The 72089-nt window shown below is 34.7% G+C and overlaps 7 protein-coding genes across 9 annotated transcripts in view; 4 read left to right on the forward strand and 3 right to left on the reverse strand.

The window, feature by feature from the left end:
- Positions 1-2212: 2212 nt before the first annotated feature.
- On the forward strand, positions 2213-3467 carry LOC124828230 (thioredoxin H2-like). The gene is made up of 3 exons (XM_047301479.2): positions 2213-2464; positions 2570-2692; positions 3006-3467. Exons 1-3 carry the CDS (start codon positions 2351-2353, stop codon positions 3135-3137), a joined length of 369 nt encoding a protein of 122 aa, XP_047157435.1. The 5' UTR covers positions 2213-2350; the 3' UTR covers positions 3138-3467.
- A 1177-nt stretch (positions 3468-4644) lies between these two features.
- LOC124828229 (uncharacterized) lies at positions 4645-7083 on the reverse strand. Its single transcript, XM_047301478.2, has 2 exons — positions 6242-7083; positions 4645-5386 (listed from the first exon to the last, which is right to left on the reverse strand). The coding sequence occupies exons 1-2, from the start codon at positions 6631-6633 to the stop codon at positions 4936-4938; spliced, it is 843 nt and encodes a 280-aa protein (XP_047157434.1). The 5' UTR covers positions 6634-7083; the 3' UTR covers positions 4645-4935.
- Positions 7084-23672: 16589 nt separating this feature from the next.
- LOC124847769 (disease resistance protein RPV1-like) lies at positions 23673-25012 on the forward strand. Its single transcript, XM_047325327.2, has 2 exons — positions 23673-24381; positions 24477-25012. The coding sequence occupies exons 1-2, from the start codon at positions 23816-23818 to the stop codon at positions 24877-24879; spliced, it is 969 nt and encodes a 322-aa protein (XP_047181283.1). The 5' UTR covers positions 23673-23815; the 3' UTR covers positions 24880-25012.
- Positions 25013-30809: 5797 nt separating this feature from the next.
- CRR28 (Tetratricopeptide repeat (TPR)-like superfamily protein) lies at positions 30810-33060 on the forward strand. The gene has a single exon (XM_047325324.2). It carries the CDS (start codon positions 31065-31067, stop codon positions 32898-32900), a length of 1836 nt encoding a protein of 611 aa, XP_047181280.2. The 5' UTR covers positions 30810-31064; the 3' UTR covers positions 32901-33060.
- On the reverse strand, positions 33050-41163 carry LOC124847767 (uncharacterized). Of its 3 annotated transcripts, XR_015783511.1 has the most exons (5): positions 40522-41163; positions 35718-36308; positions 34928-35219; positions 33779-34004; positions 33050-33187 (listed from the first exon to the last, which is right to left on the reverse strand). XR_015783511.1 is itself a non-coding variant. In XM_088104123.1 (4 exons), the coding sequence occupies exons 1-4, from the start codon at positions 41053-41055 to the stop codon at positions 33970-33972; spliced, it is 1452 nt and encodes a 483-aa protein (XP_087960249.1). In that variant the 5' UTR covers positions 41056-41163; the 3' UTR covers positions 33533-33969. The 3 variants fall into 3 exon arrangements, 2 of the variants coding, with proteins under 2 accessions (XP_087960249.1, XP_047181281.2); XM_088104123.1 differs by lacking the exon at positions 33050-33187 and having other exon boundaries at positions 33533-34004; XM_047325325.2 differs by lacking the exon at positions 33050-33187 and having other exon boundaries at positions 33533-34004; positions 35718-36354; positions 40529-41162.
- A 7996-nt stretch (positions 41164-49159) lies between these two features.
- On the forward strand, positions 49160-49807 carry LOC148206178 (uncharacterized). The gene is made up of 2 exons (XM_088107054.1): positions 49160-49334; positions 49437-49807. The coding sequence occupies exons 1-2, from the start codon at positions 49160-49162 to the stop codon at positions 49805-49807; spliced, it is 546 nt and encodes a 181-aa protein (XP_087963180.1).
- An 18108-nt stretch (positions 49808-67915) lies between these two features.
- Positions 67916-72089, reverse strand: part of LOC124823031 (uncharacterized) — a 6387-nt gene continuing 2213 nt past the window's right edge. Inside the window, exons 2-3 of the mRNA XM_088104124.1 lie at positions 69112-70835; positions 67916-68302 (exon numbers count right to left, since the gene is read on the reverse strand). Of these exons, the coding sequence (XP_087960250.1) occupies positions 68158-68302; positions 69112-70835 (1869 nt within the window). The 3' untranslated portion in view covers positions 67916-68157. The remainder of the gene's footprint in view (positions 68303-69111; positions 70836-72089) is intronic.

The following is a 72089-nucleotide window of genomic DNA, read 5'->3' on the forward strand; positions in this document are numbered from 1 at the left end:
AAGAGAAAAATGCGAAATGGACATTTATTTTATATGATGTATCATGGTACGTTTGGAAATACATAAATGAATGCATTTTGGGTCTTTAAATAAATTTGTTGTGATGTTTTTGTTTTAAAAAGGATCAAAACAAATGGAGGATGGCATTATAGTTTGGGTGAGTGTTGAAAGCTAATAAATCTAGAATTTGTATAGTAAAATATGCATTTGATTTGATTCACCTTCGGGGAAGTAGTAAACGTAAAATATATATTATTTTGCATGAAGAATGTTACATATATAATAGATTACATAGAAATGATGATCCAAGGAAGTGAAATATGAATCTCAACCAATAAGACTTTCTACTCATTTTCTCAATAGATGGAAAAATGTGTCAGCGACTTGCTTTTTATTCTTCTTTTACCAATAACATTTGGATGCCTTCCTACACTTGGCTAGGTTTTCAAAGTGCTTGGATGGTTGCATTCTTATCATCTATTTTGCTACATGAAAATAATATTTATTTTAGAGGAAACCCTTGCCAATGACCTATTGTTGATTTTTTTTTTCAGTTGGTTTGTATTACACTTTATAATCACAGCTTTGAACCATTCGTGTAAGATATGCTTTGTCTTTAGTTTTTAAGTTGTATATTCTTATTTGTGGCCAATATAAAAGATACTCTCGGGGTGGGGATGTCAATTTTTAAAGCTTAGAAATTAGGTTTTGAAAGGTGGGTATAGTAACTTTGTCATTTTCTTGTATGGGTTAAAAAGCATTGGTCTTTATTGTGTCTTACAAGGAATGAGATAATATGACTTATTTTATAAGAAGTTGTATTGATAGCATAAAGTAGTTTACAATGGATGTTTTCATAGTATATTAAAAAGAAACTCTAAAATAAAGAAAAGATACTTATTTTTTTCATACGATACCATTTCCTAGTTATAATAATAGGAGAAAGGAGCACTTGTGTCAGAACACGCGTCATGAAGATTGAATCATTGAAATAGTAGAAAACGTAAGAATTAGAAGACATAGAAAGATGTAGTGCAATTGGTTATTCCATAAATGACAGCAAATTGATAGTTGTATGATTCTTTTTTTGGCGAAGTTGCAGAGAGAGATAGAAAAGTTTGCTTTTGTACTTATGTTTATGTTTCCATTATCATCACAACTCTTTCACAGCATCAAACTCACACCCTTCCAGCTGAATCCAAGATGCTTCATCTTTCGTCACTGTTAAGTTACACATCATCAATACAATTAACTGTGCTAATAATTTTTATATTTTACTTCTGATCATAGTTTTTATTTTTCCATTCTGGTCTTATATATATATATATATTGTCTTTGCCATTATGTTGTTTTGGTATACTCTTTAGTTTTGAGTTTCTTTTTATCAAGTTACCTTGTCAGCAACTAGCAATTGGGTAGGATGTCAGTTTTTTAATCGACAATATTAAATCTTAATTAGACATGGTTTAATCACAAGGATAACTAATATATTTAAAGTTATATTTGTTAGTTTATTAATTTGAAGTACCAATTGAAAATCAGTAATTGTTATAATGTATCAAGCATATAAATATTTTACTTTGTTAATTAATTAGAAAGCACTCTAAAAGTGATTCTTGAATGTAAAAAATGTTACACCATTAATGTATTTCAATCAAATTCCGGTTTTAATCCTTAGTTAATAACGGAATATTCAACCAGAAAAATAAAGGTGAAAGTTTATAAGATTGAAAATGATGTGATAATTTGAGTGTTTTTACGTTAAAACTAAAACACCACACTTAATTACAATAGAGATTGAAGTATAGATTTGTTCTTATTCACCATTATTGAATTCCAAAACGTTTGCTTGATCTTTCTGAAGAAACCTCACTTGTTAATTTCCTGGTTTAGCCAATCATGAATGTGTGTACTTTGGGAAGCTTATTGCATACGAGGATAAACTTCTGTCTAGAAAAAGAAACCTTAACAACCAAAAAATGAGAATTTGAAAGAGGTAACTGTACTTTCATGTTAACATCATGGGATGAGAATGATGTTGGGACCATCCATTTTTTGCAGGTACTTATGCTCTCCATTGTGTCCCTGAACTTGCTAGCTTTGAGGGTCCAATTTACAGCTTGCCACAAACACAAGAATCTGATACGTTTCAAAGAAATCATATCATAGTTTCCCACTACTTTGTTACTCTATATATAAGCCTCTCCCTCCACTTTAATTTTCCATCATCAAAAACAAAGAACCTCTTCTTTTTTTTCAACTTATTAACTTCGATTCATACAGGGTCATAAGTCGATTTTGGTTTAGAAGAAAGGAAGCATTAACCTAGGTGGGATCAGACTTATCTGACATGGCCATGGTGTATGGTGGTAGAACAACTTCACTCCCATCTCAAGTCCTCACCTTTCACTCCTCTGCTAAATGGAATGACCACTTTGATGCCTTGAAACAAACTAACAAACTGGTTTGTTCAGGAACTATCCTTTGGTTAATTAGTGTATCATGTTTTGCTTCACTTTTCACCCCAAAAATACAAAGGTTTTACTGAGATAATTTTTCATTGATACAGATGGTGGTTGATTTCACTGCTTCGTGGTGTAGACCTTGCAAACTCATGGACCCAGTTATCCAAGAGTTTGCTGCCACATTTAGAGATGTTGAGTTTGTCAAGATTGATGTGGATGAGTTAATGGTATGATCACTCAGTCCTTTTCACTATAACTCATTAGGTCCTAATTTCAAAATCATGCATTACATAAACTCTCCTATGGGTAAAATGTGATAGTTTTTGGTAAAATTTTGTCTAGGTTTCTATATTTTACAAATGATGATTTTGGTTTTCATATTTATATAATTGGTATAAATTTCATCCCTCGTTCATAAAAATTGATGAAACTAAGTAATGACATGTTAAAAATATGAAGATTAAAATCATCTATATGCAAGGTCAATTTTGATAAAAAGTTTACTCTTATTATGGTAACTGATTTGGATTGTGAAAACAGGGGGTAGCAGAACTTTTCCAAGTACAGGGAATGCCAACTTTCATGCTAATTAAGAAAGGAAAAGTGGCTGATAAAGTGGTGGGAGTAAAAAAGGAGGAGCTACAAAGGTTGATTGAGCAACACAGAAAATGAATGTGTGATCAAGCACTAAACTAAAATCAGCAAGTTCACTTCAACATATATTTTTACCAGATCTTCTTGCTAGGCTCAATCTTTCATACTCACGACCAGAGAATATTGAGTGTTTTGAATGCTTTCTTTGGGGATGTTTCTCATCATGTTTCGTTCCCTCGTGTATTCTAGTTTAGTCCAATTTTCTGTTTTTTTTTTTTGAAAAAATAAACAAAAGGAAGAGCCAACAACTCATAGGATGCTGAATAAGTTGGTACCATTATTTCAAATAAAAACAAGTGTCATTGTTTAATGTTCACATCACAATTTAATATTTAGACCTATTTGCAATTTGTAATGTGTCGGTGCTGATTTTAAGCCATGAATGATAAACGACACAAAAGGGCTCTGAAGCATCCAATTTCTATATAATATATATGTATTAAAAGGTCACATCCATTGGATTGGTTAGTGATATTTGACACTTTATCAGTATCAATTACAATCAACATTATTAGCAAAACAACACACCTCTCTCAGAAAAAGAAAAAGGAATTTATTTTCAAAGTTCTGATGAAGTAAATGCAGAAATCGATAGACATATCATGGGACCAAATGCTCTGCCACTGTTAAACGAATGTAGATTCTTATAAGCAAATATCTTCAGACTAGTCATTTTCATAGCAATGAACAAGTAGTTTTGAATGAGAGGTTGTTTCAACCCCTCTATGTGTAGCCTTTGTCAAAATGATTATTAAATCACTGATTATATTTTCCTTATTTTGTTCTCTAAGAGCATTTGGAGTTGGATTCAGAGTTTTCCAATAAAAAATCAACAATAATCCATTTAGGAAAATACTTATTCTCTGTCCTCAAGCTGGTAAAAAAATATCACCTTTAAATGTTTGGGCCATTTGGGATTGCAGTAATACAAGACACTCGGACAACTCAGTCCCTTCAGTGCAGAATGTTATCTCCCTAATCATTAGGAAGGTCATCTCAGAAAATACCATCAATTCCTCTATGATATCTTCCATTGTAGAATTTGCAAAGCAATTCAGAAACCAAAGACTCAAAAGCAAGTGGTCTAATTGTTTTAATCTACCAAGAACTTGAATTTTGTTGCAATAAAGCTCACTCCTTAAATGAGTATGGTTGGTGGAAGAAATCTCTCCCTTAGATCATAGCTACCGACTGTTCTAAAAATAAATACGGTCATTCAAATAATTCATTCTTGTTTGGGTTTGATTTTGTCCATTTGTCTATTTAGCTACTTGTTTTCATTTAATGATATTATTTGGCTTGATGTCAATTGCAGAGTGTCGTAGTGGTGTTTCTCGTGCAAATCTCTGAATTAGCTTAGCTTCTTTTGATGGAAAAGACCTTTTATTTCACTGAAGTTGATGTCTTTAATAAATGATGGCATTGTTAGCAGAAACGGTAACATCAAATACTAAAATGAATAAACACAATTATAGAGGATAAAAGTTATTTAATTCGAGATTTAAATATGAATAGAAGGAAAAAGTGAAAAGACAAAAAAGGTGAATAAACATATTAGGACTGTAAATATTCCCATCCATTCAATAATGCATTTTAATATTGATTGAACACAGTCCAGGACCCTTATAACAGCTGAAATCGCTTTATTCCAAAGTTACACCTCACTGCAGACATGGTAGTAACATGCTTGGTTTATTTGTATTATGCACACTTTTCATGTCTAAGACTAAAGTTGTATTTTAAGTATTTACACCGTAAACTGAGCTCTCACCTCATGTGTTAATTGGGAAAAAACCACAACACATGAAAGACTAAATTAGTCATCAGTGTTGCTCAAAATCTTTTTCAGCTCATACTTCTGTTGTGTGGTAAGCCTTGATGGGAACATAACATCAAACTTGATTCTCAAGTTTCCTTTCTTTCCAAGTTCCTTTGAGATGGGCATTCCTTCATTTGGGACCACCAACACAAATTTTGGTTTCACAACATCAGTCACTTGAATTGTGAGCTCTCTTCCATCCAAGGTTGTTAAATTGAAAGTCTTTCCCACAAGAGCCTCTACAAGTAAGATTTTTTGTGTCACAACCAAATCATTTCCATCCCTCTTGAATAAAGCATGTGGTTTTTCATCCACCACAAAGATTAGATCATCAGCAGCACTAGCTTCTGCTTCTTGGTTGCCTTTCCCAGGAAATGTTATTTTTGTGCCTTTCTTCCAACCAGGTTTGATATCTATTTTCAGTATCTCTTCCACAGTCTTCAACTTACTGCAGACACCAAAAAGAGTAAACTTGTGAACCCAAAAGCACGTATTTCCAAGCAGTCTCAAATGGTAAAAGGTAATAGAAAATAGGCCATATTTGAAACACTTTCTATTACCTTAACCAACTCACCACAAAACAAACCTTAAACTCCAATATCTTTACGAAACCAACATATTTTATGCAACTTACTAATTAATAATTTCACTTTGTTTCTATATATGACTAAAATAACGTGAGAGGACTAACACAAATCCCAAAATAATAAAAAGATATCTTCTTTCTCCACATATGGCTACACAAGTATGCATGCGTGCCTGCTAAAGTGTGTGTACGTGTTATCAGGCCTGGTCAGTGAATAGCCAAAAGAGAAAACAGCCAAACCGGAAGTGGAATAGCAAAATAAGAAGAAAAATATGTTAATAGATCAAATAGAGTGAATGAATCAAAGTCAGGAGTAAAATGTAAATTGTCCAGTAATTTACAAAATAATACAGAAATTGTGTCTTGGATTCTTTTATGATATGATAAGATTCATGAGCCAAATGTTGAACAAGAATTCATCCATATTCAAGTACAGTGTAATCCCAATAAATATCAGAAAGTTTTGTTTAGATAGTTTCAGAATTATTACAATTTCAATCAACATCATGGCATATATAGCCCATAAGCACTAAAATGAATTCCTCTTCATAAGGAAAATGAACTCCAAACAAAATATTTCTAAGGCAACATGAAACGAAACAACAATTCAACCATGCATATTCCCCAGCAAAATAATTAAAACTACAAACACACACAAGCTCCACCACAAATGCAAGAATTAAGACATGAAATGCAAGATGAAAACACGGATATTACCCGAATTCATGATGTATAGTCCTTGAGATCTTCAACTTCTTTTTGCAACCTTTGTAAAGTTCCTCAAGCGTGCACAGCAATTTTCTCTCAACCACCCCAACGTTCTCGTTCTTGGGGACCCTAACACCCCCATCACCCTTCACCTTTAAAGAGTTCAAGGGATAGTGGCCATAAAAATCGTAGATCTGGCGCTTCTTGGGGTCGCTGAGAACATCATAAGCCTCCGAAACCTGCTTGAACTTAGCCTCAGCTTCTTCTTTCGTAACAGTGTGGTGCTGATGGTTCTTATCTGGGTGCCACTTCATGGCCAACCTCTTATATGCTCTCTTGAGTTCTTCATCCGAGGCATTGCGGTTCACCTTGAGGATCTTGTAGTAATCTCCTGCACCCATCTTGGTCCAAAATTCAACCGAATTGTGAGCGAAAAAGTTTGCCTTTTTTTTTTCAGCAGGGTGGAGAAAAATTATGTGCTTGGGTTTGGAAAGAAAAAAAAAAGGGTTGGGTTTGACTCTGTAGACGTGGCTGCAAAAGGGGTTTTGTGGGAGAGTCCAATAACACCGAATCTACTAGTGGTAGCTGTGAAGGAAGAAAAAATGCACAAGCGAAAAAGTAGCAAAAATCACGTTCAATGTTCAGAGATAACAGGGGAGAGAAACACTGAAACAGAGAGGCAGTGAGTGAGTGAGAGAAAGAGAGAGAGCACGAGAGTTTAAGGTTGAACACTTGGATGGTGATGGCTAAGAGATAGATAAATATCGATTTGGCATTTTGATTTTGAAATTTCTGAGAGGGTTGTGGCTACTACTCGGTGGTATTGCAGTATCAGTATTTCCTTGTGGACAAAACTGTTCAACAAGATCCAATTTATAATGCCCAATACTGCTAATAAAGAAAATGTTGAAGCTTTTTTCTCATTCCATTTTGGTTTTTAATTTTTATTATCTTTTCAATTTAGTTTTTTCACCTTTTCGTTAATTTTTTTTAATCATGTAACTAGATTCTATCCGTTAATGATATCTAGTATATTTAACAACGATACAAACATGGCATTATATTATATTGTTTTGTAGAGAATCAATCTTTTTCTTACAAAATTTAGTTATTAATAGAGAAAAAAAACTTCATTTTTATTACATTATTATATTCATAATGACACATCATATTACTATTGTATCATATTTTATATTTCTGTTAAATAGTATATGTTAAGTTTATTATAGGTAGGGCAAAATTTAACAATGAAATTCAAATAAAGTGATTAATTAACGAAGATCAAATAAAAGGACCAAATTTACAAAATAAAAGTAATATGGGTATAAAATACAATTACAAGAATTTTGAACAACCTATTAAAGGCACATTTATGCTACTGATAAGAAAATGTAATTTCACGTTATATTTATGAGATTTGTCTTAAATGCTTGTATCTCCCAAATTACGGAAATGATACAAAATTGAAATTTTCGTAACATTTGATTTGGAGTTTAATAAAATTAATCCAGGATCATTAAATTAATTAAGTCCAAAAATGAAACTTACCAAAGGTCTGTCATAAAAAAATACATTGATTTTAACCTTTAAATAAACTCATAGAAAATATTTTTAACTTAAATCTTGTATTCTTTTTGCCGCGTGCATTTTTTCAGTTTATTAAATTAGAAAATAATTTTATTTACATTGCTATTTTAAAGACTGAGTTCTCTATATTAACATTGTTTTTCTCTATATTCTATACTTTTTTCAATATATATTTTCCATAAGTATATGATTGTGTAAAGTTTTTTTTTCTTATATTAATAATTACTTATTGTTTAAAGCTTTTATTCTATAAAGAACACGGAACCAGAAAAATTAAAATAAAAATAAATAAATAACAACGAAGAGGCGGAGCGGAGGCGACACCGTTACTAACATCTAGCTAACAATTTTCAATGAAGTTTTTTCTTTTTCTCGGTAACTTTTTTTCATTCATGCTTTTGTTATTCGTATTTTAGGTAATAAATATTATGAATTTTGTTGTTGATTGATATCAGAAAAAAAAACTTACCTGATAATCATTCATTCTTTTTTTTTCAATAGATATTTTGTGAGACCAAGACATTAACCTTTTTGATGTATTTTTCTTGCCTCCGAATGTCTGAATTGTCGAAGTCGCTCGCTTTCCTTCAATCCGAGCCGCTCGCTCCTCTACGACCGCTCGACCTTCCGTGTGGATTGCACGGTGAGTTTTTTGGACAGAGGGGGGAGGTACCTGCAAAGGCACCCCGACGCTCTAATTAGGCGTCTGTTGAAGGAGTTATTGCTTACAAAAGAATATTATGGTAATTGAGTATTATGAACTCAGTAGAACGTGAGTAGAATGTAAATGGAACGTATGTGGCTTTTAGTCTTGGCCCTATATTTATATGTTACCACAAGCCTCATAAAATATAAACAGACTTACTTTAAAGACTTTTTCCGAATTGTAAGAAGTTCAGTATTTAGAGCTTCCTCAAGAACTTTTACCCTGGATGCTTTGAGGGGAGTGTAATGATTATACATGGGTGTTCAGACGAAATCCTTGTGAAAGGTACCTCCATTCCTGTCACTATTGTTGAATGATTGTCTGCCTTCTTTCTTACTTCCACCTGTAGAGACTTATTGTTGTTTCTTTCTTTGTGAGATTCACATATCCTCCATACGGATGAACTTAGCTACTCTTTCTTGGAGTTTTTCCATAGTTTTTGGTGGTCGCGCATATAATTTTTAGCAAAATATCTTGGTCTCAAGCATGAAGGCAAATTGTTGATAATAAAAGAGTGACTAACCTCTCTAACTCACCGTGCGGTTTCATTGAACATGAAGGCCTTTAAAGTTTCCCCTTTCTCCTGTTTAGTATTTACCAATTTCGCCGGGGTTATCTCTTGTTTTTTGATTGGAGGCGTATTGCCTTCTAAAGAGGGTTTCTACGATGGCGAAGCAATCCCACTATGTTTTGGGGAAAGAGTGTTATACCACTCCAATGCCTCGTCCTTGAGTGATAAGGAGAAAGTCTGCATATGACGGGATCACTGTCCGTGTAGAACGCTATTGCATTGGTGAAGTTCTTGAGATGATTGTCGGGATCTATCGAGCCATCATACTTCTCTAATGTAGGAAGATTCTTTTCCGGCATTGGAGTTTGCATGATGGTCGCCGTAAAAGGGAGTAAACTAGTAGGCCGAACGGTTTGGAGGGGCGATGGTACTCTCCTTCCTTTACCGTTCGGGTTGGTGTGCTGCGATGGCTGTTGATTACGACTTCTCTCGTTTTCATTCTCTTGGTTTGAGGCAGACCACTCGGTATGGAATCGTTCTGCCCTAAGCGCTGCAATCTCCTCTGCGTGCTTTCGCTTCAACTCCTGCTATGCTTGCGCTTGTGCTTGTATGGTTCTTGCCTGGGCTTGTATCTGTGCTTGCATTTGTGCTATCAAATCTCTGGTATTCTGTTGTTCGTCCATGCTCCTCGTGGTCACCATTTAGGCTTCTTCTGCTTTCTCTCGGTCCCACGGTGGGTGCCAAAATGTTTCGATAGATATTTTGTGGGACCGAAACACTAACATTTCTGACGTATTTCCTTGCCTCCGAACGCCTTAATTGCCGAAGTCGCTCGCTCCTCTACAACCGCTCGGCTTTCAGTGTGGACCGCACTGTGAGTTTTCTGGACAAAGGGGGGGAGGTACCTGCAAAGGCACTCCGACGCTCAAGTTAGGCGTCTGTTGAAGGAGTTGTTGCTCACAAAAGAATATGGTAATTGAGTATTATGAACTCAGTAGAGCGTGAGTAGAATGTGAATGGAATGTATCTAGCTTTTAGCCTTGGCCCTGTATTTATAGGTTACCACAAGCCTCATAAAATATAAACACACTTACCTTAAAATTCGGGCGGCTACTCATAAACAACTTTATGAATATCTTTTAATCTGATATCTTTGATTATATTTATTCTTTGCTGGATTATTAGCCCAATAACTTAAATGTTGGCCCAATTGTGGCCCAACATCTTTTAATCTAGTTTGAACGAGCGTTGCCCCGGTTTGACCTTGTTGACGAGCGTTGTTGTTGACGAGTGCTGCCCTAGTTTGATCTTGTTGACGAGCGCTGCTACAGTATCAAGATCGATCGGTTTTGGATGCTAACCGTTTGGCTTAGATATCATACTATACATTTTCCCTTCTCAAAACTTAAATATTGATCAAGGAAATATTTAACATAACATAAGAATAAAAATATCTAAAATTCGTGTGAATTACAGATATAGATATAAAGAAGCCTTATCTCTATAAATGATTAAAATATATTTAGTTGATAAGAAAAATATTATTAGAGATATTTATATGATTTTATTGAAATTAAATGCTATTATTTTGTTATATGAAAAAATCTCACATTGTTAAACATAAATTATGTATATTTTTCTTTCTTAATCTCCCTAAACACCTTAAAACTATGAGAATAACAAATTTTAAATTAGACACCATATTAAATATAATTATTGTGTCAAAAATATTATGCCATCTCTCTGTAAAAAAAATATTCTAAGTAATTCCTACTTCCTTAAACGTTACTAAGAAACATATTTTAAAATATTCAAAATTTATATATTACTTAAAAGTTAAAAGCTAATAGTGATTTTACAACTGTCAAAACGGGTTAAAAAAAATTTTAAACCGACCTAGTCCATCATGAGTTATTGGGTTAATCGGGTTGGCTCTAGCTCACTTAATTACAAGGTTTTTTTTCAATTAAAACAAATTATAAAAATTTTCTAATTCAAATCTAAATAAAGGGAAGAGTCTTAAATTATTTTTATAATCAAACATAAGATTTCATTCACATAAACATATCACAAAACCTTTTTAATAAAAAATTGGCTTAATACCTATTTTAGTCCTTATATTCGTCAGTTTTGTTCAAACTGGAGTTTTTTCAATGTTCAAAGTGGTCCCCTTTTTTATAAAATTTGTTCAATTGAGTCTTTTTCGTTAACGACATTTAAATTGCTAACGACATAGAGTCCACGTAAGGAAAACAGAATGAGCTATCATGTATCTCGCCCCGTCATCACCATCTTCCCCCAAATCAAAAACCTTAATTTTCCTTCTACCATCTCGTCGTCGTGCACCACACTCAGGCCACCATCTTCTCCACATTGTCGGACCACTGTAAGCTTCACCGTTAGCAATTGTGCAAGCCACCATGAATCAATTAGGAAACCCAATTTACAAAAAGAAACCCTCCACTCCAACGGATCGAACCCAAACCTCGAGCCCAAATCGTTATGCATCATGGGAACCACCATTAACATCTTACCATCTTGAACTTCTCCATCGTGAACCAAAGAACTCGACCTTCGCGAAAACCTGCAAAGTGAAACCCTAAAAATCATATGACCATTGAACCTGCAAAAAACTCAGAATTTGTAAATCTCCTACGAACATCAACCCTAGTTTGCACAATAGTCACTAATCTTTTCGAACCAAACCCTAACTTGCACAGATCGCATTCAACCCTCCAATTGAAACAAAGATCCTCTATCGCAATAGGTTGCACAACCTTCTCCATTATCAACACAAATCGCTAAAATCCAATTCACGATGAATCCCTAATTCGCGAAATCGCGCCTCCTCCATGAAAACTTGAAAATTCCCAAATTACACCATTATTGAACTCGTTCAACCTCCATGGATGACACAAACCATCTCTGCCAGGAGCAAAACCCCAAATCGCATTCCATTAAATCACAAAAACCTACAAAAATCAAAATCAACCACAACCTACATAAATTAGGGTTTTTGATTTAGGGATGGTGATGACTTGGCGAGATGATGATATTGAATCAACCACTGTGAGCACTAGTACATGACAACTTATTCTATTTTTCTTACGTAGACTCATGAACTATTTAGACACCGTTAAGAAAAGGACCAAATTGAACAAATTTTACAAAAACAAGATCACTTTAAACGTCGAAAAAACTCGAAGACCACTTTAAACAAAAATAACAAATATAAAGACCAAAGTAGGTATTAAGCCTAAAAATTTTAGTAAGCTCATAGTGATTCAAATTTGTTTTTGTATAAAAATTGAGTTATTAAGTATAAATTTGTATAATTTTCATGTTATCTATAATTATTTCATAAAAAAAAAGATCATGCGAGCCTTTATTTCAATATTTTGTAAAATGATTAATCCAACAAAAAACATCTATTAGAAAATTAAATGGGTTTGTGAGTCAAACCAACTCACCACGAGTTCAACCCAGATGAATCAGATTCTTAGTGAGCCGAGTTCAAAATTGACCTGTATCAAAATTTCAAAAGAAATTCAACACAACCTAACTCAAACCCATAATGAACCTAGTTATCTCACATTTCCAATCCATTTTGAAATTACTCTATAATTTTGTATATCTTAACTAATTAAACTTGTGAGAAGAGTATAATATTGTAAAGATGGACAATGTCTGAAGTACAGTGATAACTCTACAAATGATATCTTATCTTAATATACGTAAAATTAAAACAATAAAATATGTATTTCAAACGAAAAAAACTTGAAAATCAATGCGAAATAGCACAAAAAAAAATAATACTTTTTGAAAACTTTTGCCACATTCTTACAATATTTGCGAAAAAATATACACCAATATATAAAATATGTATATTGAACCCACTTTGTAATAAATAGAATCGATTCTATATCATATTTTATTATATTTTCATATTTTTATATTTTTATAATAAAATAAATATAATTAATAAAATGGTATAATATAATAAAAATGATAAAATGTACATTATTATGATAATTATTAAAATAATAATAATAATAATGAAACTATAATAATAACTATTAATTAAAATAAGAAAAATAAAAAGTTAGTGATAAATTTAGAAAATAATAATAAGATAATTATAAATTTAAAATAACATAAATAATAAACAACAATAATAAAACTTATTAGATCGCTTAAATCATTTACAAACTTTCTATTTACTTTTTACTATTCTTCTCTTAGTTTAAACAACCTCATTTTTTACTCATTTTTCATTGATTTCCACTTCTTCAAATTCATTAATTAATCCAAGTAAAGCTTAATAGTTATTAGTATCTCACATTCTAAATTGGTAAAATATACCGACAAAACCAAAGTCTTTGAAAATATATTTATAACAAAGGTGAACTCCTTGTCATTAAAACTAATTTATAATATAACTTATTATTAATCGAACACTCCTTAGCAATCATTAAATCGACTTTTTCTATATGACAAATGTCAATATCTCAAAAACCTAAAACATTTTGGGGGTGCAAATAAATTAGAAATTTAATGATAAACTTTGTGGAACACCTAAGTGTGTTTAATATTTTGATGAAATTAAGCTGGAAAGCAAAGTTTGAGATAAGAGAATTTGACACTACAACCACCATGTTGATGATGATATAAGAATTGAAATTATGGATCTTATATGTAATCTTAGATTTGGGTTGTAATGAGTTGTATATATATTGTAAATAATTTTTTTATTTTTATTATGTTTTGGTTAAGTATAAAATTCATGTCTTAGAGTCAATTGAAATGTTAAGTTATATTTTAATAGAAAAAATATTGAAAGTCTTACATTAAGACCAATTTACAATATATAAATAGATGCAAACTTCACTTTATAAATTAATGAATTAGGCCTAAAGTCCACATTTAGTAATCATTTTCATCATGTTAATTGATTAAAGTGATAAATTAATCAAATAAAATTCAAATTTAGATTTTAGTGATTTTAATAGATTAAAAGTGTGATTTACTCAATTAAAATCCTAAAAAATGGTGTGTGATTATGATTTAATAAATTAAATCAAATTTTAATATACTAAAACAATCAATTTAGAGGGATTTTCTTTAGAAAAATAGAGAAGCATTTGCTTCTTCACCTTCCACCTCATCCATTATGAGAGCTTAATGATTGTGGAACTACAAATTAGGAAAGAGTCTCTTTAACTCTTTTTTTTTTACAAAACTCGTTTCCTTTATCAAAACCTTTTTCAATTTCATGAAGGAATCATAGTGGAAGAATTGTCTAACTATCTAGTGAAAGAAAACATTTTTAATAAGAATATGAAAAAAGGGTTACAAGTAACATACCTTGAAATATTCAATAAAATAGGGTAAGATGGTGAAAATTTTAATGAAGCTTAAAAGAATGCTTAAAAATAAATGCATGCATATAAAAATGACAAACATATTGAATAATAGAATCAAACAACACTTTATATAGAAGAAAGATGTATAACTTTGTTTCTCGAATATTTAGTTTCGATCGTATTCTCAATATTATTTAAAATTAAATCGATTTGATGAGAGATTTTTTTTCACAAGGCTACAAAACACTTGTATTTTAATCTAACGAGAGTGTTTTGCTTTAAAGTTCTATATGAAAAAGGTTAATTTGATGTAAAAATTACTTATGTTGTGGATTAATCTCACTTAAACACTCAATGAATTTAATATTTTTCATTTGAATTTTGATTAAGATTTCATGCATGTCTTGCTAACAAGACACAATGGATGAAAATTAAATTAAGATGATTGTGAATCAAAGAATGATGTGTATGGAGGTGACAACAAATGGATTACACTGATTGCAATGAACTGTAAAGAACACAATATAAATTACAAAAACTAAATTACCAAAAAAGAGGAACTTGTAAACTAATTCAATCATAACATGACCCAAATTGCAACAACCAACTTTGGATTAGCCATTTTTCCTATTCACGAAATTATCAAAATGTATGTATTGTTTCCACAATTTGTTACTCTTGCAAAATACAATATTAACCTATTTGTATTTTTTTCCCTTTTTACAGTTACAAAGAGTAAATTAAAAATTCAAACAAGTTACATTCTAAACCGTCCTATAATTTTCCTAGAAAAAACTTTCCTTGGTGACTAACAGTTAGATCTCATTTGTCTTGAACAGTTAAGATCCATTATACATGTCTTTGTAGCAATTGTTGCTTTGTTTTTCTTTTCAATTTGCTTTGATCCTTTGCTTTAGTTACCTTGTCTCAATCTCCGTTAGCTATATTATTTTCATTCTCCTCTTTCAATCATCTAACAAAGGAAAAATAGTCAGTTTCGATCCTCTAATAAGAGGTAAATAGTTAGCTTCTAACTGTTGTAACTAATTCAAATAATTATGTTCCTAATATGTTTGTAATTAGGTTTATGTAAATAGACTCTATGAATAAAAGTCTTTTCTTTAAAGCAATAGACATATACAATACATTGAAGTTTATGTAAATTGCTTATGTCAACCTTCTTCTTTCCCTTATCTGCTAACAAGTGGTATCTATAACAGTAAGACTTGGGACCTTATACGAGTGTGATGGCTTTCAATGGAGGAGGAAATTTCTTATCTAATATTCCAATTCTGGATGAAAAGAATTATGATCACTGAGTAATAAGAATGAAGGTCATTTTCGGTTATCAAGAAGTGGTTAATGCTATGAAAGAATGCATTTCAGAGAAGGCGAATGCAACTACCAAGACAAAGGACTTCAAGGCACGTTGTCTTCTACACCAGTGTATGTATCTTATTAACTTTGAGAAGATTTCCAAAGCCCAGACAATAAAGGAGACTTGGGATATTCTACAAAGAGAAATGGTGAAAAATATTAAAGCAATTTAGTACGGAGGAAGTAACTCACAACTACTTTAATAGAGATGAAGTTTAAGATTGGTGAATGTAGTGATGAGGAAGAGAATATGGACAACACTTTATGCAAACATATGGTAGGCTCTTTGAGATATCTTTGCAACAATAGACTTGATATCTCATTTGTTGTTGGATTAATTAGCAAATGCATGAATGATCCAAGGAAGACACATTTCCAGACTGCAAAAAAAGGTGCTGAGATAGATTAGAGGAACTTTAAGTCATGAAATTCTATTTCCTAAACAAAATCATACACAATGTGATTTATTAGGCTACTCAAATTTTGATTGGTATGGAGATAGCCTAGATAGATAGAGTACCAAAGTTACATTTTCAAGTTTTTAGGAGCACAAAAATTTCTTGGTGCTCAAAGTAGTAACTTCTTGTAGCTTTATTTAGTTGTGAGGCGGAATATCTAGCTAATGTATATGCAACATGGAAAGCTACTTGGCTGGACTCAATTCTAACAAAAATGACAATTTGAATTGAGAGACCAATTAAGTTGTTTGTGGACAACAAATCAACGATTAACCTAGTTAATAATCTTGTATCACATGACAAAAGTAAACACATAAAAGCTAGATTCCATTGCTTACGTACAAGTGACACATATACTTATTAAGTCATTGAAAAGATATAGATTTAGAAAGTTAAAAGTTAAGTTCGCTGTGATTCATTCATGTACTTGAATTATAGGGGAGTGTTGTAACTAATTCAAGTAATTATATTCCTAATTTGTTTGTAATTAGGTTTTGGTAAATAGACTCTATAAATAGAAGTCTTTTATGTGAAATCAGTGAACATATACAATATAGTGAAGTTTATGTAAATTTCTTACCTCAACCTTCTTCTTTTCCTTATTTGTTAACACTAACAAGTACTCGTCTTATGTATGTCTTGTGGTATCCATCTCTTACACCATTCCTATAAAAAATTATGTATCTCTTTGATTCCATCATTTTTATAAGACTTGATGATTCCTAAACTTTGATCAACTGTGTGAAACACATTTTTGTCGACTCTTAACTCAAGAACGATCCTTGATATTTTGAATAATTTTTTCTTATTCTTTATGTTCTAAACACACTTCAAATGAAATTTTATAAAAATAAGATGTCAGATCTTTTTATCTAATCTAGTTTACATGAAATCTTAAGATAATTATTGGTAAATAAGTGTCAAATTGTTTGGTGTTTTAGGTAGAACTAGGTATTTGTGCAAAAGCCTACAAACCACTTGTCTCGCACACACAACCCAAGAAATAAAGGAGTTTTACTGAAGTTTCGTAGGCTACCCACAAGTCTCCCTAGACCAAACTCAAAATAGAATCCAATCTTTGTTGTTTCTATTTGTTGTATATTATTTAAGGATAAAGTCAATTAATATTATGCAAATAGATGCTAAACAAATCTAAATATATGTTTATAGGTGTGGGCAAGTCCAATTAACCCATGAAGTTTACAAGGCAAATGCAGTTTATAAAAATGAAAGATAGTTTAAAATTATAAAATTATGAAATCATGTTATAACAGTCAATTAATTAAAAAATTAAACATGTGTAATTAAAATATTTAAATCAAAAAAATTATCAAATTTAAGATAAACTTAAAATTTAATTATTACTTGATTAAACCTTTGATTTATTAATTTTATACAAATAGTTCAACCCAAAAAAAATATCAATTTATGGTGAGAAGAAACACTTTTACTAAACAAATATACATTTTTCATAAAACTAAGTTTTTTAATTTGTTACTGCATTAAATGATTTGATAAAGACAATATCATATTCTTTTAATAATATTTTCATTTTAACCACAAAAATTAGATTCTCATCCCGTGATGAAAATGTTTCTATGAAAAAAGGGGCTAAAAACATTATTCAGAAACAATTATTATTATGTTAGAAAGATTAACCAATATGAAAAACAACTGTCCAACCATGAATTTTTTGTAAAGGTTAAAATTTTATTTTATGAAAGTTGCCACATAAGAAATAGTTAGACTTCAAATTGAAGTGAGGATAATATTAAAAAAAAGATGCGATTAAGTAGGTTGTTGCGATTACGACAGCTGGACTGATAAGAAAGAGACATTTCTCTCCTCATCTCACAACAACTTCAAATAACTTCAAATTCATCATATTATACTTTTTTTCTCAGCATTAATATAAATCTCTTTTGTTTCCATTAAAAAAAATAATAACAAATAATTGTACTTGCTATACAAACAAAAAATAATATGACATTATTTCTATTTCTTTTATTTAGTAGGTCTATTACGTGTGCTTTATTTGTTTTTTTCTCGTTTAAATGTACATAATTATATTTATTAAAACACCTATGACCATCATGATTCTCTTAATTAAAATATTTAATATTTTTATACAAGTTTATGTTTCCATCCAAATTAATTATTACCACTGATATGCTTTTTTATTTCAAATTAAAATTGTTGTACCATCAAACAAGTACATAGACTATCGTGTACGACTATTCCAATTTAACCATTATTTGAGAGGATAACTCTAGATTTTTCTAAAACAAAACTAATTTAGGTAACTAAATTGTTAAGGTAATTTGTGATACCTTTATATGAAAGTAATTGAGGTAATTAAAATAACTGTGATTCTAATTAGCTAGCAACGGTATGTTAACATTGCCATTACACCTTGAATTCTTGAAATACTTTAGATGATCAAGAAATATTAGTTTGAGTGTAAGTATCTTCAAAGTTATTTAATTTCTTCTATTTCACCTTTTTTCTCTCTCTTTATGTAATACTTTTTTTCTCCACATTTGCACTAACCTATTTTAGGATGCATGTTTCATTCCTTAGTTAGTTGTTTATTTTTTTTCAACTAATTTTTCCATAAAAAATATTCTTCATAAATTTCAAGTAATTTATATTTAAATAAGAATAAAATTTTTTAAAAATTGTATGCTTTTTTTACAAAATTAGTTTATGTACGAATTAAATTTAACATTACATGAGAAAAAATAATTTCAATTTTTTATCATAGAAATCTAGCCCAATGAAATACCCAAGTTTTAGTTTTGATTTGGGTCTTCCCTTGCTTTCAATTGGGCAACACACAATTTTTGTAGTTTCTTGTATTATCATAATTTTTTTCCTATACTCCCATAATTTTTTGGATTTCAGAATGCACAGAACACATAAATTATATTATAGATTGGGCCATTTAGAGTACATTTTATATCATGTAATATGGAATGTATAAGTTACTTTATATTTTAAAATATATAATTTGAAATAAAAAAATAATTTTTAAATTGTATATTCTGGGATACAAAACTTTATGAAGGTGCAAGTTGAAGTTATGGAGACAAAGGAAGAAAAATGACCTGCATTTTTATGTTGGGTGTTGCTCCCTCCACCACCACCCTATACTTTCTCCACCTCTCCACATTATTTTAAATACAATTATATCCTTAAGTTAAAAAGATTTTTACTTTTATCCTATTTTAAATAATTTGAAATCCTAATTTTACTTTCCCAACACCCACCCACGGAACTCTCTTCCTCTTTCCCTATTTTTGTTTCACCTTCCCGCCTCCCGCATTTCCATTCCTTTTTATTCCCAATTTTTTTTTTTGGTTTGAAAGCTTTCATTGCCGCCGTGGTGTGAAGGAGCGTCGCCGCCGTGGTGTGGAGGAACATCGAGGAACGTCCAGAGCATCAACCAGCATGAGGAAGTATACATCAACGGAGGTGACATCCTTCAACGGATGTCCCCTAATAAAACAAACTCTAAAATAAAAAACGTAACCTTTAAACGGGAAGTGACATCTTCAACGGATGTCAACATCCGTTTAAGGTAAAACGGATGTCGACATCCGTTTTTCCTTAAACGGATGTTGACATCCATTGAAGGATGTCACCTCCGTTTAAAGGTTACGTTTTTTATTTTAGGGTTTTATTTCAAGGTTTATTCGAATACGAGGAAGCACTCCACGCACTGCACACGAGAGGGAGACTGCTTGATAATTCTTTCCACCACCACCAACCTTTGCAACTTGTAGTATCTCATAATGACGAAAGAAAGAGAGAAAGAAATATAATGTTAAAATGAAAAAAAAAAAGTATTTTACTCATGTACGGGATACTAGAATAGATAGGTTATTAATGAAATAAGTTATGAATGGGTAAAATTAAAAAATAATAATCCTAAAACTAAAATTTTACTGAGGGACAAAATAGTAAAGAGGAGGTGGAGGGAAAAAGGTGTGGTGGTGGAGGGAGCAATACCCTTTTATGTTTGAGTTTATCTAAAATTTGTTCTGCATATGATTAAAAAATATTTGGGCTTAATAAACTAATCAAATATATGTGGACCAATAATACAATTTCGTTTTGCACCTCCATATAATGTACAATCTGAAATAGATAATATATTTTTATTTTGTATTTTATAATGTATAATCCAGAATATAAAAAAAATTATATTGAAGATTATACAATTTGAAATACAAAAATTTATGGGATAGGTTAAAATTAATGAAGTGCATGAAGAATACATTAATAAGGTTAATAAGAAGAAGTAAACATTGTATGTAATTCAGAGTAAACGATAGGCGAGTGTTGTGGAAGAGGAGAGTTAAACAATATAAGCATTCGATGATACTAGTATTAGGTTAAAGAAGGACTACACGATGTAAGCATCATAGAGTACTTATCTCAAATGATAGAAGGATTAAATAATATAAACATCAAATTATAGGTTAGGGGGAATGGTAAGCTATATAAAATTTGATTATTTAATATTATTTTTTTAATTTGGAAGATTATCTTATTGAAAAAATTTAAGAATTAATTATTTAATTTGGAAAGTTAGTTCATTCAAAAAAGTACCTTTTCTTTTTTATAAATATAACGTGAAAAGGTGTAAATATACACAATTTTAAGAAATTGGATATTTCTTGTAACCTCTTTATTTATGTATTTTGTTTCTTTTCTTTTTATATAATACACACAAATTTATATCAATAAAATTCATATATTAAAAAACTTATTTTTTTTAACAAAAATTTATGACATAGTAAAATAAAGAGTCCATTCACTAAATTACATTTAATGTCAACATTATGACTTAGAGTCATAATTAGTGTTTCCAACACGCAAATTATCCGAATTCATTTTGTATAAACCATGACAAAGAATACCAATAGTAGTGAGATGGTTGTGCTTAAATAAATTGAAACATTTATTACCAAAATTAAAAAGGTATCTAGTAACATCAAGTTTTGATAACAAAACCTAATTTCAAGATAAAAGGCGTATATAATTTTTAATAAATTTAAATATGTTCAATGTTAAGGATTAAACAATAAGTCCTACGATTTTCACCCTATTTCTTATGAAGGCAATCTTTTTTCATTTGGCCTTATGATTTGGATAAAAAACAATTTCTACATCTTATTATAAACAAGATTCATACATCTATAATCAATCCACTATATATCACATTGAACTATAATTAAATTTTATTTAAAACATTCGTAAGCATTAAGGTTATCATTCTCTTCAAATCAAACATTACATTTTGGACAATCCTTTTGGAATGTCTAGATTTTCCACATAAACGACAATTATTTCTCTTTAATTTTTTCTTCTAGATGTTAAGTTGGATTACCATTTAACATCCTTTTTACTTTATCATGTTATTACACAATTTTTTTTCCAACTCCTTTATTTCCTTGATGGTTTACATAATGGATTGACTTACTTTCCTTAATTTTAAGTCTTGTTTCTTTCTTAACCAAACATGCTATGTAATTCATGCACGTTTCATTTATCATTCACGAAATTTTGACAATTTGTAACGTACTATGCTCAAACGGTAATGAATTCAAAATAAACAATGTGAGAAAGATTTCATTCACACCTATTTCCAAGGTCTTAAAGTCTTGTTGCAATGTTTATTATTTCAATAAGGTCCATGTACTTGTTGGTGTCTTAGCAAGAAACTTATATATATATATATATATATATATATATATATATATATATATATATATATATATATATATATATATATATATATATATATATATATATATATATTAACAATGTAATTGCTAGTATTTGTTAGTAGGAAGAATTGAACTCACAACCCCTCTCACCATCTCTTCCAAGTATATTGTCGTTCTTTTTTAAGTGATGCTTACAATATATGATGCTATGATAACATCAATAACAATTAAAATATTACATAAAATTGTGTACAATTATAATAACAATCTATAAATGCCTTATTATAGTGAATTTCAATAAATTCATAAATCAATTAATATATACATACTTAGCATCCTTATTCATGGTAATTCATAAATTATCATAAACTTAAAATTAAATAACTTTAAAATTTTGGTGAGTAACAAAATTTATCATACACTTAATTTCAAATAAATATCATTAATTTGGAATTAAATGAACATAAAAATTTGTCATTTGTCATTTCTCATTTTGGTGAGTAACAGATTCTCATACATCCATTTCCAAACAAATATGACATACACATACTATTAACCATACATAGAACTTTCATTTTTCTTATCTTACGTAAAAAAATTCATATATTTGCTTTATCTCTTTCTATCGTGCAAAACAAAAATTACCAATTTCATTATAACATTAAAGCAAAAAATTCAATCAATTTGCATCGGAAACATTAATCTTTATACAGGCAATCAAAATTACATAAATTTTTCATCTAATGAAACAATGTGAGCAGTAAAAACCTTAGAATCATAAGATAAAAAAAAAATATTTTTCATACCCATCAATGTAAAAACCTCATAAATTAAAAACCCCTAAATTTCATATTTGGGGTTTATAAAATTGGGAGAAAACATATAAAGAGAATCAAATAATTTCATAGAAAATTCAAATAGGATTTTAGAATTACAAAATTACGTGATTCTTACATATATTAAATAACATGTGTACCTTTCTCCATGAGAGATTATCCCCTATGGTGCTTTAGAGATTGAGATGGATCACCTCAATCCTTTCTTATGAGAAATTGCATTCTTCCCTATTCTATTAAAATCCAATTAAATTAATGATGATCCAAGGTTTCATTCCCTTTAATTCACTGTTCTATGATTTCTTATTATATAGATTGAGAAACACACATACTTGTTAGAGAGGGATTTTGTCTACGGATTATTTATCAGCCTGTCAATTTGTAGATATATTTTAGGACCATTGTAAATTATTGGCAAATTAATATGTAAGTAATTTATTTTTCATGCTTTATTTACATACAAAAAGTCGATAATAATGATTTCTGCGAGTCAAATTTTGACGGAGATGATTTTCATTCACAATGGTTTGTCAATCAAATAAGTTTTTTTATAGTGAATAGAAGGAAACTAAGGGATTGAGGTTAAGGCAGACTTAAGAGAAGCATCAAATCCATACTAACACATGCATTATGCCAACCTTTTTATCTTTTTTATTTCTTTATTTAGGTTCAAGGAAAAAGGAACATAAATTAATTTTGGACTATTAGACGAAACAATAATGCACAATCAACACGGTATTAGACGAAACACTAAAACCATTCATCCAATATTGCGTGCTGGTTTGAAAATGAATCACGCGGTTTTATGATTTCTCCATCCTTATCGAAACGAAATGTGCAAAAACGAAGAACTATGTTGGCTTTCATCACATTGCAACTCATGAACGTGGAGATGAAGTTGCTCACTTCACTTTCCAGCGTAAAATTTTGAATCAGAATGAACAAAGTCAAAAAAAAGAGAGGAAGCTTCCATTAAAATTCCACTTTAGCCACAGCCAAGGGTTAAATACATGAATCATAAGTTGATAGTTTTATTGAAACAGACATTTTCATTTTCATTGAAAACAGAGATGGCATCATTTGTTCCTCCTCTTTCTCCATCTTTGATCTCCAAGACCCCTCAACAACAAGTGCATCAAGTTTTCCTTAGCTTTAGGGGTGAGGACACACGTTACACTTTCACCAGCCATCTTTACGCAGCATTAAGAAGGCTTCAGGTAAAAACTTACATTGACAACGATTTGGAACGAGGCGATGAGATATCACCCTCACTTCTTAAGGCAATCCAGGATGCAAAAGTCTCCGTCGTTGTTTTCTCCCAAAACTATGCTTCTTCACGCTGGTGCTTGGATGAGCTCGTCAAAATCACCCAATGTAAGAGGAACACTGGCCAAATCATAGTGCCTATTTTTTACCACGTTGACCCAACCCATGTTCGCCATCAAACTGGTTCCTATGCACACGCTTTCGCCTCGCACGAAAAACGTTTCGTTGCTGACATGAATAGGGTTCAAACGTGGCGGCTTGCACTCACTGAAGTAGCCAATATCTCTGGCTGGGATTGCTTGACCACAAGGTAAAACACCACATCTTGCTTCTGGGTAGCTTTCTATTCCTGTAAGATGTTTCCCTGTTTTAATTGCAATACTTTATTGAAATTGATGAGCACAGTGTGGAGTCTGAACTAGTAGAGATAATTGGTAAGGATATATTGCAAAAGTTGGAGTCCATCACAGGTGGTGGCCTAGAAAGACGCATTGGCTTGCAGAAGGAAATGGCACAGCAGAAACTGGAGAAGTTACTGAGAACGGGTGATGTGAGGGACATGGAAGAGTTGATCACGGCAATGCAGCAACTTGGAGAAGTGAAATTGGAGAAGGCGATGCAAACAGATGATTCGGGCGTTTGGAGGGAGGTTATGGAGACGTATGAGCGTATATTGCAGCTTAAACAGGACAAGTGGATGCGAACACTTAGTACAAAAGACATGCAGGATTTGATGAGTACGAGGGGGCATGTTATGCAGATTCAGAGAGAGCAATCCAACCGTAGGATGGGGTTCCGCGGTATATAGATGCCTCTTTGGTTCGGTTCATCATTATGTAATCTAAATTAAACCAAATCAAACCTATGTAATTTGGATTCATTTAATTTTTGTACTTTTAAAATGATTTGCTACTTATTGTTTGATTAACAATGATTTAGCTTAAAAGTATTTATAATGAATGAATTTAAGACAAAACATTATATATTAGTTGTTTTCATATATAATAGGTTAAAATAATGTGTGACCATGCAAGTTTTTACTAATGATAAAGCCTAGGAAAATTAACATTAAAATATAGGGGTATTGCTTCGCTGTCTTTTTAAAAAGAAAAGTTTTTGTTGAATTCAATTAAATTATTACCCATGACATGATTTAATTGATTTACATGAAAGACTCAAAATTCCTTATTTTACAAGGCCACCGAAGTTACACCCTAAAATATAAAGCATCTTTTTTAACTTAAAATTATACATTTCAAAACCAATTTGAAGCAAGGTGTTTTGGCCTTTTTGTAGTGGGTTACTGGGTTCACTCACAGTTCCTGTAAGACTCTTGATACCAATTTGTTGGTAAAAGACACTTTAAACACTTAAATGAGGAAAGATAATAATTTTATTAAATAATAATCTTATTTAAATAAGCACAATAACAAGTTGTCACAAGTGGGAATGACATAAGGGCAAATCAGGAAAAGAATTTAGAGGAGAATAATTCTGTTAGACAGAATGTACAGGTGGCAAGCAATGATACAATTGTGCATAACAGAAAAAGTACAAGGCTGAGGAGGCCCAATATACGTATGAAAGATTATGTGTGATGTGGGGGGTGGTTATATGAGAGTGAGGGAAAAAGGAAAAGGGGGATGGATGGTTCATTTTCTGACTTCTCTGTTAATTCTCTGTTCTTGCATGTTTTTGAAATGATCTCTCTTTCTAGTCAAGGAAGATGAGCACAATAATACAGTAATGTTTATGAAAGACTATTATTCTCTGCTATTACTTACTTTGCTTACTGTCTGTCTGTGATAAATATTACATTTGGTGCTTTCATTTTACACTTTTCGGTCATGGCTGAAAACACTCGTTTGAAAGAGCTCTCTTCTGATGTAAAGCGTATTTTAGAGTTGATGGAATCCAGGCACCTGGAGTATTCTACTCGTTTTGAGAGCCTTGAAACTGCATTAACGTCATTGCATGTAGCGACTGCCGCTTCGAACAGGTCAGATTCAAGCTCTACGCCTCCGTTTCAGGTTCGAAATGTTAAACTGGATTTTCCCCGTTTCAATGGTTCAAATGTGTTGGAGTGGATATTTCGGGCTGAACAATTTTTCACGTTTTACAATACTCCGGAGGAGCAACGTCTTACCATTGCTGCAGTTCATATGGAAGCAGATGTGATTCCTTGGTTCCAAATGCTAGCTAAGACCACTCCATTTCAATCTTGGATTAGTTTCACTCGCTCCTTGGAATTGGAATTTGGGCCTTCCCCTTATGAGTGTCCTAGATCTACCCTCTTTAAGTTGATGCAAACAGGATCCGTTCAAGAATATTACCGAGAATTTACAGCTTTGGCTAATCGGGTTCAGGGCATTACTGCAGATGCGTTACTGGATTGTTTCATTAGTGGGCTCAAGCTTGACATTCGTCGAGATGTTATTGCTCAAAATCCCATATCATTATTACGAGCGGTTTCATTGGCAAAACTATTTGAAGAAAAATACCAGCCCAAACAGAAACCTACCTTAAACCTTCCTTATCCCAAATACCCACCTTCCTCGTTAGCCCAAACTACTAAATCTACCAGCCTACCACCTTTATTACCCAACCCAAACACTTCCAACCTGCATAATTCCCAATCCAGTAAGTTTGCCAATGTCAAAAAAATTTCTCCAGCAGAAATGCAATTGCGCCGAGAGAAAGGTTTGTGTTTCACATGTGATGAGAAATTTTCTCCCCAACACAGATGCCCCAACAAACAATATTTGTTCTTACAATTAGAGGAAGAGGTAGACACCACACTGGAACCTGAACCACCTGATGATGTTATTCAGGAGCATCACCTTTCTTTTAATGCTCTCAAAGGAGTCTCTAGCATTGGTACTATGCGATTCCAGGGTACTATCAATGGAGTCACGATTCAAGTACTACTGGACAGTGGGAGTTCGGATAACTTCTTGCAACCAAGGCTTGCCCATTGTTTGAAATTAGCCATTGAACCCACTACTAGATTCCAGGTCTTAGTTGGTAATGGAAATTCCTTGACAGTGGAAGGTATGGTGCGCATAGTTGAAGTGCAGATCCAAGGGCACTCTTTACAGCTTCCAGTTTACTTATTGCCGATCACGGGTGCTGACTTGGTCTTAGGGGCAGCGTGGTTAGCTACATTAGGCCCCCATATTTCGGACTACAGGGCCTTGACATTGAAGTTCTTAGTGGAAGGGAACTTCATTACACTTCATGGGGATAAGCCACAACTTCCGACTCCAGCCCAATATAATCATCTTCGAAGACTGCAACGCACTAATGCCATATCTGAACTCTTTACACTTCAGTTTCAGCAACCTCTCTGTGTTGTTGATCACGCGTTGCACTTACCTACGAATATGGATCCTGAATTAGCATTACTTTTGCAGAATTATCATGATGTTTTTGCAGTCCCTATTGGTCTTCCTCCGAGTAGGTCCCACGACCATGGTATTCCATTGATTGCAGGGGTTGATCCTGTTAAGGTTAGACCCTATAGATACCCTCACAGTCAAAAAGAACAAATTGAGAAGATGGTCAAGGAAATGTTACAAGAAGGCATTATAGTACCCAGTAATAGCCCTTTCTCTTCACCCATTGTATTGGTCAAAAAGAAAGACGGTACTTGGAGATTTTGTACGGATTACCGCGCCTTAAATGCCGTAACCGTCAAAGACAGTTTTCCCATTCCCACTGTAGATGAGTTAATCGATGAGTTATTTGGGGCTCAATATTTTTCCAAGCTTGATCTTAGGTCTGGGTATCATCAGATTTTGCTTAAGAAGGAAGACAGATATAAGACAGCTTTCAGAACACATCATGGGCACTATGAATGGCTTGTCATGCCCTTTGGGTTGATGAATGCTCCGGCTACATTTCAGTGTCTAATGAATGAAATCTTCCAAGATATGTTACGAAAATCTGTGTTGGTTTTTTTTGATGACATACTAGTCTATAGTCCGACTTGGTCTTCTCATTTACACCAACTAGAAGCTGTTTTGCAATTACTCAGGAAGCACAAATTATTTGCCAAGTTCTCTAAGTGCTCATTTGCTCTTACACAAGTGGAATATTTAGGACACACTGTTTCGGGTCAGGGCGTGGCTGTAGATGCTTCCAAGGTACAAGATGTGTTAGCCTGGCCTCTTCCTACTAACCTTAAACAATTACGGGGATTTTTAGGACTCACGGGGTATTATCGAAAGTTTGTCAAGGGTTATGCCTCTATTGTAGCCCCTTTGACAAATTTACTCAAGAAAGACAGTTTTAATTGGGATGCCGCAGCTACTACAGCTTTTGAAACACTAAAAGCTACTTTAACGCAAGCCCCAGTACTTGCTCTTCCTGATTTTACTACTGCTTTTGTTTTAGAAACAGATGCCTCAGGTATTGGTATAGGAGCGGTGCTTAGTCAGAACAATCATCCAGTTGCTTTCTTTTCAAAAAAATTAAATCCCAGACTTCAAAAACAATCAGCTTATACAAGGGAGCTATATGCCATTACGGAGGCCATCGCCAAATTTAGACATTACCTTTTGGGGCATAAATTCATCATTAAGACGGACCAGAAAAGTCTTAGGAGCCTGACCCAACAATCCTTACAAACGCCGGAACAACAGTCGTGGTTGCATAAATTGTTGGGCTACGATTTTACTATCGAATATAAACCAGGGAAGGACAATTTGGCAGCAGACGCGTTGTCTAGGTCATTCTTCATGGCATGGTCTCAACCAAACTTGGCAATTTTACCTGTCTTACGTGGTGCAGTTGCAGAGGATCCAGAATTAAACAGCATCCGTGAACTGTGTCGTAAGGGTACCCCACCCCACCCCAACTATTCCACACACGATGAGTTAATATACTGGAATGGCAGAATGGTTATCCCTAAGAATCATGACTTGATTCAGCAGATCTTACATGAATTTCACTCTTCCCCACTCGGTGGACATTCGGGTGTTATACGAACTGTCTCTAGGATTGCAGCACAATTTCACTGGCAAGGCATGCATAAAGACATTGCTAATTTTGTTAAGCAATGTCTCATCTGTCAACAGGCTAAGTCTTCCAATACACTACCTGCGGGGTTGTTGCATCCTCTTCCTATTCCAGCACAGATATGGGAAGATATCGCAATGGATTTTATTACGGGATTACCCAATGCTCGAGGGTTTACAGTGATCATGGTAGTGGTTGATAGATTGTCTAAGTATGCCCATTTTGCTTCTTTAAAAGCTGATTACAATAGTATGCACGTGGCTGAATTGTTTATGCAGACGGTGGTGAAATTACATGGCTTTCCCAAGTCGATTGTATCAGATAGAGACAAAGTTTTTATGAGTCACTTTTGGAAACAACTCTTTCGGTTGAGTGGCACTTCGTTGGCAATGAGCACCGCATACCACCCCCAATCTGATGGTCAATCAGAAGCTGTCAATCGCTGTGTGGAGATGTACTTGCGTTGTTTTGTGTATGACAATCCAAAGATGTGGCTGAAATTGTTGCCATGGGCAGAGTTTTGGTATAATACTTCGTATCACCTTAGTACGGGTATGACACCATTTAAGGTAGTCTATGGACGGGATCCTCCTAGAATTGATAAATACATTACAGATTCCACAGATTCTCCTACTTTGCAGGAACTGTTACAGCAGCGTGATGTGGTGTTGCAGCAGTTAAAGGGTCATTTGCATAAGGCTCAACAATATATGAAGCAACAGGCGGATAAGAAGAGACGCCATATTGAATTCAAAGTGGGAGATTTGGTGTTGGTGAAGCTACAACCTTATAGACAGGCTTCAGTTGCTTTGAGAAAAAACCAGAAATTAAGTATGAGATACTTTGGTCCTTTCCCTATTATCCAATGTATTGGTCCAGTGGCTTATAAACTGTTGTTACCTGCAACTGCTCGTATTCATCCCGTTTTTCATGTGTCACAGTTGAAACTATGTCACGGGGATCATCAACAGTCTTATATTCCACTTCCTCTAGTTACTAATGACCACGGTATTGTATTACAGCCACATGAGATTTTGCAAGCTAGAGTTATTCTGCAGAGAGGCCAACATATTCCTCAGGTTTTGGTACAGTGGGATGGCTTGGGTGAAGAACATGCTACTTGGGAGGATCTTTCTTATGTACAAAACGCTTATCCTAACTTCAACCTTGAGGACAAGGTTGATTTTAATGGGGAAGGTACTGTCACAAGTGGGAATGACATAAGGGCAAATCAGGAAAAGAATTTAGAGGAGAATAATTCTGTTAGACAGAATGTACAGGTGGCAAGCAATGATACAATTGTGCATAACAGAAAAAGTACAAGGCTGAGGAGGCCCAATATACGTATGAAAGATTATGTGTGATGTGGGGGGTGGTTATATGAGAGTGAGGGAAAAAGGAAAAGGGGGATGGATGGTTCATTTTCTGACTTCTCTGTTAATTCTCTGTTCTTGCATGTTTTTGAAATGATCTCTCTTTCTAGTCAAGGAAGATGAGCACAATAATACAGTAATGTTTATGAAAGACTATTATTCTCTGCTATTACTTACTTTGCTTACTGTCTGTCTGTGATAAATATTACACAAGTTGTAACAACTCCCTAAATATAATTAAAATAAATAACTTGGTAATGATTTGGCTAAAAAGCTGAAGAAAAAAAACTGTTAAACAAATGAGTGGTGCACACGTTCAACATAGTGACATTCTTAGTCACTCTGCGATCTTCTATAATCTACTTCAGTCTTTCACAGAATGAGATATTTTCAAACGTGGTCACCAACCAGGTCACAATTGAATGAAGTGAGCACTCTCTTACTTTACAGTGTCAATATCTTTCTTCTTACCTTAGCTTCCACCTTATCCGCTTCATCCAGTGAAGAAGATAAGGGTTGACATGGAAACATCGATGATCTCTTTACATCAAATTTTCCGAAGAAATCCCTCGTTGTAATTTACTTGATTGAGTCCTTCACCATGTCTACAAGCCCCCCTCCTATGCTTTTCTCCACAGCCACCACCACCAACAGCCACCAAAGCCAACACTTGAGCCACACACACCTCATCCACTTGTTGAACCAACACACCTCTATGCCTCAACTCAAGCAAATTCACGCTCAAACGCTACGCACAGTTGACACCACCCACCCACAAGCTCTTTTTCTCTATGCAAGAATTCTTCTTTACTCCTCTCTGGCTGATCTCAATTACGCCACTCGTGTCTTTCACCACTTTTCGCACCCCAATTCTTTCATGTGGAACACCCTCATAAGAGCCTACGCTCGAAGCACCAACGCCAACCACAAGCACAAGGCCATGGAGCTTTACAAAGCAATGGTGACGGGGAAAGAGAATTCCGCAGTTCCCGATAACCACACGTTCCCTTTTGTTCTGAAGGCATGCGCTTACACGTTTTCTATTTGTGAGGGGAAACAGGTGCATGCGCACGCTTTGAAACATGGGTTTAAGTTAGACACACACGTTTGTAACAGTTTGATTCATTTTTATGCGACATGCGGTCGCTTAGATTCGGCAGAGAAAATATTTTATAAGATGAATGAGAGAAGCGAGGTTTCCTGGAATATCATGATTGATTCCTACGCAAAGGGTGCAAAGTTTGACACTGCTTTGAAGATGTTTGGAGAGATGCAGAAGGAGCATGACCCTGATGGGTATACGATGCAGAGTGTTTTCAGTGCTTGTGCTGGTTTGGGTTCTTTGTCTTTGGGTTTGTGGGCACATGCTTATATTTTGAAAAAGTGTGACAAGAATATTGTGGATGATGTTTTGGTCAACACTGGTTTGGTGGATATGTATTGCAAATGTGGGGAGTTGGAAATTGCAAAGCAAGTGTTTGAAAGCATGCCTGCTAGAGATGTAAATTCATGGAATTCAATTATCATGGGTTTTGCAATGCATGGTAAGGCTGAAGCTGCGTTGGACTATTATGTCAGGATGGTCAAGTTAGAGAAAATTGTTCCCAATTCAATCACTTTTGTTGGTGTTTTATCTGCATGTAACCATAGAGGCATGGTAGACGAGGGCATTGTTTATTTTGACATGATGACTAAGGAGTACAATGTGGAAACAAGATTGGAGCATTATGGTTGTCTTGTTGACCTTTTTGCTCGAGCTGGGCGCATCGATGAGGCTCTAAACGTGGTCTCAGAAATGCCAATCAAACCAGATGGTGTAATCTGGAGGAGTCTTTTGGATGCTTGTTGCAAGGAACATGCAAGTGTTGAGCTTAGTGAAGAAATGGTAAAGCAAATCTTTGAGTCAATGGGGAGTGTGTGTGGTGGTGTTTATGTGCTTTTGTCAAAAGTATATGCTTCTGCTTGTAGGTGGAATGATGTAGGGTTGCTTAGAAAACTAATGAGTGATAAGGGTGTGACTAAAGAACCTGGCTGCAGTTTAATAGAGATAGATGGAACGGTTCATGAATTTTTTGCTGGGGACACCACTCATCCACAGAGTGAAAATATATATAAGTTTGTGAGTGAAATCGATGAGAAGTTACAATCAATAGGTTATTTACCCGACTACTCAGGAGCAACTATGGTTGATGAGGCTAACGATGGTAAACAGAATACTCTAAGATTGCATAGTGAGAGACTTGCCATAGCATTTGGAATCTTGAACTCAAGACCAGGCATTCCAATTAGAGTGTTCAAGAATCTCAGGGTGTGCAATGATTGCCACAGGGTTACCAAGTTGATCTCCAGAATATATAATGTGGAGATAATTGTAAGAGATCGAGCCCGATTCCATCACTTTAAAGACGGCACTTGTTCTTGTATGGATTATTGGTGATTCATGCTGGCTGGTGTTCAAGGTAATATGTATATTTGAAATCACATTCTAGAACAAAAAGGATTGAATTCATTCTTTAAATAGTCCTTATGTTAACAAACAAGGATTGATTTTGTCAACAAATATCTCTTCATATATACGAATGTTATGATTAAATCTCTGAACAAATGTCTAACGACATTATTATATATCAACATATCACTCCATGTTAGTTTATTAAACTACTAGTATTTGTATGCATCTTTCTTCTTCAAGATTCTTATCTTTCGGCTGGGAAATTGTAACATCTGCAAGAATGATTCAAAGCAAAAGCCTCAGTAACAGGACTACATGGATCACACGTACTAGCTGCATTTGGAAATTTTTATCAAGAAATTGTGAGATATATTTTAAAGTGGTTCACCTCTTTCAAAAACAGAACATATGATTCCAACAGAGCATAATGCATAATGTGTGCACCGAATCATGTTGACAAATAAACTTAATGAGTGAATATGATATTGATTTTACAATGCAAAGATCTACCAGGTGAAACCTCCAATCTTTATTTCATTCCATGCAGTAAAATTAGAAACAACTGAGGCAAAATGAATATCTGATTAAAAAAATGTTACTAATCTTTAAAATTCATGTATGACTAAAAATAATTTAGCTCTACTTTTCTGACAGTGTCTATACAAGTGGCTTAAAATACATGAAATAAGAAAAATATCAAAAAAACTAGATACAACAAAATATCTGAATCCATATTAATAAACTGAGATGAAAGCTAGCACTAATAAATAAGAAGCCCAACAAAGGCTCTGCATAAGAGTCGCCTACATTCTAGTAAGTATTGAACACCACTCAATAGTGGATATTGCTGACATGAGCCTTACCAAAATACTTTTAAGGTACAATTTGACCTCCACGAATTCTTCCTTACGAATGCAAGGGAATCACTTGAAATAGCTGAAGTTTTGCAACAAATTCTTAAATGTTATCACATAAAATTCGAAACACGCTTTGGATCACAACGGAAATAGGCCTTGCATTTCAGTAGATTCAAGACTCCAACAAATCTAGCTTGTCAAAGTAGACCTTGCTCCTCAAAGTCTTTTGCCACTGAAACACCAGAACACGACGCAAATGTTAGTTAGTTCAGCACGATAACATATAAGACAACTCTAACCTAAACGTGAGGAAGAAGAAGCCAAATAGTGTAATTGAAGTCTTATGTTTACTTTGAACAACCGAACCAACATCACAGGAATGTTATGATTTCTTAGAATCTCGGTAAACATGCTACATAAGTGGTAGAGATGTAACTTCCTTACTTCTCAGCCATGACCAAATAATATAAAATGGGAAATGCTAATATTCGCTGAATAACTTTTATGACATTTGACGAACTATAACTAGATTTTTCCTTGAAATGAAACAATAACCGAGTCCTTAAGAAGTAGTTGATTTTTCTATGAAGTAGAGCAAAATATGTAAAGCAGGCCAACTTGAAAACTTGGTATAAACAATCATATAGAATTTTGAAGTTCATTAGAGAATTATAATAAATAAAGCCATCAACATTATCCTCAATTCTTCAACATAATACTTCTGTTGTTTTGCTCAACATCCATAATAATTTATAGGATCCAAGATATCTTATAGGTAAGTGCACACAAATTTGGCTGGAAAAAGAGAACAAAAGTGAGAGAAAATAGCTTATAATTTATAAAACTCCGGTTTAAACAAATTTGAATAACAAAATATCTTTTCTAAACGTCAGACAAAAAAAAAACTTTCCGACGCAGAGGTTTCAAAATAATAACAAATCTAGAAAACAGCCACAACCGATGCATATTACTTCAGCGCAATAATCTAGGAATCAATTTGCTATTTTTATATCCTAAATTTTAGCAGAAACAGTTTAATGAATTCCCCATAAAGCACACTCTTTAACCTCAGAAAAAACAGTGAAGTTGATGAAATTGGGTAACAAAACAAGTACAATACTTGAGAAGAAAAGATTTGATAAGGGGAAGACTGACCTTTAGACGAGGGAAGAACCAAAACAACCTGCATGGTGACATTGTTGGGAGGAAGCTGCAAGCGAAGAGGGTAGAGTTTTCCATTCAAAGGACTTCGAGTACACACGATAACTCCTTCAAGCCCCGTCTCTTCCTCAAACTTCCGAGTCAACTGCTCAACCCCATTCCCTTTGAAAGCCAAAGAATAACCCTGCACATTCTCATCATCCACGTCCCCATTATCCTCTGCAACATGGTAGTATATAGTCCTTCCCTCCGACTTTGGTGGCGAACCCACATATGAATCCGTTGACTACAAACACATCCAAATAAAACATTAACAGTCTAATCTTCATACAACACTAATTTATGAATCACTTTCCATGACTTTGTCCCTCAAAATTGGATTTTAGTCTTAGAAGTTACATTTCAATAGAACACATTTTCGGTCCAACTAAAACCTCATCATTCATATTATGCATTAAATTTTTACAGTCACAACTAAAATCAAATTTGAAGATACTTTCAGAAGCAAAGTCAACTATTTCCATATCATAACTAACAGTAGTTCCTTTGCCATCATGTTATTGATACCGATTTTACTAATGATTAATATATGTCTACAACAGAGTACATTAATAAAAACTATTTACTGAACCAATTAACAATTTTCAATTGCACAATAACATGATCTTATCACAATAAAAAAAAACTCTGTATCCCAGTTGACTCCAGGCAATAATTAACATTGAACAATCAATCAGATGCATCAATTAACAAAAGTGAGAAAGAAAAAGGCATATACAGATACCTCTTGTCTGGAGAAAGTAGTGGATTTGATGGAAACGGCAGAGGGAGTAGAGGAATCGAAATCGAGGGAATCGGAGTGAGGAATGGGAGGAGGAGCAGGGGACACGACGTGGATCTCCAACACATCAACATCCCACAAGATCCAATCCTGTGTGGCGGTCCTATGAGGGATATCGTGCGTCACAGAGTTCCTCCAAGGTGGGAGGCCCCCGTTGGCCCTCAGATAGTTCCCGTAACGGGTCTTCAGCTTCACCTGCGCGCCCTCCCGCACAGGCTCCCACTCCACGGAGGAGTCCAGCCGCCGCGGCATGCTCTGCACCACCTTGCGCCCCGTCACACCCAGCAGCAACGGCTGGTTCGACGCCGTTAAATACTTGCCGTAACAGCTCTTTAGCCGTAAGAGGTTGTCGAACTCCGGAATGAGCTCCACCGTCCACTTGGAGTTCCTGGAGGATCCGTTTCGGTCCTGGGTCACCGACTCCTCGTCATCATCCGCCAGGAGGTACTTGTCGTGGTGGCTCCGCAGCCGCACCACCTTTGCGCGGTGGAAGAACTCCATGCCGGAGCGGAACACGGTGTCAGAACTTGTGCTCTGCATAGCAATAGTCGACGGGTTAATCGAAAAATTCGAATTTGTACTATGTATCCGAGGATCAGGGTGGTTGACTGATTGGAGTTTATTTGATTTGGATCACAGATGAAATGCAAGTGACTTGGTTGAGTTGGGCTTAGGTATATATATAAAAAGGAAAATAGAAAGTTGAATTAGTTTATAAAGAATTATATTTTAAACAAAATAGAAGAACTAAATAGTATTGGTTTAGAATAATGAAAGTTTTATAGTTTATTTTGTTTAAGAAACGAAAATAAAAGTGTAATTTTGTATTATTATTTTTTTACTAATGAACGATGTAGATTGGATAGAGTGAAGAGAAAATTGCGGGTGGTGGGTAGTAAGAAAACGAGAAACGCGAGACAAATGAAAGGTACGCGTTTGGTGAATTGCTGCTGAAACTCCGCGTGAGCCACCGGTGATTTGCAGAAGCCAGTTGGAGGAGGTAACAAAAACACTCAGTTTCATAGAATTTTAAACTTTTAACAAAATTAACTGTTTCTTTATGTGTTTTGTTTATGCAAATGAAAATAATTTAATTTTCGAATAAAAAATTTAAAATCACGTCAGAAATTGTACTTTTTATTTATTTATTTCTTTTCTTCACCTTCGTCTGGCATCTCATGAAAACCCATGACGGTGTGAGAATTTTATTGCTCTAAAACTTTAATAGAGCGAACGTAAAATGTCATATGTGAAAAGTTATGTCGACAAAACATCCTCATAAAAAGGACAAAACATTGATCCAAATAATTATTTGGAGTCTTATTACAGCCGTGTGTCTTATTACAGCCGTGGATTAAAACGTAAGTCAAGCACTTATCATTAGTGAAAGATCGTTTTGGATCGTTCAATCCCCATTTTGACTTATTAATGTCCTTTCTGTTTGTGTTTAATCTGTTTGAAAGATTAAGAATACAATAAATGATTTCCAATTTGCTATGAAACGACATTTTCATTTACTCCATGCAAAATAAATTGCATCGCTTATAAGATTTTTGTAGATCTGATTTCATCATTTTTTCATTTCTTACTCTTGCTTAGTTTATTATATTTTCCTTTGAAATTAAAGTTTATCTTTAATATAGCAATATGTAGACGAAATTTTATAATGTAATAGTTTTAAGGAGTTGCTTATTTTTCTTTGAGTTATGAGTTCGTAATTTGTGTTTTCCTATTATAATGTATGGCACGGTGTTTTATTTGGAAATTCAAAATAAATTGTATGTGTTTTCGCTATTTTTGAGGAAGCATGTCACTATTATGTATTTACCTTCTTTATTTTTTTCTATAAGTAAATAGCTAGTTCCTCTTTTATATTGAATATTGAATATAATATATTTGGTAACTGTTTTATTATTCATTCTAATATTTTTTTAATTTTGTAATATTGAAGGTAACTGTTTTCTTTTTAATTCTAAACATATAATATTTATATGACTTGGAACCAAAAAAGTTCACAAAATAAAAAAAAAATTAACATAAGAAAATGTTAATCGAGTCAAAATAGTAATAAAAGTCTCATCGATTAAAACCAATTTATGACTCAATTTATAATAATTGGTTCCAAATTAAGTAAATGGTTTAGGTTTTGTCCAAGTCAACTTGTATCTAAGTCAAACTAAGGTTAATAAAGTCCAAGTTGAGTTAGAGACACATCATGCTAAATCAAGACGACTTTAATCAAAGGTTAAGAAAGGTTAGATTAGGCCGAAGATTAATCAAATCGGTCTAAGTCGAAGATTAACCTGAGTCGATTTAGGTCGAAAGTAAACTCAAGTCAACTCATACCAAATGTTGATTAGAGACAGCTAATTGGAGCATTTTGAAATCTTATTTAATAGTTAATAAAAGGGTTAAATATGCTTTTAGTCACTCAATTATCAAACGATTTTAATTTTAGTCCCTCTTTCAAACTTTGGTACACTTTGATCCTCGTTCTTAAGGAAAGGATAATTTTTTGTCCTCCAAAACCAACGCCGTTAAATTTAATCTGATGTGGCTAATGGTGTGCCAAGTCATTTTTTTTCTGAAACGTGGTGACATGTTCAATGTTCAGTGTTCAGGCAGTGAGACTTCTCTCGTTCATCTCCATCATCCTCTTCAAACATAATGAAAAGATTCAATCTTGAGCCAAAACCGAAACACCCACTTACACAACCAGTGACAATTACAAAGGAGGAATCAAAGAGATATACCCTGAACAAGAAAGGGAGATCAAAACCCCATTTGAGAAGAACCTGGTCTCCTAACACATCAGGGTTGTTGGAAAGCCACGACTTAAGGGAGACCCGATTGGAGGCCAAGAAAGAAGATCACAACAACCCCATTCCCCAAGCAAACCTCGTCTTCTACAATCAATATAGAGATCATCAACAATAATCAAAAACTCGTCCGATACATACATACATACATACATACATACATACATACATACATACATACATATATATATATATATATATATATACACACACACATGACAGGCAAAAAGGGAAAGACAAAGGGAAAAGGAAAAACCCCGTTCCCCCGCCACCAGAATGAGGAAGAGAAGAACCAAAAAATTTTTGGTTGTGTGTGAGAATTACCATTTCCCCAATGATCAAGCATGACTTACTAATAATAAAACAACAATAATTGGACACAAGAAAATTAGCACGAAAAGAACGATCCTCTTAGGTTTGGAGCGAAGGAGGGTCTCCAATGGAAGATAAAAAAATGCGCTGGAGAAAGAATAAATGGGAAAAGGAAGAATGGCGAAGAAGATTGGTGCAGAAACCCTAAAAATCTTAGATCCAAGAATTAAGGGGAAATAGGTGAATAAGAGTTATCTTGATGGTGTTATGTTTGGTGAAAAAGGGAAGTCTTGGTGTCCTGTTCTCTTTTCTTTTCCATAAACTAAACATAACTTGTTTCATCATAAGGTTATCTTTTGCTATGGTTTTGGGAGTGACAGAGCATCTAGAACCTTGACTTGTAGGTGGCGTTGAGTGAAGAGCTAATGGTTGTTCGGAGAAGACAGCGACACTGTGAAGGTGCGATCTGGGCAGAGCTTCTTCGTCACACAACATAGGAAGAGTTTCTTCCTCTTCTGCCATGGCACAAGGTCACGTTGCCACGTTTAAAAAAAAAGCGATGTGGCACACCGTTAGCCACATCAGATTAAATTTAACACCGTTAGTTTTTGAGGACGAAAAATTATAGTTTCCTTAAGGATAATGATCAAAGTGTACCAAAGTTTGATAAAATTAAAATCACTTGATACTTGAGAGACTAAAAACATATTTAACTCTTAACAAAATGAAAGCTTTTTTTAAAAATAAATTGAAAATAATTCATAAATCTATTGATCAAATTGATACATTTAGTCTATAGTCAACAAACTAAAGAGGCTTATGATCATACAATGTCGGCGAAATTAAATATCTATGGTGGGAGATACAATCATTCCACTTGTTTTAATAGTTTTGTTTAATGTTTTATTCTTTAACTAATATAATAAACTATATCACTTATATTTCTTGCATGTTAAAACACCACCCCACGAATTGTATATAAAATCTAATTTCAAAATTAGTGTACACTCTAATTTCTAATTTAATATCCATTGCATCTCTATTTGGTTTAAACGAAACCGTGTTACGTTTTCAACCCTTAAAACCGTGTTATAGGTTTTACTAATAAGTGTATTTAAAATAATGTTAATAAAAGTAAAGAAAAAAATCTTTAAAAAGAAAGACGAGCTGAAATTAACATTTTTTAGAGATAAATGTATTTTTTTTAACACGAGAGGTAACAAATGGAGATATTTTATTCCAAATTAATTGAAGTAACTCATTTATGGTAACAAATGGAGATATTTTTTTAACACGAGAGGTAACTCATTTATGGCAACTCGATTTATTCTCTTTTCTTCTTTATTTTTCAACAACACACCTAAGTGAGTTCAATCCAAGCACGTTGGTTACCACCTAAGAAAATTCAATGTGATATTAATTCATGACAGATACTAAAAACTAAGTGTTTTCTAACAATTAAAGAAAAGTGTTTTTAAGCCTTTTAATAAATACTGCTAATTAATTTTAGATAATGAAAAATGAATTTCGTTATCCTCTCAGAAAAGTTTATCTTAGAAATCAAGAAAATACAAAAGTTGAAGTTGACTAGTAAGAGGAAGAGCGTAAAGACGTACCCGCGACAGTGACGAAAGCGACGTGGGCGAACCCGGTTCTTCCGACGAAAAGTGAGTCTCCGGCGAAGAAAGCAGTTTGTCGGGAAACTCCAGAGGCTCCACAGCCCACAAGATCCAATCATGAGTGACGGAACTATAAGGGTCATCGTGCGTGATCGAGTTTCTCCACGGTAACGTTCCACCGTTCCCTCTAAGGTACTTCCCGCACCAGCTTCTCAGTCTCACGTGGAATCCTTCCGTTATGGGTTCCCATTCCAACTTCCCATCCCAACCCTCCTCCAAACTCCCCTGCACCACCTTGTTCCCCGTCACGCCTAACAGAAAGGGCGCGTCCGTCGCCGTTAGGTAACGTCCGTTCGAGTTCCTGAGACGCACGTGGTGGCTCTTCCCTTTCACGTGCTCCACCAACCATATTGCCTTTCTGGTTGAGCCGTTTTTACTCTGACGGATTTTATGGTGGTCGTCGTCGGCCACCAGGTACTTCCCTAGGTGGCTCCGTAGCTTCACGGCCTTGGCTTTGTTGAAATGCTCCATTCTGTTGTCCCTCTTCCACTGCACTCCACTGCTTCCTCTTGTTTATACGAAGCTGTTATTCGTCGTTTTCACCACTATTTAATATTGAGTGGGAGAATTTTGTATTTTTGGATGGTTAAACATGTATGAATATCGTGACATAAATTTAGAATGTCACATATATAAACCAAAGGAACGAATAGATTATGTGTATAAATAAAATTATATTGCGTAGAGGAAGACTCTTAGAAAGTTGGACTTTTATTATGCGTTGAAATTTGGGATTTTTAAAAGGGACAAGGAAATCAAATGGAAGTTTCATAAACAACATTCTAAGAAAATTAAGAAAAAAGTGAGCTTCATATTTGTTCTAGTAAAATTCACTTTGATTGTTTCTACATCTTCTTAAAAATTTGGCTCATGCATCAATTAGCTCTGTATTTGAAAATATTGTTCTAGAATAGTGTAATTTGTACAATGTTATTAGGTTTTCCAGAAATATATTTATATCTACTAGGTTTTTCTGGTGTTTAATGACTAAACGAAGAACAGATAACGTAGGAAAGTTTTCTACGATGATAAAATACTTTTCTTTGGTTATATATGTTATATGTGTGTGTGTGCATGCGCGTTTTTCTTTTAATGAAAGTGTCCATTTTAAATTTAAATTTATCTAATAATAATCCTTATAATCACAATATCTTTGTAAACTACCATATATGAGTATAAAATAATGTTTTTTCTATACCCTTTAGACATGTTAGGACAACTTTAATCACAAATCATATGAAGCCAACATTATTTTTTTAATTTACCAAACTATTTATTTTGAAAATAATAATCATAGTAAAAATTAAATAAATAAATTCCATTGCTCCTTCTCCAAGAAACTCTCATGGTCGAATCAAAGAACAAAACAACAGTAGTTTTGTAATATCATCCTAAAACTTAAAAATTAACCTATCAACTATATTGTAAATCTATCATTTTTAAAAAGCTTATATAAATGAGTATATATATATATAGTTGTACAAAATATGAAATAAATATAATCTCTATTTTCATTCAGAGACTTATTTTTCTAGCACTTATACCTATATTTCGTAGTTCACATAAATAAAATAAGCATATAATAATAAGTTATTAAAATAATTTTTTACTTAAGAAAATATATATACAAAGGTAACAAAAAAGTTATTTAATTCCATCAAAACATCACTATTTGAAAATAAAAAGATGACATATTAGTAAAAAAAAATGTTTTAACACCAGATATTTTAGACATTATTATACTTTTGGTAACAGAAACATATTTAAATAAGATAAAAAATAAATATTTTTTAATTTATGTTATAAAAAGATATAAAAATCTCTATTTTATTTTGATTTTCCAGAATTGAAACATAAAACTATAAATAAATAAAGAAAATAAAAAAAAAATATATTCGATTCTTATAATAATAGAAATCTAACATATTTCTAATTTAAAAAAAAAATATTTATTTTTAAGAGTATTAAAACTCAGTTAAAAAAATGTGAAAGAAGCACTCTTTTATTTTTCAGTCTGGACTAGAATTCTGAAGGAAAATATTCCATGTCGAAAAAATGAAACATCATTACGTATATTATAGCCTATAAACACAGATTCATCTCGGAATCGAGTTTTCTTAGAACTTAACGTCTAGAAAGTAAATAATCATGTATATTGCATAAAGGAATTTCTATTATTCAACGTTTTTCATAGAAATTTCAGAAGGTGGTTCGTGTAACCTTCGAAGGGACTTTTTCATTGTAAATATGTTCGAGAAACAGAAAATGTGAAGAAGAAAAGAAAATGAAAGAAAAGAAAACACGTCGAATTTGTCACAAAGTTATACCATATATGTGACTATTCTTCGTTGTTTGTGATTCGTTCATATTTTATTATTCGTATAATTTTATAATTCTCACCAATAAGAATAACATCAGTGAGAAATTATTATTATTATTATAAAATAGTAATTTTGTTTTGATCAAATTTGATTTGGACTTGTATAAAATAGGTGCTTTATGAACATATTTAGTGAGAAAGCATTTAGAATATTATTAATGTTAAATATGTAAGAAAATTATTTATTTTGTTTTCTTAATTAATAAATTAATTAGGTATTGATATTTTACGTGTTATTAATGTGTATAAAGAACTTTTAGGCTAATTAAAGCAAATGACCTAATAAAGGTCTCCACGTGATATATCTCTGATTTTCTGGACAATATTTATTGAATGTGTACTCTAACTCTTTAAAATATATCTCTATTCAAAATATCTCAAATATTTATGTCAACAACAATTTTTTTTCCTCCATTATTTATTTTTGAAAAGAAAAATAACGGTAAAATCAGAAATCTCAAAAACAATTACAGTGTTACTCCGTAGCCGTAGAGAAGAAAGAACATCGTTTAACAATGAAAAAGCAAGAAAGAAAAATGCTGAACACATGATAGTGAGAGTTTTCTTTTTTTTTAATATTTGAAATGTTCACAAAATATATATATATATATATATATATATATATATATATATATATATATATATATATATATATATATGCATAATTGCAGACTTTCTTAGCCAAATAACGAAACGGATGTCTGCGGCAACATGAATATTATGCACACAATGATTCAAACGAAATTGATTGTTTAACATCCCAATAATACAGCTTGAAACTATATAATAGAATAATCATATTTAATAATATATAGATCAGTCTTACACTACGAAGAGCGTACGGTTATGGCTGAACGGCCTTACAAAGCAGTACGAGAAAATAAAATTTAACAGGGGTACAAATCTGACAGAACGGTTTAAAAAAAAACAATACCGAACGGTCATACTAAACAAAAGGGAAGGTGATCGAACGACCACCTTACTATAAACTAAACTACTGACCGAACGTCCTACCGTTCGGTCTTAACTTCAACCTCAACTAGGTTTTCTTTCTCCAGCGCCTCTTCCAGCAACTCGTCTCCTTCTGCTTATATCCACACGGATGATCATTGCAATGACAAAGACGAACGTACAAAACAAGACAAGACAGGAAACAAAGGGTAAGCTTATGTAATTTAATTCAGGTATAAACATACATTTCACACAATCAAACACGCAAGATATATTTCATCATACGTTTCATACAAAGCCTAATACTAGACTGACTGTCCGGACTGTATGAAATCTGTGTAGCTACGACGTTCGTGCACCAGGGTGATGTAGTAACTGGGATGCCCTCAACAGCTACCACCCGAGGTTAGTCCTATCTGTCCAAATTAATCATAAGGACTAGGACCTCCTGCCGTTCCCACACATGACCTACCCTCCTTTACGTGAGGACGAGTACTCACGAAACATCAGGATGAACCGCCAGCTTAGCATGCCCACATTCATACTTTACCAATTTCAATATTCATTCATGAGTCATTCCTCCCCGGAACGCTCGTCCATAATCCAAAACATTTCATCCATATCATATTCTCTTCATCTTTCATTATCAATCATCTCAATTTCATCTTTCATTATCAATCATCTCAAGTTCATCTTTCATTATCAATCATCTCAATTTCATCTTTCATTATCAATCATTTCAATTTCATCTTTGTACAAAAATTATTAAAGACACAGATACCGAACGTTCAATCCTAACTCAGAACAAGAACGAACACTTGGAACGAGACAGAGAGGTCTCTAGTTCCAGAATAGATTAAGACCGAGAGGGTGGTTGTCGGGTTGAGAAAGAAACCGAATACAACTATATATCACAATAACGACTAGAACGAACGTTACTTATAAAGTGAGCCAATTAAATGAACTGACTCTTGAGAGCTCAAACCGAACACCGTAAAGACCATGCCAAGTGCTAAGACTCTAGGCTGAAACCAATGAATACAGACACTTCAAAGAATAATACTTAGAAGAATTCACATGATTAAACCGTACGCTTATAAATACTTAGCTTATTTGAATTTACATCAAGAAATCCGAATGCCAGTCAATGACTGAGCACGGTAGAGAGAAAACTCTATTGAAGTTGGACGATCGTTATTTTCATCAAGATAGATTATAAAAGAAACGAGTATGATCGCTTGGTGTAAGACCGATCACTACTTAGTACGAGCGCTTGGTGTAAGACCGAGCACTACTCAGTACGAGTGCTTGGTGTAAGACCGAGCACTACTCAGTACGAGCGCTTGGTGTAAGATCGAGCACTACTCAATACGAGCGCTGGGTGTAAGACCAAGCACTACTAAACTTATATTAGAAGGTTTGATAAATATAATAAGATATCATTTGGAGTAGTGTTTAAGAACAAACGAAAATATACAAATACATACATACATACATACATACATACATACATATATATATATATATATATATATATATATATATATATATATATATATATATATACTTAACTGAATACCGAGAAATAATTATGCCTGGCCGAACGCTCATGCACAATATTAAGAAATGAAGACGTTCGTCCTCAAATAGGATTCTTCCCAAATGAAAGACTCCAATCCCAACCAAGTTCACTTAGAAAAACCGAACGGTCAAGAATCGTTCAGTGACGAACGTACACTTTCATAGGGAAATTTCATATTAAAATTCTTTATATCAGTTCATTTCTCAACATCTATTTTCATAAGATCAAACTTCAATATCATAGCAAATAATCATATTTCATATAAACAAGCAGATCAAAAATCATACTTCATATACATTCAACCACTCAACAACATGCATTCATTAACAACGAACGTACAAGCGAACATACAATTAAATTAGATAAGCTTCCCTTACCTCTGAGCGTGAACGAACGTTCCTAGAGACAAAATACAGTTCGCCTGACTACAATTTCCTTCTACCCTCAACACTCAACAACTCTTCAAACCAAAATCAAACAAGATACCAAAATGGTTCAGAATGAGACTATGAACTCATGCAACTAGAACTTGGTTTGCATGTCTACGAAAACGATCGTCTAGGTGAAAAGAAAGACTTACCAGCTCAGCTTCACAAACTGAACGGTTTATCTGGAAGCTCTTGACGCCGGAAGTGCTTCTACGGTGCCGGAATGGTGATCGGAGAAGAGAAAGTGAATGTTTTCTCAGAGAGAAGATGAAGGGGATGTAGAGAGAAGGAGGAGAGAATGGGATTCTTCAGAAATTTGGAAAGAGGGTGCATGCAGAGAGTGGAGTAGATTTTTCTGAAAATCCAAGTTTTGCTTCCCAAATCAAAAACGAACGTCCGCTCATCTGCCGACACCTGCCGACACCTGCCTTCCACTATATGATTTTCGGATCCTCGTCGCTTGACACCTAGCGTCCGTTCATCTGAGTGTCGAGCCCCCTTCTTGACACGTGAACTCCACTAAAACGAATCCTGAGTGCGTTTTAAATGGGGTCTGACATTCCCCTTAACTACAAAACTTTTCGTCCTCGAAAATTAAGACTTACCAGAAAATAGATGAGGGTACAAGTCTCTCATTGCATCCTCCACTTCCCATGTAGAGTCACTCGTCTTCTTGTTCCAGACCACTCTCACCAATCTGATTGCTTTTTCTCTTGTAATACTTGGTTCGGCTATCTTCAATACACACTGGTTGCATCTCTAACGTTCGGTCTTAACGAAAACGAACGTCTTCTAACTCCAGTACATGAGAAAGGTTTGCTATGTACTTCCGAAGTTGAGAAACGTGGAAGACTGGATGAAGATTGGTTCGACTATCTTCAATACGCATGGGTTGAATCTTTAAGATATCCCAATTTTTTGAACACCATCGCACACCGGAAGTGGATCGACTTCGGATTGCGTCTTTTTACATGGAGGGCCCAGCTCCTAGTTGGTTCCAATGGTTGCATTGGAACAACATGATTCCTTCGTGACAAGAGTTTCTACAAGCTCTAGAGGTTCGTTTTGCTCCTTCTTATTATGAAGATCCTTGTGGTTCTCTCTTTAAGTTGACACAGAAGGGTTTCGTACAAGATTATTTGAATGAGTTTGAAAGGCTTGCTAAATGCATTGTTGGTCTCCTTGCAACTTTCTTGTTAAGTAATTTTATCTCTGGGTTAAACCCTGAGATTCGCCGAGAGGTTCAAGCATTGCAACCACAAACTTTAACACAGGCTGCGGCATTATCTAAGTTGCAAGAGGACAAACTCAATGACCAGCGTCGTTACTTCCGTAATCGTCTTTCCACCTCTTGTTCATCTGGCCTATCGCTGCTTCCAATACGTTCTCGACCACCGACACCCCTTTCCACACCATCTAAACCGCATTATAAAAGTTGACGCGCGAGGAGATGTTGGCTCGTTGTGAGAAAGGATTATGCTACAATTGTGATGAAAAATTCAGCCCGGGCCACAAGTGTAAGGGTCGTTTCTTTCTGTTAGTTGTTGTTGATGAGGATGATGACGTCCGGGGTGAGTCCACGCGTTTAGAGGCGGATCCAAGTATGCTCCATCTGGAAGGTGCCGATCTGGGCCAGAGTGAAGCCCAAATAAGTTTCAACGCTTTAGCTGGATTGCCAGCCCCTGAGGCTCTTCGCATAGTGGGCCACATTTCTAACGAGCCCATTACTATTTTGGTAGATGGGGGAAGTACTCACAACTTTATCCAAGACAGAGTGGCGTGTTTCTTGAACTTGGATAGTTAGCCCACTAACACATTGAGAGTAATGGTTGGAAATGGTAGCGAAATTGAATGTCATAGCATCTGTCCAAGGGTGGAATTAAAAATGCAGGGTCATAAGTTTATGGTGGATCTACATGTATTCCCCATCAGCGGTGTTGATGTTGTCCTTGGCATCCAATGGCTCAAAGATTTGGGTCCCATTGTTACTGATTATTCCCAACTCTCTATGAAGTTTATTAAGGATGGGAAATTTGTGGAGTTCAAAGCTGACGCCCCCCCCCTCCCCCAAAGCCTAGTGACATTTCGGCGCAACAGGTTAAACGTATCCTACAAAGACATGGTGCAACAGGATTCTTTCACATTCGTATACTACCGACTACACCTTCCCCAATTTTACCTAACACACAAATCGTCCCTAGTCATCCTATTCCTCAAATAGCCACCCTCTTACACAAATACTCTCAACTTTTCCAGAAACAGACATCCTTACCACTTTCTCGTAGTATGGATCACCAAATCCACCTCTTTCCCAATTCCTCACCAGTCTCGGTACATTCGTATCGATATCCCCATTTCCAAAAAGCAGAAATTGTGAAACAAATTGAGGAGATGTTGTCTGATGGCATGATACAACCTAGTCAGAGCCCTTTTTCCTCCCCAGTCTTGCTTGTCAAGAAAAAAGATGGTAGTTGGAGATCCTGTGTTGACTTTTGAGCCCTTAATGCTATCACCATCAAGGAAAAGTTTCCCATTCCCACAATCGATGAGCTCTTGGACGAGTTGGAGGGAGCATCATGGTTCTCGAAACTGGATCTGCGACAGGGCTATCATCAAATTCGGATGTCTTAAGTTGATGTTCCTAAAACCGCTTTTCATACGCATCATGGGCATTATGAGTATATTGTCATGCCGTTTGGGCTTTGTAACGCCCCTTCAACATTTCAAGCAACTATGAATGAATTGCTAAAACCATTTATGCGTAAATTTCTGATTTTTTTTATGACATCTTGGTTTATAGCAAATCCTTGGAGGATCATATTCAACACTTGGAGCTGACTTTCCAACAATTGACACATGGCACGTTTTTTTGCGTGGGTCTAAGTGTTTGTTTGCTCAACAACAAGTTGAGTATTTGGGGCATGTGGTGTCCGCAGCTGGTGTCGCACCAGAACATTCAAAAATTCAAGCAATGTTGGATTGGCCACCTCCTACTACGATCAAAGCATTACGTGGATTTCTAGGATTGACAGGATTTTATAGACGATTCATAAAAGGCTATGCAACCATAGCGTCCCCCTTGACAACACTTTTAAAGAAGGACGCATTCCTGTGGACTAGTGAAGCTCAAGCCGCTTTTGACACCTTGAAGAAAGCCATGACTGAAGCACCAATCTTAGCCTTACCCAATTTTGACTTGCCTTTCGTTTTGAGACAGATGCATCCGGCATAGCAATGGGAGCAATTTTGATGCAGGAGGGACATCCGATAGTGTTTCATAGTAAATCATTTTGCCCAAAGCTTATGCGTTCCTCTACCTATGTCAGGGAACTTCATGCCATTACAACTGCAGTTAAGAAGTGGCACCAATACTTGCTTGGACACTCCTTTACAGTCCTCACGGATCATTGTAGCCTCAAGGAGTTGATGTAGCAGGTTATCCAAACACCATAACACCAAGTTTATTTATCAAAGTTGTTGGGTTTCGATTATTCCATACAATATAAAACAGGGAGGACAAATGTAGTGACAGATGCTTTGTCCCGCCTTTTTGATTTTGGGGATAGCCAACTTTTTGTTCTATCTATGCCTCGTCTTTTATTTTTGGAGGAACTTCACAAGGCTCTTCTTACTAGTCCTGACTTTGTTCAATTGTTTAAGGATGTACAGAACAACCCGAATATTCAGGAGCACTACAACATTCACCAAGACCTCTTGTTGTACAAAGGCAAAATATGGCTCAACCGTGACAATCCCTTCATTCCATTATTCTTAGAGGAGTTTCACAAGACTCCACTAAGCGGGCATACAGGGGTTGCCAAAACTTTATCGAGGCTCCAGCATAATTTTTATTGGAAAGGCATGCGTGAGGATGTTCAATAATTTGTTGCTCACTGTGAAACTTGTTTGCAAACCAAGTATGAAACTAAGCGACCCCCGTAGGCTTATTACAACCCCTCTCTATTCTAGTGGAACCTTGGGTTGACTTGTCATTGGATTTTATTATGGGTTTGCCACTTTTCCAAGGATATACGATCATTCTGGTGGTTGTTGATCGCTTTTCGAAAGGGGCGCATTTAGGAATGCTACCTGAGCACTTCATCTCGTTTAAGGTCGCACAACTCTTTTTGGAGATGGTTTGTAAATACCATGGATTCCCTCGTAGCTTGGTTTCGGATTGAGATCCAATCTTCATTAGCAAATTTTGGAGAGAACTATTCAGATTGTGTGGAACCAAGTTACGCATGAGCACCTCCTTCCACCCTGAAACTGATGGCCAAACAGAGGTTTTAAATAGGGTATTAGAACAGTACCTGCGTTCCATGGTTCACAACAAACCTAATGATTAGGGAAAATATTTGGGTTTAGTAGAGTGGTGTTACAATACCACTATTCATTCAGCCACTAGAATGTCTCCTTTTCAAGTCATGTATGGGAAGGAGCCTCCTTCGATTCCCCAATATTTGGTGGGCTCCTCGTCGGTGGAGGCAGTTGATTCTCTACTTTTAACTCGTCAAGACATGCTGATTGCCCTTCGAAAGAAACTCCAAAAGGTACAAGATCAAATGAAGGTAGTTGCAGATGGTAAGCGGCGAAAAGTGGAATATGAGGTTGATGATTGGGTATATGTGCGATTACAACCATACCGCCAGAAGTCTGTTCGAGGTTCAGCTTATGAGAAACTGGGCAAGCGTTTTTACGGTCCCTTTCGCATACTTGAACGAATTGGACCTGTTTCTTACAAGCTAGAGTTGCCTTCAAATTCCAAAATTCATCTAGTTTTTCATTGTTCTGTGCTTAAGGCTCATCTTGGTCCTCTTCCTGATCATAAAGTTGATTTACCAGCTGAAACCCATGGTAATAATTTGACAATTACTCCTATGGCTATACCGGATTCTAAGACAGACAAGTCTACAAACCCTCTTGTGAAATTAGTTTTGGTACAGTGGAAAGGATTGGCCCCCGAAGACACCACTTGGGAAGACTGGAATGAATTACAGCTGAATTATCACCTTGAGGAAAAGGTGACTTTCCTAGGGAACGATAATGATAGCAATTCAGGCCCGAATGAAGAAACCAACACTATCAACCAGACCAGTGCAGTAGCTGATCCAATTATGCCAACAAGGGTTCACAAGATGCCAAGATATTTAGCTGATTTCAAACTTTGATTAGTGGGGGTATGAGTGAGGGAATATTTCTGTATGACGTGTCAAGATCTTAGTGGGTTTGTTATGGGTTTGTTATTAACCATGTTTCTGATATATAAGTGCTGGTATGGTATGAATGGAATAAGAAAGAAAGTTTCCTCTTTTCTCTGTCACCAATTCTGCAAGAGGATCCTTGACCTCGAATCAAGGCTTTTTAACCTATCAGAACATTAGTTGTGTATCTTTTCTATATGTTATACCACCCTTTTATGAGGGACAATGTCAGGTGCAAACTTGTATTATGGCGTGATGTAGTTATTTTAGACAATGGAGTAGACATTCTGGGATTGCAAACTTTGTCTTTCATTTAGATAATCCAAACCACATTAGGTTAAATATAAGACGTCATGTCAATATTTTTCTTTACTCATTCCCTTATCTTGTTCTTTTCTATCGTGGGAGTTTTAGTGAGAAATGAAAGTTTGAGAAGACCTTAGAGTGAGAGTAACTAGCTAATAGTGACCTAATATCCTTAACCCTTTGTTCACTTGAATGGATTTGGATGAGAGTGATTGAGTGGATTTGAGAGGATTTGAAGATATATTTTGTTGTTGTTTATTTTAGTGAATTTGGAGGTAAGTGAGAGTGAATTTGGAAGCAACATTTGTGAGAATTAGTGTATGATTTGATTAATGTGACAGATTAAAAGAAATTATTTCCAAATCCACTCTCACCTACCTCCAAATCTACTCAAATAAACAACAACAAAATTTATTTTCAAATCCTCTCAACTATATTCAATTACTCTCCCCCAAATCCATTCAAGTGAACAAAACCTAAAAGACTTCTGCAGGAGAAGCTAATAATAATTCTCCTTGCACCTCACCTCTTTCTCCCTGCACCTCCCATTTTACACTTTTGCCCTCATTTACTTAGTGATTTCTCAACCACCAGTAATCTTCTTAACCTTCAACAACCCTAAATGGTATAAACCCTAAATATCATTGTTACTGTACATGCACCCCCTTCACTGTTATTTTTCTGACTTTCATTTTTCACTCCTTCAATTCTTTAGTGCACTGTTATATTGTTTTCTTCAGTTCTTCATTTAAGATTAAAACCTAACAAAAAAAAAATCAAATTTTACAAACAAAACAAAAATTCTTAAAATAAAATATACTAATTTAATAACAAAATAACACAGTCCAGGACCGAAACCGTAGAGACCCTAAACCGAAAAATACAGTCACAAATCGAACTGTGGTTGGCCTTAGCCGCAGTTTGAATTGCAGAAAACCCAGATCCGCACTTCCAAGTGCGCCGACGGCCATGCACCTCCAAAAACTAACCGTAAATCCACCTGCGGTTACTATATCACGCAGATCCAACTGCGGCGCAACCATATGCGCACTTCTAAGTGCGGCAGCCATTAACCGCAATTCCATGTGCGGTTTGGCCTGCAACTCCCGCCTAGATCAAAGCACATATAAGCACAAACATTTTATCATTTTCCTTATCGCATATACTAAAGAACAACCATAAATCAAAATAAAATAACTAACCTGGACGTTGATGTACAAGAAGAAAACACCCTGCAACCACGACACCAACGATTGAAGAAACGAAGGACGAGAGCTAAGGCACCAACAAGAAAAACAGTGAGCAAAAAACTAAACAGAGGGGAAGGAAGAGCACTCATGTTCCAAAAATTGTGAAAAAGGAGGGAGGAGGACAGAATCGTAGAAAGGAGAAAGGAGAAGACTCAAGGGTAGGGTTTCACATGAGATGTGACAGAGAGGAGAAAGAAGTAGGGGTGTAGGGTTTAAAGTGAGACGTGGCTAAGGAAAAGTTTCAATTTTATGAGTGGATGAGTCAACATTTTTAGAAAATCAATGCTCATTGACATAACAGAAGTAGAGTTACGGGTGGGGGTACAGTTGGAATTAAAATAAAATTAGGAGGTACAGGATGAACTTGGTGAGGTGCAGGGAGAATCACTCTAATAATTGTTATGGATGTATGCGCGAATATGTATCGCATGACGATGTATTTGGAGTGTAAAAATCACGATGTACTTATACTATCTTTTATTTCTCTGTGTGTGTATATTGTGAAGAATAACATGCTAAAGGTAATATGCATGCACTCGTGTATCTCGGGCAAGGGAGATTCTAATTAAGATTTCGTTAAAAATTACTATGATATTTCCTATATTTTGGTTATGGTCGATGTTATATATGTTTAATATGTAATGTATGTCTTAATGTTTAAGTCACTGTCTTCGTCACCGTTCGTGCTAAATACCTATTCGGTTAAACTGGAAGGTTACCTACATAAGGTACTTCAATGCCAAAGGCAGTGAACCTTCGACATTTTAGAAAAATTAATGTGTATCAAATGCAATCACATATCTTTATATTACAAGCCTATATTTGTAGTTTTCAGAATGAGCTTTGGATTAACGACAGCCTAATCATGGCCTAATTGTTGATAATCACATTTTACTTTAAGCTAATTAGTGTTAGTAGTAATCTCATGATAGTCAGACTGTGCAACCCATCATTGATAGATGATCGTCCGGTCTCTCACGTAAACATGATCGTGCAATCCTACAATACACAACCCCCCAAGTCTATCTTAATAAACAAAGGGGTTTATGATGAGTGGCCATCTTAGCGGTATAATGGGTGGTTTTTGGTTATTCATGACCGTGCGATGTTTGGGGCTGAACGGTTCGTGTCGGTTTGGCCGTTAGGAAAAATGTTATGATTATTGATCTTGTGACACGTGGCGAGTTTGAATTTTTCGCGCTCCGGGAAACAAAACATTATTTGTTATGAACTGTTAGATTTAACATGATCTGTTAGATTTAACATGATCTGACGGTTGAGGGTGATCCGCTTGAGGGTTCCCTATGCCTATAAATAATATTAGGCCTTTCGGTCATTTTCACTATTACTCTGTTCTACTTTTTGCGAGCAGAGCGTCCATCCTTCTTCTTTCTACTCAGGTAATAATGGAAATCATTGATCTTTTGTCGTCTGAAGAGTTCGTAGGGAGAATTGGCCGGGGGTATGCGGATGATGAATCGTTCAGGTCAACCTCTGGTTCTTCTTCCATTTTGGGATCAACCAAGCGGTCATCAAATTAAGTTGGGGATCAAGCAGATAATAACCCGCGGTCTACTGCACGGGTAACCACAATTTTTATTGAGACGAATGTGGCCCTTGATACTAATGCATCCAATGAAGGGGAGCAAGATGTAGGTGCTCTTCCAATTATTGTCGGTTATGAACGGGCGGTGCATAAGGTGGGCGAGTACGATACTTGCTTTCGTTCGGGAAATCATCTTCGTTGGTCTACCGACCGATTCCCCTTCATGAAGTCTCCAAAGGATGGTGACAAGTTTAACTTGATCATTTGCAAAGGAAATGAGTGGGTATTCCGTGGGAAGTAAGCTAGTCTTAAAGACTTTTTCTACATGAATTTTTACATGTTTAGAGAGCTCTTCGTTCATCTCCCTTTGGACGATTTTCAAATGGGTGTTTTACATGAGCTCAATGTCACACCCACACAGTTTCATATGAACGATTGGATTTTATGCAAGCGTTCGTGGTAGTGTGTGCGGCCTTAGGTATCACTCCCACCCTTGATGTGTTCCTGCACTTCTTTCGCACCTGCCTGATAGCTAAGAGAGGGTAAGTTTCACTCATATTTGAGTAAGGGAAGTGACTATTTGCCCTATATGCCGCTTCCTTTAAAGGTTTCAAAAATAAGTTTCTTAATGTTGGAATAAAGGATTCTTCTCAGGATAATATTTTTAAGGAGATTGGTTGGGTTATGTTTGCGTTGTACTAGACAAGTAATCAATGAGGTTGACTTTGTGGAGCTAATCGACAAGCTTCCATGTCGCCTTTCCTATAGAATTCTTGTCAACCTCATCGATTCTGATAACCTTTGTAACGAAGTGTTTGATAAGATGTTTATTTTGTTTGTTTTAGTTAATTGACCATTCTTGCTAAAAATTTTGGCTTCTTTTCAGACGTAATGACTTCCTGCAATCCAAACAAAGGGCTTTTCAAGAAGTTGTTTGCCTCGTGCGTTGTTCCTAGCGTGTAGCCGCATGTTCGGCCTTCACCTATGATGGTTGTGTTGGTGACCTCAAGGGAGAGGAGTACCACCTTGGATGTATGTGTGTGCATTGGAATGTTTATTTTCTAGGGGCACAATAAGAAGAGACCATCCAAAGTCTGCTGAAAATTGGATTCACATAAAGAAAGGTACATAGTGAGTGAGACTTGACATTTGCATGACATCGTACATCCTTTTTGCATTTGCATATTGCATCTCATGTTTAAATGGAAATGTATCATCTTAACTCTAAGTTCTATGTTTGTTTAGTGACATTTTCAAAGCATACTGTGAATATCTATTTATGATTGCTTGTTGGCAAACTTCACACATTACATAGGGAGACTTGACACTATGGCCCTTAAAGAAGATAATTTTTGAGATGTACATAAATAAGATAGAAAATATTTTTGTTAGGTTTCTATAGTGACACTCACTACACTTGGTTACCGGAGAATTGTCTGTCAAAAATGTAAAAAAAAATATTGAAAAAAAATGAGTGAATAAATTGACACCCATTTGAGACTATATGTTACTAGGGAAGAAACACTCCTTTGAGACTGAGTGTCGCAAGAAAAAAAGAAAAATGTCTTACCCTTTAAACGAGAACGTATTAAAAAGATGAAATTAATATATATATATATATATATATATATATGTATATATATATATATGTATATATATGTATATGTATATATATGTATATGTATATATATGTATATGTATATATATGTATATGTATATATATGTATATGTATATATATGTATATATATATATATATATATATATGTATATATATATATGTATATATAGATATGTATATATACATATCTATATATACATATATATATATATATATACATATATATATATACATATCTATATATACATATATATATATATATACATATATATATATATATATATAGGGTTAAATATGTTTTTAGTCCCTCAACTATCATGCGATTTTAGATTTAGTTCCTCTTTTAAACTTTGGTACACTTTGACCCTTTTTCTTAAGGAAACTATAATTTTCGTCCTCCAAAACCAATGCCGTTAAAATTAGGCTGAGCTGGCTAACGTTTGGCCACGTGTGATGACATGTTTAATGGCTAACGTTTGCCACGTTGGTATCTTGCAATGGAAAGTGAGAACAGTGGTTTAGACCACTGGTTTATCAGCTTGAACCTAATGTCAACCAATGTTTGGTTAGAAGTGTGGTCTGTATGCAGTTTGGCAAAGACAAAACCATCATTTAAGCTGGAAAGAAGGGTGAAGAGCAAAAGGTTGGAGTTGGTCTTCTTGGGCATTGGTGTACTTGGTCATGTAAGTTGATTTTTGTTTTTCATGGGAATAGAGGGATGAATTGGGGATATAGGGTTTTGTTGGGAATAAAGGGAACTAAGTTGATTTACTTTCGAAATCATTGTTGAAGGGAAATGAAAGCTGACAGTGGAGGAATCAGTTGCACGCGAAGGAGCATTGGTTCTGGAATGTCCCAAACATGCGGATCCTCCTCTCACTTAGCTTCCAAAATCTGTGGTTGTGGGGAAAGAATGTTGTTGTTGAAGGCAACTACATTGAAGAACAAAGGAAGACTATGTTTGAGATGTAGAAATTGGACAGTAAGCGAGAAAATGTTTTACTTATTGTGATGAAGTTTTTATTAATGATTGTAATTTTTTTGTAGAGTAATTCAAAATGTAACTACTTTGAATGAGTTGATGAAGGAGATTATGAAATTCAAGGAACCTTACAAAGGAAGACCGAAGAAGTTGAAGTTTTTATGGAAAAGGAAAATGTTGTATTGGATCTAAGGAAGAAGAACGAGAAGTTGAAGAGGAAATTAGAGCAAGAGAGAAAATATTGGAAAATGATGTTGCTTATGTTTGTTTTGTCATGGGCATTAACAATGATGTTTTGTATTATGTTTTTGTTGAAGATAAATTGTAATTAGTATGGTAATTTTTAAGTGTTTAATTCAATAAAATATTGGAAGTTGAGTTCAATTATCCCTTGACAAGGTATATTATGTGCATTTGTATGAACATTATTGTTGTGCTTTTAAATGAAACATTTTGAAGATATAAGTTGATGTTGTATCACGTGTTTTGTAATGACCAAATCTCGTACCAAATGTCATTGAAGAACATATTAAGTTCATTGTTATATGCTTTCAAATATGGAATCCTAACATTTACTTCAAAACTTCAGATTATAAACATTCCTATTGCTTGTCAGTTTATCTGATACCAAATCTCATACTAGAAACCAGCACCAAGGTTCCTTGACAGGTTCATGTAAAAAATAATGTTATTTGAAATTGAACACAGTAACATGTTGAGGCACTGGACTTGGCAAATGAAGCTGGACTTTTAACAAACAGTAGGTGCATTTAGAAGTCAGATTCACAATATGTAAATTTATGAGATATGAATCCCCTTATGCCTTCAAAATAAGTAATTCCAACAACCAATTTAGTGCACAATGAATCAAATGGACTATGAACATTTAATTTCACTCCACGACAACAATCACAAATTGAGAACAATTCAAAAGTTGTCCTATACCATTATATACGAGAATTCATTTGCCTACAATGTTCAAGTGGTCCTTAGCACTTTAATGAACATTACATGTGCTACTAGATGACAAAAAAGTGGTAGAAAAATAATGTACTGACTACTAAGTTATTACCTAGGTGGGTCACATTCAGTACATAAAAGCATTAAAAATATCACATGCCTACACTAAAAGTTCAATTGCTACTAGCTTGAGACCGTACAATTTGTGCAGGCAGTATTTTTGTGGATGTTCTTCTTCCCCCTTGACGACTAATTGCCCTAGTGGATGTTGTTCTAGCTTGTGATCTTGATGCAGCTCCTCCATCTATGGCAGTTCCCCTTCTTGATGTTCTTTCATCTTGTGTTGTTGATGCAGATCCTCGTGTAGTTGAAGTTTGTCTTCTTGATGTTCTTCCAGGTTGTGTTGTTCTAGAAGTTCCTCTAGTCGCACTTGCCCTTGTGGTCCGTCAAAAGAGTAAGGTAGTTAGAATTCACATAGTTATAAATAAGAATTTAAATAACATAATACTAATAATTACCTTGCTTTTCCTTCCTTTTTACAACTTCTTACATTATGTCCATATTGATTGTAGCTGCTACACTTCATACTAATATATTTCTTTGACAACTTTGAATGACTGACATTCTAACATGAACAATTTACAACCAAATAAAATCAACAATAAACGAACACCAAAACTAAAAAATTACCTTCCTTCACACCAAATGCAACAACCACAACACCTACAACAAGCGCTTAAGCAAATTGATCGAAAACAAAAACTAACAAACTCACCGTAATCGCGATTTTCGATTTACCTTCAACATAAAAGTAACTTACGAACCCTAATTTTCATTCGTGTAAAAAATTCCCAATTTAACTAAGTAAGGAACCCTAATTTGCTTCAACTGAATTACTCACTGACCACAAGTCATCAAACATGTCATAAAACATGACAAACGTTAGCCAACTCAGCCTAATTTTAATGGCGTTGGTTTTGGAGGACGAAAATTATAGTTTCCTTAAGAATAAGGATCAAAGTGTACCAAAGTTTGAAAGAGGGACTAAATCTAAATTCGCATGATAGTTAAGGGACTAAAAACATATTTAAACCACACACACACACACACACACACACATATATATATATACAACGATACTAGCTTAGGAATTTCATCAAATAGGTGGGAGACAAATAAACAAATTTGTTAATTCCAAGAATTACCAAATCTGGCTCAACACATATTACCAATAAGAATTCAATGTGATACAAGAAGACTCATCATTCATACAAACTCTAAAATAATAATTACATTACAAATTGAAAACAAACAGGACAAACAAACTAAATAACTACATGCAAAGTGATAAAGCGCTTCAGGTTAGAAGTAAAAATGAGAGGAGGGATTATTATGGGAAGGCAAGAGGGAATAATAGTGACTAGAAAGGCTATCTGATAACATTAATTTCTAACTTTTAATTGTGTTAAGTTTTTTGAATAAAAATCAACTATTCTTTAGCTTTTATCTTGCTTAACTCTCAACTATGTCTTGTTTTTGTTATTTGTTATATTTTAGTTATTTTATACTTGTTTTACCTTTAATTTATGTTTAAGTGCATGAGATAAGTATAGGAAACAATTATGGTGGAGGAAAACAAGCTAAAACTCAAGGAAACATGATTAAAGAACCGAAGATGAATTTTTAAGCAAATACCCATGCCAAGCACCACTAAAATGGCGCCCAACGTTGGAAAGTAGAGAACAAACAAAGGTGTAGAGGTTCAAGACGTTAGATGACACAAAAAGGGTGCTAGGCTCCACAAGTCTCGTTGGGCAAGAAGACAAGTTTGAATAGGTGGCCTTGGATGGTCAAAAATACTTGTTGAATCTTTTGGCAAGCGTACCAATAGTCAACTGTTGTATAATGATTTTTAAGTAAAAGTATCGATCCTACGAGGAACAACTTCAATTAAATAGATAATTTTATCTCAAACAACATATATACAAGGATATAAAATCTGATTCATAATGGATTTTTGTAATTTATATTAAGTTGCGTGAAGGTAACATAATAACAACAAATAAGCTAGAGAAAATTTAATATGAGAAGTTGGGATTGAATTCATCTATCTCACTCGTCTTCCATCTGGATGAATATAAACATATAGCATCTGAAATTACCAATATTGATGCAACACACAAAAGTCATTTATACTGATTCATCGCGTATAAAATTCTTAAGATCAGTTCCTTGAATATTGATTCCTCACATATCCAACAAATTGTCCAGCATTATGGTCAAGTGTTATAAACAATTGACAAACTGAAATTTATCCCTAGCATCATAGGATATCAAGTATTCTTGTTCATATATGATTTTAGAAATACTTTCCAGTCACATCTAAAACCCACATTCATGAAACTATTGATCAGATATAATCAAGCACTAAGAGTAGAACAAAAATACCAATATTGAATAAAAACAGAAAGCTATATATAAATATCACCAGATTACATCCGAGTTCGAATCAATTACATTAAATCTTTCTTAGATTGGGGCGAATTGATACAAATGTACACAATTTAAAACAAAAGTGCCAAAATTTCATATGAAAATTTACTACTTTTTTGCACTTATAAGTGGATCATCAACTCTGAGCAATGGTTGTCAGCGTAGGGCAGTGGTATAGCAGAAGTTGCTCTTTTCACATTTTAATTGATGGCATGTAGTAATACTGAAATGGTATTGGGTAGTGATGTCGCTGACATGACAAAATAAGGTATTTATTCATACTTCTTATGAGGGTTTTGGCTCATTTCCTCTTTTGCATGAGTTATGTTTGCCTAAGGTGCTTAGGCGGGGCCTTTGAAGGCTATCAGGGGTGCTGAGAAGCTCTCTATTCTCCTTCATGGGTCTCCATCTTCATCTATGACAATTTTCCCCTCTATGGGTTGAAGAGGAAGAGGGGTTGCGAATTGGAGATGAAGACACGAATGAGAGACACAATTGGAGTGTGGAGTAGATGCTAAGAACCTTGGGATAGGGCTTGCATCTTCTCTTTGGTTTCAATTTCTTCCCTATATCTTCATTTTGTAAACCCTAGGTTTTCTACCATAAGAACTAAATTTATTGTTGAAATTAAATGTAATGAACTTTTTTCTTGTGTATTTTATTGTGTTAAAACATGTTTTTCCAATTCTATGTTAATATTTGATTTCTATGCTTAAAGCTTGTTATGACTTATTCACCCATGACTTGATTGTTGGTTTTTGAGGTGTTGGAAATATCTTTTGAACTTAGAACTAAAGTTAACTACCTAATGGAGATTATATCTAGGAATAGAACATGATTCATTAATAATCTGAAGACTCTTAAACTTAATGCATGGTGCTTGTCCAGGTACTTGATGAGTTATCATAGATTCAAAGTCACTAGGGATAAAATTTGAGTATTTTGTGAGTTTACTGTGATATGAAATTGGAATTGAAATGATTGAGAATGTATTAGAATGAAATGGTGAAGTCTAATAGTGACAATCATAAATACTTTATGTTAAATTTATGTTGCACATAAATTGTTTGATAAAAATACAATTTGTTTTTGTTTTTTTATAAACATTGTCGTCTAACCAAGTTATAGATTGTAAAAATTGTCATGTGTTACATAAATTCATTGAGAGAGAATGATAAATATTTATTACTTATTAAGTGTTATCGACATACTTGTCATTTCACTCTAATACTATCACTGGAAAAGAAAACGCCAATCACTATTGATAAAAGTGTTTGACTTTGGTAACAACCCAAAATTGAAAAAAAAAAACCCTAAATCCATAAAATCAGATAAGGAAACATAAAATAACAAATTGATAACAAACTATGAAGAATTGAGAATCAAACCCTTTAGTGAGACAAATTCTCCCAGAGTGATAATATTGGGTTGTTAATCTATTTTTATGTGGGTTGCGAATATTAAAGATAGTAATTTTAAAAAATAAAATACAAAACCTTTAATAAATTAAAAATGAGATGAACGGTGATATTATTAAAATACGTAATATTAATAAAATAAAGAACAAGTCATATACTAAAGAATTTGATGAACATTAGTAAACTTCCCTTCGTGAAGCACTTAAAACATATCTTTGTCATATACCTGGACACGGATACACAAGCTTCATCCACGTGTCTGTGCATCAGAGGTTTCGACACACCTCAACTTGAAAATTTTCTTAAATCTTTGGTAGTATTGGATATATATAGTAAAAAGAGACCCATACTATTGTTAGGGAAATCCAACCGACCACTTGACCGTGATTAAGGTGGTAAAAATACATAAACTTGTTGGTTGTGGGTGTTATTCTTAGATGCTCACATAGGATTTCAAAGGCCTTTAGAAAGACCCACTGTTTTAATGAAGCTGGCTATGTGCCACCCTTATCATTGCATTCGAAGTCGGACAAAGAAAAAGAAACATTAAGGTCATTAAACACGTATTCGTACACAAAAGTAAAGTCAACATAACATGACAGGTTTTTTGAACACCCTATCACTAGTAGAACAAAATTCAACAAATTCTTCAAAGACATATACTAAAACAAGAAACAAAATCCTTCACTGATAACATGGAAAGGAAGCCAAAAGTATAACTAACAACCTTCCCCTAAACCCAGAAATACTTGAGATCGTTAATGGGAGGAAATTTTGTCCTTTTACCCTTCTTAGGAGACTCTCTTCATGGATTCATGACAACTCTGCAAGGTAGGTTCATTTGAAGAACCCTCTCTAGGAATAGAGTCAATGTGACTCGAGAGTTGTCATCCACAATGGTAATAACCTCTGGTTCAACCAAAGCATACAAAACGTGGGTGAGTGTAGAATTTCAAATCCGTTTTTAATTTTTGAATTTCAAATTATAGTGTTTTACTGCTTAAAATAAGTTAATTTTTGTCTTCTAATTTTTATAAAAAATTCAATTAAATTTCTAATTTTTATTTGATTCAATTTACTTTTTTAATTTTAAAAATAATCCTACTAAATCTTTTTTTGTTAGAATTATGCATTAAATCATTCTCTCTAAAAAATAAAATTAATTTAAATATTTAGACCTTTTAAATAGAATAATTTGATGCATAAATTCTAACAAAACTCTAATGTTAATTTAATGAAAAAGATCTAATTGAATAATTTTTAAAAACTAAATGACTAATTTAAACCAAATCAAAATTAGTAATCTAGTTGAATCTTTTATAAGAATTAGAACATCAAAATAAGATTTTAACCTTTAAATCTAAAATACCATGTCAAAAAATCCTACATTTCAATTCTTTTGAATTTCTTTATCCATACATGTTGAGGTTAATCAAATTTTCAACTATAATAACTGTTTTTTGAGAGTTAGCTTTTGTTTGTTTCTTCTGCTACTTATACTGTTTCATTCATAATGAGAAATTCGCTTTCTCAAAGTCTTCTTCTCTTTGCACTAGTCTTTGTAATATTCTTTCTCTTCTGCATATTTCGTTTAACAGTGGTATCAAGAGCTCGGTTGCGTGGCCCTGGAGCAACGGTGAAGTTCAAGAAACTCATCAAGGAAGAGTCTCGTGGCAGCAATGGCTGGAGTAATTCATAGCAACCTGCCGGTGTTTGATGGCAAAGGCTATGACGACTGGTGTGTCAAGATGAAAGCAATTCTTGGCTTCCAAGAAGTGGATGATGTTGTGAAGAAAGGTTTCAGAGAACCTTTAAAGAACGATACAAATGAGATGAAGAAAGAATATAAAGAGAACAGACGACTGGACTGTAAAGTTAGGATGTTGTTGCATCAGTGCATATCTGCGACAAATTTTCCAGAAAGTTTCGAAGGTTGCCACGACAAAGGAAGTATGAGATATTTTGCAAGAAGGTTATGGCAATTCTGGAAAAGTGAAGAAGATTAGATTGCAGTCTTTACAAAGACAGTATGAGCTCCTGTGCATGGGGAACAAGAAACCATTGTTGAATACATTGGGAGAATCCAGGTTATGTAGAATGCAATGAAGTCTTGTGATAAGGCTATGAAAGATAGAAAGATAGTCGAAAAGATCCTTAGAACTTTAACTCCTCAGTATGATCATATAGTGGTTGCCATAAAGGAGTGTAAAGATCTTGAAACCATGAGAATTGAAGAACTGCAGAACTCGCTAGAAGCACATGAACAGAGGCTGATCGAAAGGAAAAATGCTGAAAAAGGCATGAATCAAGCCTTACAAACCAGAACTAACCAAAAGTTCAAAGGTCGTGGAGTTGGAAGAGGTAGAGGGCGTTCAAAGGGTGGACAAACTAGAGGGAGAAACACAAGCTTCTCCGAACAATTCTCTGAAGAAAATGGCAGTGATCAGAAAGAAGTAAATAGAAGAGGTGGAAGGCAGTCGAAGGGAAGAGGCAAAGGCAGAAAAGGCTACGACAAAAGGAATATCCAATGTTTCACATGCAGCAAATACGGTCACTATTCCTCGGAATGTTGGCACAATGAAGATGCGAAGAGAATCAAGAATGGTGAATCAGCCAACCTTGCGCAGGAAACAGGAGACTCTGAATCTGATCATGTCGTGTTGATGAGCACAGTGGAAGAACGATGTAAAAGATTGACCTAGAACAGGTGTAAGCGAGAAATGATTCATTTGGCGTACAGGTCTCACGAAGCACATGTGTCAATCGTAGATAGTGTAACACATGCATTGGGTGATCGAAGACACGTGTCTTTCTCAGATGAAGTGCGACATGCAGCAGATGATGATGAACTACCTACACATGCGTTACTCTCAAATGACACAAATGGTGCGGTGACTGATGACTCATGCAGCTGGTACTTAGACACGGGCTACTCGAATCATATGACAAGGAGACGAGAATTGCTTGTGAATCTTGATTCAAGTATAAAGAGATGCGTGAGGATTGCAGATTATAGCACCATTATGGCAAAAGGAATTGGCAGAGTCTTGATCACCTGTAAGAATGACAAGATTTCCTACATGGATGACGTGCTATACGTCCCAACAATGAAGAGCAACCTGCTGAGTTTGGGAAAACTCCTGGAGAAAGGATATATTATGTCTATGCATCAGCGACACATAGAATTGTTTGACAACAAACAACGCTCAGTGATTGAAGCGTCACTCCCCAGAAATAGAACCTTCAAAGTGAATTTGAATGTTGCAGCAATATAGTGCTTATCGGTGATAAATGATGAAGAAGAGAGATGGACTTGGCATTACAGATTTGGTCATCTGAATTTCAAGAGCTTGAGAGAATTGAATAGCAAAGGATTGGTGCTAGGAGTACCCCTGATAATTGCTCCAACTAAAATCTATGAAAGGTGTGCTATAGGGAAACAAACTACGAGAAAATTCAAGAAATTTGCACTAAAGAAAGCAAAACAACCACTTGATGTAGTTCACTCAGACGTATGTGGCCCTTTTGATGTGTCTTCACTCGGAGGTAATAGATATTTCCTAATCTTTGTAGATGAATGGACTAGGAAAATTTGGATTTATTTGCTGAAAGAAAAGAAAGAAGTGTATTCACATTTTGTCAAATTTTGTGCTATGGTGGAGAGGCAATCGGCCTTGCAGATCAAGACTTCCAGAACCGATGGTGGTGGTGAATTCAATTCTGGAGAAATGAAAAGGTTCTGTGATGATAAGGGAATTGTGCATGAGGTGGTAACTCCATACACACCCCAACACAACGGCTTGGCTAAAAGGAGAAACAAGATGCTACTTGACATGACAAGATGTATGATCAAAGGGAAGAGGCTGTCACATTGTTTATGGGGAGAGGCCAACAAAGGCTTTGTCAAACTGCACCCCTGAAGAAGCATGGTCTGGAGTAAAGCCAACTACACACCATTTGAGGATTTTTGGATCAGTGTGCTACAAACATGTGCCGGATGAAAGAAGAAGGAAGCTGGATGATAAGAGTGAGACTCTTATTCTAGTTGGCTATCATCCAGCAGGTGCCTACAGATTGTATGATGCAGTAAAGAAGCAGATTGTCATTAGCCGAGATGTGATGGTGGATGAGGCAGCAACTTTTGACTGGAAAGAGGATCAGGCAAAGCCAGATGTTGTGTCAAGCTGGTTAGAAGATAAGAACTCTACTGCAGAACAAGTTACGACAGATAGTGGAATCAACAATAGAAGATCTCAAAGAACCAGATTTCCATCTACCAGACTTTTAGACCATGAGGTACTCACGGATAATGATATAGCAGGTTCTGGTGATCTAGTTCATTGTGTGCTCTTAGCCGATGCAGAAGCCTTGACTTGGGAGTAGGCGATTGACATAAAAGAGTGGAAAGAAGCTATGTTGGAGGAACTGAAAGCTATCGAGAAAAACAAAACCTAGGAAATGGTGAATTTGCCTCAGAACAAACAACCTATTGAAGTCAAATGGGTGTTTAAGACAAAATACAAACCGAATGGAGAAGTGGCAAAGCTTAAGGCCAAGTTAGTAGCAAAGGGTTTTTTACAAAAACCTGGAATAGATTTCATTGAAGTTTATGCTCCAGTAGCAAGACTTGAAACCGTGAGATTGGTGATCGCTGTGGCCAACTTTAAAGGTTGGAAAATCCATCAAATGGACGTCAAGTCTGCGTTCTTGAATGGGTCATTGGGAGAAGAAGTTTACGTGAGACAACCTCTAGGTTTTGAAAAAGAAGGAGAAGAGCAAAAAGTGTATAGATTAAAAAAGGCCTTATATGGTCTCAGACAGGCACCTCGAGCCTGGAACAGTCACATCAATGCTTTGCTCATCAAACTTGGATTTCAGAAGTGCACTGTAGAATTTGGAGTCTATGTGAAAACCGGTGGACATCAAGGTATGTTGTTGATCTGCTTGTATGTTGATGACCTGCTCATAACAGGAGATTCGGTGAATGAAATTGAAAAATTTAAGAAAAGGATGAAAGAAGAGTATGAGATGACTGATCTCGGAAACCTGAGCTATTTTCTTGGACTGGAATTCAAGCAAACATCAGATGGTATGTTCCTACACCAAAGGAGATACATCAATGAGGTTTTGAAGAGATTTAGCATGGAGAACTATAACAACACCTCAATTCCAATCATGGCAAACTTGAAACCGACTAACCAAGCTGATGAGAGGAAGGTGGATGCAACTCTGTATAAGCAGATTGTAGGATCACTAAGGTACATCTACAACAGTAGACCAGATATTAGTTATGGAGTTGGGCTGGTGATAGATTTATGTGCGATCCAAGGCCGTCACACCTAGCTGCTGCCAAACATATTCTTCGGCATCTAAAAGGAACTGTAGGTTTCGGCCTTTTCTTTCCTAAGAAAACTGATAGCATGAAAGGGGTTTTGGAGGCATGGTGTGATTCAGACTAGTGTGGTGATAAAGTAGACATGAAAAGTACATACGGATACTTATTCAAATACTTGGGAGCACCAATTTCTTGGTGTTCTAGGAAGAAAAACGTGGTTGCACTCTCCTCATGTGAAGCTGAGTACATCTCCTCTGCAGAAACAGCATGCCAATGTGTATGGTTGGAAACAATCTTTGAAGAATTGAAACTTGAATGTAGAAAACCAGTGCAGCTTTTAGTAGATAATAAATCTGCTATAAGTCTGTCCAAAAATCCAGTGTTTCATGGAAGGAGTAAGCACATTGAAACCAAGTTTCACTTCTTGAGAGATCAAGTTAACAAAGGAAGATTGGAGCTGATATATTGCTCAACAGAAGATCAAGTTGTTGATGTTTTTACTAAAGCTTTGAGGCAGAATAGATTTGAAAAATTAAGAGATTTGCTTAGTGTTAAATCCATAGAGAATTTGGATTAAGGGGGTGTGTTGAGGTTAATCAAATTCTCAACTGTAATAACTGTCTTTTGACAGTTAGCTTTTGTCTATTTCTTCTGCTACTTATACTATTTCATTCATAATGAGAAATTGCTCGCTTTCTCAAAGCCCTCTTCTATTTGCACCAATCTCTGTAATATTCTTTCTCTTCTGCATATTTCATTTAACAGTTTAACAATACAGCCCATTTTACAATAAAAACTTTTAAATTCATCAAATAATGAATTATTCTCTTACGTTACCGATCCAAGGAGACAATAAAGGAAGCCCTCAAGTCAGACATTATACAAACATCACAATCACTCCCAAGCATAAACTGCCAGATAATATACAGTAGTAACAGCATTCTACAAATTATCAAGGGAAAACTGGAAATCAGAATCAAAGCCATATTATTCCCCTACTCATTCGACAAATAACAAATTTCCAGAAAGAACGGGCTATACTACAGATTACAAAAGTAATCATAATACAAGCGAACAAATAAATGGATATGGACTACAAGAAAATAATTTAGTTACACCTTACTTTGGGGGAGTTGAAAGATTGTTCTCAAGCATAAAGGAGAGATCATGCATCTGTGACATCAGCATCTCTACGTCATCTTTTGACCCTACTGCAGTGGAAACATCTCCAGGGTTTTCTCTCTTGACATCCACTTCAGCCACACTAAACATGCAACAGATGCAATAAATTTCTATTTTTATAATAGAAAATGTCAATTAAGAAATAACGTTAGTGAGAAGAGTGTGCAAAACCCACATCAATTATCCGAGGCATCAAGAGTATAAATAATTTAAAATTAAGAACTTCCAAGCCTCTAGTGTTTTCAGGGAAGATCTTTCCTCAATTCGTAATCAGTTTCTAGATTTCAAACTTGAGAACAAGGTGGCTTTTGAGAGAGGGAGTATTGTTAGGAATGATCTTAAGGAGCATCTAAAATGGAAAAAACCTCTACAGGTTTATTATAGAAAGAAAAATAGGAGAAAGGGTGAAATTTAAATAATAGTAGACTGGGTCAAGTTGTTAGTTATTTCAGTTAAGTCTGTTGAAAGCCTTGTACATACAAGACTTCTTCCTCTTCAGTGTTTTTTTCAATGTTTTTGTCTTACCGAGTTTCCAGTGTGAAAAGGAGAGTGCTCCATTTGGGGGTATACTTTGTCTACCTTTGTTCTTGTAAGAGTTTTGAGAATCAATACAAAAATTATACAGTGCCTTTTTCTCGTTCTTTGTTAGGAATCTGTTATCTTCTTTTTAGTTCAAGAGATTCCAAACAGTCTCCATAGTGGATCTCAACCGTGTAGACACCTCTTTTGTTGAACTATACAATTAGCACTAAATGGTAACTGAGTGACTGAACTCAAACTCCTAAAGGTGTTGAAAAAACAGTCAAGTACACCTGGCACTCCGAAAGTGGTTCAATTGAACTACACATAGTTATATTAAAATATTGGAACCAACAAAATATCAAGTCTAACCTGTTGGAATAAGCAGCTTGAAGAGAACTCGGTGAACTACCAAACTGTCCTGGAAATAAATCATGCTGTGGAAGCCCGCTAAATTCTATATTTTGTGATCCGATTGACAAACTGAGTAAATTCGTTTCAGATGTCCTTTCAGCAGAAGTCTGATTTGCAGTTTGGTTCAAAACATTGCTGGAATGATCTTGCGTAGTGGCCAAGCTAGTAAAATCATTCCAATCATCAAATGAATCAATATCATTAGTAGTCCTGGTATCATTTGTTTTGTTGTTGCTGTCTTGCCATTGGTTATCTTGATTCCAGTCAAAACTATCATCAGCAAAAGCATTAGTACCCTTTTCTGTTTTCATGTCATTAAGATCAGCAGTAACTTCAGCATATGTCCCAGTCTGGGCAGTAATCAAAGTGTCGGAAACAACACTGGAAGGATTGTGTGAAATAGCTGACCCAGTAAAATCATTCCATTCATCAAACGAATCAGCCAATTTATTAGTAGTCACAATACCAGTTGCCTTGGTATCAATGCCCTGCCACTGGTCATCTTGCATCCAATCAAAATTACCAGAAGTACCAGCAGCACTTTCAGCTGTTCTGGTATCATTACGATCCTGGGTCAATTCAAATGTATCAGTCTGGTTCATTATCTCTGAGTTGGATACACCAAAGGATGAATGTTGTGTATTGACTGAGCCAGTGAAGTCATTCCATGAATCAAATGAGACCACAGCTGCATTAGCACTGATGGTATCTGTTGTTTTATTATTGCTATCTTGCCACTGATGTTGCATCCAATAAAAATCCTTGTTGGAAGAGCTATTAGCATCCTCCGGTATTTTGGCATCATTAAAATCAACAGAAAAGCCAATATTTCCAGTCTGGCCAGTTGTATTTGAGCTGGTAGCAGTACTAGAAGGGTCTTGTGTGCTAGCTGAGCCAGTAAAATCATTCCATTCATCAAATGAAAATTTATCTTCAGCATTAGCCACGGGATCAGTTGTCTTGTTATCACTCCCTTGCCTTAGGTCATCTTGCATCCACTCAAGATTTCTACTAGAACCACTAGCACTGTCTGTTGTTTTAGTACCAATAGGATCAATGGTCGATTCTGATTTCCCAGTCTCGGCATGTAACATAGAGTTTGAAGTTCTCGATCCATCACCCTGAATATAATCATGTTCTGTGGATGCTGAGGGATTGAAATTGTCATTCTCCTTACCACCAACGGAATCTTTCCAGAATCCAGGTGCTGTATCCAAATCAACTTTAGAATGATCAATAGATTTGGACAATTTGTGAATAGGACCAGAACTAGCTGATGTAAAGCTGGCCTCCCAACTGGAAAACGAGTCACCACTCAGATTTTCTGCAGACCCTGAAGCCACTTCTGAAGCTTGTACATTCTGAAACAAACTAAGATTTTCATTCGCTTGGAATGTGTTATCTATAGCAGTACCCACCTGTCTTCCAGAAGCCAAGTTCTGTTCAAACACATCTGAATCAAATTCTTTCCGGTCAAAATAACTATCAAGATCAACTCCAGCCAAACTTAATGAACTTCTTCCCAGAAAAGCTGCAGAATCTGAAGTACTCAACTGAGCTATCTCGGCCTCGGAAGGCCATCTAATTTCCAAATCCAGCAGTTCAGATAGGGGAATCTCATCTTTTGATTCATTCCTCCCCCTGTTCCATTCATTTTCATCCATCACTGGTGCCACCATCTCCTGTTAACCAATGCTCAGAGTTATCACAACAATACATAAAACACTTCAATTTGTTAATAAAAAAATAAAGACAACCTATCATCGCCTTCAATACAAACCTTTATTGTATTGTTTACCATGGTAAAACTCCAATTTAGATTGGAAAATATTCTGGTACAAGTCTCTAGGGGATCCTAACCAGAGCATTCAATGTATATTTTCCCTTAAATAAGGTATTGAATATCTCCATGATACCGTTCAGCTCTGTATTAAAGGTTTTTGTATCCAATATGACAGAAAGTACTTTGTTGGACACCTTACAGACCTCCATGCATCTCAAGTAAAAAGTGTAAGGATGCAGAGAACACAACATGGACCCCATAGAGGAACATCTTTAGATTCCTTCCTTCTTCATAGGATTCTATGGTATAGAGAAAATTCTAGAAGGTATTTTTCAGATGGAGATTGAAATGGAGTTGCCCATTGTTTCCTGTTATGCTCTCTAAAGTAAGCAAAAATTCTCTAGTGAAAACTGAAATTCGTAGAAGTTCATACATCATCTCTCTGGTTGGTCTACTATCTTCTTGAAATTCAAGTCTACAACCTCTTATAACTACACTAAATGTAACTAATCGCGATAGTTAATCTTCCCTACAATTTTTCAACATCGTCTAATGTGTAATGGCAGCCGAGCTCTACAACAGGTGTTGATCTAGTGATAATAGTTACTGGATATTATCCAACTCTTTGATTATATAGGAGTTTGCATCTCAATGGGAGGAGGATTGAACATCCAATTGTTGGAATTGTCATGAATACTAAAGCCAAGTAACATTAAATGTCCAGATCGGTGGCAATTGGGGTTTTCAATATTTATTAGGAAGTGTTTAACCTAATGCGAAAGTCTCCTCACAACTGAGTTCAAGTAAGTTAAAGCATAGTCACACACCACAAACACACACACACATACATATATGTATGTATATAATTTAGAAACTCTTGATTATATACAAATTTCCATACTTATAACAATATTCTTGATTAAATAGGATCAAATCCTCATTGTTAGATATATTATATCTTTTATCTTTATCTTTTATCTTTTAGTTAGTTTGTTATTATTTTCTTATTTGTATTTTGAGCTTAGCCCATATTTCTTCTATTATAAATAGAGAACCATATGTGTGTATTTAACACAAGGGAGATTAATCCCAAATATAGTTTTTCACTATATTCAACATGGTATCAGAGTTAGGTTCTTTTGAGGAAAAATTT

This window comes from Vigna umbellata, chromosome 1 (assembly GCF_029865625.1).
Source record: "Vigna umbellata cultivar VRB3 chromosome 1, Vumbellata_1.0, whole genome shotgun sequence".
Taxonomy (NCBI): Eukaryota; Viridiplantae; Streptophyta; class Magnoliopsida; order Fabales; family Fabaceae; genus Vigna; species Vigna umbellata.

Bases quoted from the DNA above. Each gene is read 5' to 3' on its own strand.
- LOC124847769 (XM_047325327.2), top strand. From the start codon at position 23,816: ATGAATCATAAGTTGATAGTTTTATTGAAACAGACATTTTCATTTTCA. The intron at 24,382-24,476 runs GTAAAACACCAC...TGATGAGCACAG, and splicing joins TGGGATTGCTTGACCACAAG to TGTGGAGTCTGAACTAGTAG.
- LOC124828229 (XM_047301478.2), bottom strand. From the start codon at position 6,633: ATGGGTGCAGGAGATTACTACAAGATCCTCAAGGTGAACCGCAATGCC. The intron at 5,387-6,241 runs GTAATATCCGTG...TGGTGTCTGCAG, and splicing joins ACTATACATCATGAATTCGG to TAAGTTGAAGACTGTGGAAG.
- LOC148206178 (XM_088107054.1), top strand. From the start codon at position 49,160: ATGGGAGCAATTTTGATGCAGGAGGGACATCCGATAGTGTTTCATAGT. The intron at 49,335-49,436 runs GTAGCCTCAAGG...AATATAAAACAG, and splicing joins TACAGTCCTCACGGATCATT to GGAGGACAAATGTAGTGACA.
- LOC124828230 (XM_047301479.2), top strand. From the start codon at position 2,351: ATGGCCATGGTGTATGGTGGTAGAACAACTTCACTCCCATCTCAAGTC. The intron at 2,465-2,569 runs GTTTGTTCAGGA...TCATTGATACAG, and splicing joins TGAAACAAACTAACAAACTG to ATGGTGGTTGATTTCACTGC. The intron at 2,693-3,005 runs GTATGATCACTC...TTGTGAAAACAG, and splicing joins TTGATGTGGATGAGTTAATG to GGGGTAGCAGAACTTTTCCA.
- CRR28 (XM_047325324.2), top strand. From the start codon at position 31,065: ATGTCTACAAGCCCCCCTCCTATGCTTTTCTCCACAGCCACCACCACC.
- LOC124847767 (XM_047325325.2), bottom strand. From the start codon at position 41,055: ATGGAGCATTTCAACAAAGCCAAGGCCGTGAAGCTACGGAGCCACCTA. The intron at 35,220-35,717 runs GTATCTGTATAT...ATGTGTTTGTAG, and splicing joins CTACTTTCTCCAGACAAGAG to TCAACGGATTCATATGTGGG. The intron at 34,005-34,927 runs GTCAGTCTTCCC...CTGGTGTTTCAG, and splicing joins GGTTCTTCCCTCGTCTAAAG to TGGCAAAAGACTTTGAGGAG.